Genomic DNA, 72,089 nt, shown 5'->3' with positions numbered 1-72,089 from the left:
GCCGATAAAAGGCACGCTATTTTTCGCGGACTTTTGTCACAACAAAAACATTTAGCGAGACAACAAGTCTGCGTGTTAGTTATTTAGAGCAGAACTGTAAGTATTTTGATTAATTTGTATTAGCTGTGTAGATTGATATATATTTATTTGTTTTAGTCGAGTACATAGGAAATCGAATACAATTGCATCGAAAGGAAAAGTTACGAACATCATCTAAAACGCTGTGCTAGTTGTTTGTAAACTCGTGTACCCACGATTTTACACTATAAATCATTTTAGAGCAAATGTCCACATGCTACCATAAGACTATCCAGTCTTGTTATTTTCCTTTTAGTTACAGTTAATTAGTTAGTTTTAAGTCTTGTTTTAGTTACAGCCGGCGATCTGTTTTCTGTACTGAAAATCAAATTACTGATTTAAGGATTTATAGTTGCCTAGTGATTGTATAATTCTGCCAAAAGTAAACTACACATTTGAAACGCGGTCGGGAGTTTGACCTTTGCACTTAAATAGTGCCTGTCAACTGGAATTGTCGGATTATTTTAGACGTGACATATCGTTTCATCTATAATTTTCAACATACATTTGTACTAAATAACGGCATTCTTACCGGAGATTTCTTTTTTTTGAAGTCCCTTAATCTCAGATTCATCGTCAAATGTCGTTTATGTACAAGGTATGTCAAAGGCACTGATAGCAAGGATTCGATGTTGTTGATGTTCCTGATGTAGATTATTTTATTAGTACATTTACTTCAGTATTGCTTGTCAAGTGGAATAATCGAGATTTTGTGTCAATTAACCATTTAGAAATTGCACCCGTGTTACAGTTACTGGCCATTTCTAGTCTGAAACAAGTCATCACTAACCTTTTATCAAAGAAAATATGTATCAATATTAGAATTTCTGCAAAAGTGTCTTCTAATGTACCTGGCGGTTTAATGTCGCGGACAGCGATGTTTTACTGTTGTCATAGATGGTTTTGGATGTCTACAAAAATAATTTGAACTTTGATATCTACACAAGTATCTGAACATTAACAAAACATGTATTAGAACTTGGAGATAAACAAATAACTACAGAACTTGGAGATGAACAAAATAAGTATTTGAACGAACATAGAGATGAAAAAATAACTATTTGAACTTAGAGATGAACAAAATAAGTATTTGAACTTACAGATAAACAAATTACAATTCTGATCTCGGGCTGAACAAAATATACATTTGAGCTTTAATACAAACAAGATGAAGACATCTGGACTTGGGAATTGAAGAAAATATAATGTGTATGTGAATTTTGGGAGATGAACAAGATACATAACTAAACTTGAGAGATGATCAAAACAGCTTTTCAGACGATACTTTAATTTTTTCGTTGACGAACCTAATAAATTTAAATGTATAAGACGGTAATTAACATTCAACTAAAAAGTTCTTTGTCTGGAGCCGTTGAAGCAACTTTCTTGACAGATGAGCAAAATAACCTTACCTTGGAGACAGCATTTATGAGAGGTTGTTTTAAAGTTTTGATTGGTTTTTCAATTGCCATTCAATACAATGAAGTCAATTTCTACATTTCTTTTAAACAAAGCTAGTGACAGGTCACCAATTTAGTTTGGACGAAAATAAAACTTAAAACTTAAAATTGTATGAAACCACCAGAACAATTATCCCGATTCAGGTAGCATTGTGCCTATGTGTTCCTTATAACTTGACGGATACTCATACGATAAAGAGTGTCAAAGACAGAATAATGAGCACTTTCCTCCGCACAAAACGTCTTCAGATAGTTCTCAGTACTTTTCTTAAAACACTTCGCCCAAATGCGGAAGTGTGTACGTTATCTAAACAGAAAGTCCAGGAAAAGCATTTGGTCGAAGTGTTTGAGAAAAGTATTGAGAACTTACGGAAGCTGATTTGTGCGGAGGGAAGTACTCATTTTGCTGCCCATGAAGTACTCTATTTTATGAAAATCCGTTAAATAGTAAGAAGAATATAGGCAAATGTCACCTAAATCGAGACGTTTTCTACGTGTGTACGGTATCCAAAAGTCACGTGAGTTGGCCAACCTTTACCAGGTTTTAAAGGTGAATCTCTAGCGGAAGCAATGGAAACAAAAGGCATGGCATGTAAAACACAAAAATGCCCCTGTAGCAAACCCTAAGAACCAAAAATGCACGTACTCGATACATTTGCAGAAGACAGAGCATCAAGTGAAACACCCTTAAAGGACAAGGAAAGCCTGGCAATAAGTTAACTTCATATGAAAGCCATCCACAAGCCTTTCATAACGTTGAAAGAATTTTTAGAATCGGGCCACTATTGAAAACGATATGGCAGTCTGAAATTTAAGAAAATTGCTGATCATGGAGGCAGCCATTTTGTGTGTTTATGACGTCATTTACACACTGCTGAATTCTTTATTTAGCAAATAACCTTTTAAATAGATTAATTATGTTTATTTTATGCTTATTGGCGAAATACTGACAGTGCCGAACTTCTTTTTTTCCAGATAAATTATCTCCCTTGAAACATATATTCGTTAATTACCTCCCTTTGCTGCCTTTAAAATTACTGGATTTTACTAATACTCAAGCCATACATGAGTCATGAACTGCTAGGCAATCCTATATAGAACAGGCTAGCTATATAATTAAATTTGCAAACGAAATAATGTTACCTTTGTCAGCTTGGTTGCTAGGCCTTGCCATAATTTCATGTAGCTACAGATATATGTGTGTTTCCTCTACTTTTTTCCATTGGTTCACTATCGTGTGGTAGATTTTACTGGCGACAGCACATTTAGTTGGTTGTTGTCTTAGTTAATTATCACAAGACATCAACTCAACCTTACGTAATATGCCAGCATTTACTTTCCCACTCCAAGCCCAGCCAGTTGTGTTCCAACTTCCATCCATTTTGTTACGCTATGCAGCTCCTAGATCAATATTTCCTAGCTATTTCTATTGAGTCCATGATGATATTTAATTCTGCAACTTGATTTTCAAAGGACATACGCAATTCCACAGTTGTTTAGATTTTTCGTGTTGTTTTTTTTAAATCTGACCTTGAGCGTGTGTTTTGGTAAACAAAACACGCTTCCGGTTATTCAACGAACTGACGGATTGACCCGAAAAGATTTATGCTTGTCAATGTCTCTGTTAGCCGCGGACTTTGTATTTTTACACAAAATATTTAAATGCAGTTTTTGTTTGTCGCCTTTTGTTTTTAAAAACAAAATGGCGTCGTGTTGATTTAATGATCCTAATCACCAATATTCGATATTAATGTGCCTAAGTGTCCATGGTAATTTAGCGGATGTATCATATGTAACACGGTAGCTTAAATAAATCCGAATTTCGTCATAAAATATTGGATTTATATGAAGATTTATGCACGTAATAAACAGAAAATTCGTTGATCTTCACAAGCTAGCATAAAATAAAAAGAAAATTTGTTTGTTTGCAGTGAGATATCGAAATATATCATCACCGATAAGGGAGACAATTCTGATATTTTCACTCAGGCTCCGCCTTCGTGAAAATATTCAATTGTCTCCCTTATCGGTGATGATATATTTCGATATCTCACTGCAAACAAACAAATATCCTCTATATGTTTCTTGGGTGTAAGGTGTAAAACGGATAATTTCTTTCATTATAGCTGAAAAAATAGAAAAAATATTTTACAGAAATAAGTACAAAGTTCAAATATGTGTCTAGAAATTTAATAAATCCGCCATTTTGTTTTTTGTTGCCATGGAAACAAAATGGTCAACATTTCGATCAACTATTTAAAGGCTCATAACTTTTTCATTTTAAAGTGGATTTTGAAAATTCTTTTTCTTCTTTAAATGATTGAAGAAATCCAAGCAGATCAAATAAACAACAAAACAGCATTGCCTTTCCCTTTAAGGGTCCGACGAAACAGGCCAGAAGACAGAAATCAAAACTGTTTAGTCCTTGTGGGATTTAAAAACTGCTTGTCACAGAGTCCTTTTCCTCTTCCGTCAGACACAGTCAAAGAAGCGTAGCATCCAACTGTTAACGGATTAAACATGTGTCTCAAAACAGTTGGGTCGTAACCTCTTTTAATAAAACGTTTTATAATTTTACTAATTACTGTTTGAAAAGTATTATGACCTAAATTCTTACGAAGTTTGTAAAACACATCCCCATAAAAATCGGGTTTTGAAATACCTCTTTAAATTACTACTATATCTTTCGAGTTCTTACCTTGCAAAGCAAACCTATCGCAATTACCCGAAGGAGGCACCTTCTAAATGAACGTTTTAAATCTACACCAGGCTAAAAGTTAGAAAAGTAAAGGAAAGATGCTTGTTGGAGGAAATGGTTTAAATCAAATACAAGTCTCCTGTCACAAATTTATGTAATGTTTATGATTTTTATAAATTTGACATATATTATGTATGTTGGCTGATTTCTGCCATTTCACCCCGCTATCCCGCCGAGCGAAAACACAAGAATTAACAAGTTCAAAATGGAGGGGGCACTAGGCGAAACCTCGCTATTTAGCGGGGACGCGGAGCGAAAGCACGATAATTAGCGGGGTCGCGGGGCGAAAAGTCGACAGTAACTATAATGGCAGGGACGCGGTGCGAAAACTCGACGTTTGAAGAGCGCTAAATATCGTGTTTTCGCCCCACGCCCTCGCCATTATAGATACTAAAAGTCGAATTTTCGCCCCGCGACCCCGACAGTTAGCAAGTTTTCGCCCCGCGACCCTGCCATTGTAAAGCTTAAATTTCGTGTTTTTGTCCCGTGACCTCGCTAATTAGCCTTTTTTGTATTGTAAACAGGCATTTCATTTATGAATGGTCTTGACATGCTTTATAAACGACTTTTCCTAAATTTGACTTTATTTAATATATATACTTTTATAATATTTCGGGGATATGACGTATTGTCTAATAAGAATACTTAACCACAAGAAGCTTGTCGTGTGTCATTCCGGGTCAACTGTATTATTTCAATTGAGATCCGGAAATTGATAACGATTTAACGTCTACAGATTCTTTTTTTGTTTTCTGATGCAATAACGACTACAAGTGTTTTCAAAATAAAATTAAAAAATGACTACTCTCTGCCTATGAAATTGATAGATTATTATTATATACAACAGCAAGTCTAAGAATGGTACAACTTTTTAAGAACACTTCATGACACTTTAAAAACTTCTTGATTGAACCAATCCTAGCAGCAACGGCATAAAAGGAATTCTAAAATACAGATATATTGATAGAACTTCAGGTCTTGAACACCGACAAACGTCGCCAACGCAGTTTCAAAACTTTTAAGTAATACGAACCAATAAATTATGAACCACTCATTTGCACAGGGAAAACGTATCCTAAATAAGCACACTATTTATCCCATTTTGATAGAAATTACATCTTTAAATGTTAGACCAGTCTCTATCAACAAGCATTCAATGAATCTATGCCCGAAAGACCAATTTATTCATGTCCTTTGTGTTTTTCCCATTTTAACGACATGCATTTTCCTTTTCTTACTAATTTGAAAACTTTTCTCTTATAATTGATGGAGATAAATCAACATAGCGTTCGCTAACTCATTGTCAATGATTGTGTTTTAGATCTATACAGTGACTATAATTATATTTATTCTGGTATAAATATTCACTAATTGACGCAAAGGGCACCAGCTGACAGTTTCTCAAGATTACAATAATAACAAAAGCTTAGGAACGCTCCAATTAATGACTGAATTTCTTCAATAAATTTAATTGCTTGTCTATTTTATCATAAACGAATTCTAGTGGGGTTTGGCTTCCACTGTATAAAATATCTTTATTCAAGAAATAATTTCTTCTTGTTATAATTGTTATCCTGAGTTATAAAACATTTTTCACGTTACAATATTTTTTCCACACAAGAGTAAGAAGGTCGTAGGATGTAAATAACACTTCCTTTGTTCTTGATTAGTATTGTTTCTGAGGTTTGACGACAAAAAACACAAACCTTAAACAGCCTGCTGGCGGCAAGTGATTCTGCCTTTGCGACCAGTGCAGATCAAAATGATCATGCTACACTGTTCGCTATTCAGTTAGAAAAATTTCAGTGAAAACCCCTTCGAATAGTAAATGGTATTGCCCGAACTGAATGATGGACCAGTCCATTATAGAAATTTAGCAGGGTAAATGTTAAACATGGTCTTACATACCCAGTTTTCTACGGGGATTTTTTTTATAAACTGAGGCAAATAGAACATACTGCTTACTAAAGTAAAATGTTTGTAAAATCTCATTGCATGTTTGGTGATTGACCCTTTACAGTTAGTCGCACAGCTTTGTGATTTGATAATGTGGTGATTTTTGTTGGATTCTGCAATGATGTTCTTCTAAACCCTACTAGCAAAAACGGATTTGATTTTGCAGCATATCTAGTTGTATTCCAGGAAGGTATGCACTTAGTATCCTGACTTCTGAAAGGGTTTTGCGTCTACCGGTGCAGACATATCACGGATCGTTACTATTTATATGATTGAACTTTATAAAGTCTGGTGTTTTTTCACGCATGTTAGAGCTTATCTCGGCAGGGAATGATTTTATATACACAGTTCCAAACAGGGTTTATCGCGTTTTATTACCACAGTTTCCTATATATATAGGTCACCGACCAATTGTAATAACAACTTGCTTTTGTTCGTTTATTTTTAAATGACCTGTATTTTGTATCGTATGTTGGTGGTGTTTCTGCCTCCCCCCTGCCCTCCCCCCTCACCCCCCCCTGACCCCCACACTTTTATACACTCCCTCTTTTTATGCCTTTTCGTTTTTACTTAGCTAAATCCACTTCAATTTCTATTAGTGGTTGTTCTACTTAACGATTTGTCTGCTGTGCTTAATGCAATACTTAATACAAATAACAACGAGCAACACGTATAGGGAAAAGGCAATAATGTATCATCTTTAACATTAAGAAATAAAGCATCAGGGAGCAGTGTTTGCCTATGACGTACGCGTGCTGTGGGTTCCCTTTATAGGGAGGCTGCGATTTTGGGATATGAAGTTACTTGGTGAATATTTATCCTTGATTTTATCTTTATATTGAATATTTCACTTCATAGCCTATATCAGCCTTAGTGTTCCTACTTTTTAACATAGATATGTTTGCCTTTAAGGCTTTTCTTAGTGAAGAGTTTTTTTCGGCACATGTTGTACACTCTACATGAAATATTCGAAAATTCTTAAAATGTTTGACATATGATTCATTAAAAAGAATAATAAAAGCTAAAACTCTCATATAAATGACAATTTACTATTGATATTGGTTTACAAGTGTTACAATAAGCAGCAACAGATGGCACATGATGCAATATTACAATAAGGTATTTACTGGAATAGTTTCTGTTGATGGTTTTGTTTCAATAAGTTTTCACGTTTTCATGTTTAATGTGCTTCTATTATTGTCTTATTATTAGGTGATTCCCTTCTTTCGAATGCATTTACTTATTATTCTTATTTATTCATTTTTTATGACATTCTGTTAATGTCGTTGTTAGAAAAAAATCGTTGGCAATCTTTAAATACCATAGCAAAACTATAATTATATAGAATCCAAATATACTCTCACATTTATTCAAGCGTTAAAACTGAAGGTTACTTTCACCCTTTTTAAAATCCTGTCTAGATTTTTCGCAACTGACAATTTATCAGTTCAAAACCACATTGATTCAAAAGTGTTTTTACAGAAATAAGCTGGTTTCTCTTATATGATGAAATGGTTCATTAAGTGACTATATTACAATCTCTGTTCAAGTCTTTTCTCCTCCAATGTTTGAATAATTAAAGAAGAATTAGCTCATGCTGGCTCACTTATATCAATACATGTATAATTATTAATATACTTTAGATGAAATTTGATACCAACACAAATGCGTTCTTGTATATAGTTTCATTACTTTCTTAATATGTAGTGAAATATCTATGCGTATGCTTAGTTCAACTTGTTCTACACTTAAAATGTCTTCGATGATTGAAATTATTTGTAATTATGCAAAACTAAAATGGTGGTAGAATATTTGGAAAATTTAAAATTATCGTAAAGGTTTCATTGACCATATTTATTATAACACCGAAGATAATATTTTTTTCAAACGAAAATGTTTTAGTCTGTATTAAAATATTTGTGCGTATGTTTGGTTCAACTTGTTCTACACTCGAAATGTCTTCGATAATTGAAATTACATTGTACTAGTTATTATGAAGAGCTAAAATGGTGGTAGAATGTCTTTTTATTATTATGTCTTTTAAATTATCGTAAAAGTTTCATTGACCATATTTATTATTACACCGAAGTTGTTATTTTTTTTCGAACGAAATGTTTTAGTAATTGAATATTACACGATATTTGGCATCAGATTCTAATACAAAGAATGTTGTTTGAACTGACATACGAGTACTTAAGAGTTCTTACAAGAGTTTCTATTGGTATATAGAAAGTATTCCGCTATGCATGAACGGGCAATGCATGGAAACTCTCGTACATTTTGTCTTGTAAGTACACGAATGTGATCGATTTGTTTTCTCTGTTTTAGAAATGTATTACTTAGTTGAAGAGTTATCGTTCTTTATCATGTATTCTTTCTTTTAGAGGTAATATAGGTGACATTGAGGTCGGAAATAAATTTCTACGGCTGTCAATTTGCCGAAAGAAAAATAATTTTGAAAATTGCTAGACTGAATTCCAAAGATAACAAAATGGAACAGGTAGCGTAATGTATACATATGCCGATAATAGTACTAGTAGTAGTCTCTTTTACTGAAATATAGCCTCCTTCACAATGCATAAAAAGATTTTAACTTAATATCTTTTTCAGTCGTTTTTGTAATATTATATAGTTAAGATGATCACGTTAAAACCTAGTAAATACCATTTGTTTTATCCTTTTTTGACAACTTTGAAATCTGATAGCGATGCTTTCATAATATCTGGGTGAAGAGTATAAGAAGCTTAGGTTCGTACGTTAGTGAATTACTTTAATATAAACTGTTTGATTACATTGTTAATACATCGTAGTGTGTGATATAAACAGAAACATAATATCAACAACAATCTAATTAGTGTAGTCCTGTTTTGATGTTGAAACATGCTATATATACAGAAGAAGCCTAGATTGTAACAGTAATTGTGAAAAATTAGATTGAAATTCATATATATGACCATTCTTCCTACTAACGCAGCTACATTGATATAAAGTGGGCGTGATCCAGCTGAACTGATAAAAGGTAGGCGGAAATGTACTTATTGTTTTTTCCGATTACTTGTCCAATCCCACTTTTTACACAGATCCTAGGAATTATTATTTAATACCAACCTACCCTATGGCTTGGTCATATAAAAAGTGTTTAATTGTAACACGTTGTGCCAATATATGTTTCTTCTTTGCTCGGAATATATATACCTTATATCATTATACATCTAAATTCTGTCAAGAAAACGACCAGTATTTCACACGTAAATACGAACAGGCCGAAAATTATCCGTATTTTACCTTTTGTATTGTATGTTGCCGGACTACTTTCATTTAATATAAACATTAATAATTCCATTCGATAACAAAACAACAAACAAACAAGTGGATGTATATAATAAAAGAGTCATTATAACAGTAGCTAGATCGGGGATTATGTATTCTGTACTTGGCGCTTGCCGGCCTCGTGTGATTCGTCCTGGTAAAATTAATTTGATTGCGCGCCTCTTGTGATCCGTCCTGGCAAAATCCACTGAGCCGAATTCAGCATCCCAGATCAAGCTACTATTATAATAACCCTATTTTACTAAAATATGTTTATCCTGTCATCAGGTAGACAAATAAAAAAAACTGTAAACGTCTCCTTTCAGACATGTTTAAATTAACAAATTATGTAACTTGTTCCGAAAGTTTTTTATATTTGACATTCAGTCAAAAAGAAGGACTTGCCAGAGAGTTTTTTTATGCACAAATCATTGTTCTTATTAAACTGTAAAAAATGCTATGTAGCATATATTTCCTGGCATCACAAATACATAAAGCATTATGACTTTAAATGAATTTCCTCCGAGTATGTTTGTGCGGATATTATACTCGCCTTGCTAAAGAAAGGGACCAGCAGTACCGATACAGATATCAAGATTTCGATCCCCGAAAAATTTTCCTCTGACTATTAGACAAATGACAATTTCTCCTCATTAGCTCATCATCCGTCTTTGAATAACAAGAAAAGTCTGTCAATTACAGGGAAATATTAAGTTAGTACGGTCAAATAGATTCTTATCAAATTATCAGCTCAGCTTATTAAAACACCGTAATGTTGTAAATCATGCAGGGGAAGGTGTATTGACAAATAGACTGCACACACGTAGTTCGTATTGTTTCCACGAGTTCAATAAGTGAAGATGGGGCTACACTGGCTTTCTTTATCTTTTGTCGACGCAGGCGTTTAGCGTATGTGTTAGTGAAGAGATTTTCTATTTCTTCAGTGTTTTTCTTAGATTTTATCCCACGTGAGCACGAAGTACTCGAGAAGACCCCTTAGCTGACTGTCTGATTAGTTTTTAAAAAATCTTTTGATCTGATATGAAACATGGCCACCAGATGGTTTGGTCACTTACTTTTCCCAATATGTATACAGTGGAAAGGTTGAAAATACTGCCGCCAATATTTTGAAATAACTTCCCTGAAATAGTGCTTGGGAGATTGCTCCAGTTTTTCTGATTCAGTACCAAGGCGTGCGTTCATTTTTCCCTGCATGTAAATATTAGTAGTAGAACATTTGAAAAGTAGTCTTACCAGAAACTGCTGACTCGATTTCGAAATACAAGTGTAATTTCATACAAATGTTCTTTGGATGACCTTCAACCAAGAATATTTATATAATTCCGATTCGGTAAAAGAAAACATGGCCACCATGGTCACTTATTTATATATAAGATAAAGTGTGAAAATCTTCTTGTTAAAAACTGCCGGCTCAATTTCAAAAATACGTTACAGAAATGTTCGTTTGGTGACCCTCTTCCAACATTGCTCATATGATTCGTATTCGGTACAAACATGGCATTGTCAGAAAATCAATTTGAAAATAGCGTTGACGTAAAGGAAGCTGAGGACATCTGGAAAAATAAAACTACATATTTATATTTTACGGAATTACTCGGGTAACGTACAGTACAGAAACACGGAGGCAAAATGACGTAAATTCTAATTAGCTTACGTTAAAATGACGTCACGTTAACGTGCGATGACGTCAGTGTTTATGTTGCGACCAAGAAATAGCGCTACTAAATTTTATCTATTGTTTTAAATTAAGGGCATATTAGAATATCGAAATAATGTATAGCAAAATCGTGTTTTACCTAAACCAATACACTCAAAATCGGTTAAACGTTGCCAGAATAATTCACTCGGGCTACGCCCTCGTGGAATTATTCCGCGGACGTATTACCTCTTTCCGTGTATTAATAACGTAAAAACGTTGTTTTTCTATACATTATTTTTTAAATAATCCAACTATGTTCATGTATAAAGAATACGGAATCCGTCTACTGTGTTTCAGATACCAGTATATTATATAGTCTGAGTTTGAATATACATATTGAAAAAAAGTCACGGGTGGGTGGTTTTCGCGACATTGACAGGGCAAAAGGAAAGTAGTGATTCAGCTTTGCGAGACGGAACTAAATGAACAAATAATTTTAAAACTTGTGCTTTATTCATGCAAGTTAAGTAAATTATTACAGCTTGGTTAGAATTAACATTTAAATGATTTAGAGAAAAGCTGTAAATACCCTGTTACATTCCAGGCGTTATAATGATCAATATGTAATGAATGTTTTCACATTGTGCATTAAAGTACGTGATAGAAATGCGCATTATGTTTCGCTCTTTTATTCATGACATAGTATCAAACAACCACCTGAAATGTTATGTATGCTTGTGTTATTTTTTCACTTAAGGTTGCGGAATGGCCGGGGAATGAAATGAAAATGTACTGTAGTTGCTGCGTAAATTGTAGAGTAAACAAATCAACTAAAATAATAGTCATTTTTCTCCTGTAAATGTTCCATTCCAACAATAGTACATGTCCAGCTAGCAAAGTTAAAAGGCCAATAATGATAATACACATATTAAAAATCAAACAGGCAAATACTCAGTTTAGATGCTTTCTATTAAATAGCAGTATCATTGTAATTCATGTTGGAAAATTGTAATAGACAATGACAGCAGTTGCCTTTAAAAATAAAACGCAATCCTGAAATGATTAAAAAAAAAAAAACAAAAAACACAAGTAAAGTTTAAGATGAATTAAACAGAAACTTTTAGGTCATGCCAAATAGATTACTTGTTTCAAATTGTCGGAAATTTTTCACACAAAAATATGGAGCGAGCGCGCACAATTTTATTTTAATTTATTCATTTTCTTCATTTTGACTTTTTGAGAGGCGGGCACTTTTTGAATGAGGCGAGAGGGATATTTGTTTAATCCTTTTTGTATACGTATAGCTATTTCAACTTATCAAATGACGTGTTTCAAAATAATTCCAATGTGCATGACAATTATATTACGTATTTAACTGCCTAACGTTGGGTGGCATTAATAAAAGACTCCTGTGCAAAAATCTTCGTTATTATAATTGAAATATGGTACTAATTGTTTCCGTTCTTTACTGATGATGCAAATTGATATTCATGCACGATGCTTCTTTCTCCGTACTTCTTGATATTTCTTTCTCTCATTATTCTTCCAATTTGTGTCCAGAAATATGATTTCACATTTTGTACGATTCATCAAATTGTTCAGTTAGTTTTTGTGAACCAATGCTTTAAACATCAGAGAGTCTTTGGACTGGAAACACGACATAAATGAAATTGTTGAAATAGTTGAAATACAAACTACCGTCCACGCCCTGTAGCCCTAGATTTAACAAAGCTTAACATAGCAATGTTACAAGTACCAAAATATGAATATGAGACACCCACAGATGTGAAGATGTGTTCAAACGGCGGTGTAAACCTAAATTACCTGTGTTAAACTTTACACTTCCATGGAACTGATGTCATGAAAATAGCTGTTTGCTCATATCCTTTTTTGAAAATGTATTCATGGATTGATTGTAAATTGTAACGGTATGTATACTTTCCATGAGAAAAATATGTTTATACTTAAGGCTGAACATAGTATAGGTCACATAAGAAAGTAAACGCTTATGTGAAATGTGTCTTTTGATATATCATTTTCTGTTCCAACAGTCGCCGCAAGTTTACGAATTTATCACTTCATAGGACAATAGCAGTAAAAGCGTGCAACGTTTAATCAATTTAAACAATTTAAAAAATATAAAAAGAAATTTGTTAATATAAAATATAAATCTTTTTTTTTGTAATTTATATTTTGAGTAAGAAATTGATGCTTGTACTTAACATGCCCGTGTATTTCATACTCAAAATGCTAAACTGCAATGAATAAGTCTTGTCAATGCTGGAAGAAATATTATTAACTTATTGACTTGTACTTTACTGGAACTTCTCTCACAAAAGAGTTTATCGTAACCAGATATATCCTTAACCGACAGTGCCGGCTCATAAAATTAAGAAAGATATTGGTACATGAGAAGAAACAAATGAGAAAACAAGAAATATCTTTAAAAATGATGGTCGGCGAATTGTAATAAGGAAAGAAGTTTATGAATTTTTCATCTAACATTCATCTTTCATCTAACATTTTGCAAAACTAAACACCACACTTTAACAATTTAAATGGTTCTCTTTTAAGGTTTCGTAGGGTTGCAATTTTGTTTCCTTTATCCTTAGACGAATAATTAAAGCAGTAGTTTGATGAAGATTCATGAAGTGGTTCATGAGAAGAGGTCATTAAATGTGTTTATATTTTTAGCTAAATTGGTCCCTATCCCCATTTGTAACAAAATAGCAAGAGACCTTACGATATTGTTACACATCGAGTTTGATAAAAATCCATTACATTTTAGTGGTTAATGCGAAGAAAGGCATATCTACTTTTAGCTATAGTGGTCCCTAATAGGGCCCAAGTTCCTATATAAATAAATTTGGAAGAGGACCTTATAATGATACTCCAGACCAAGTATGACAAAGATCCACCAAGCTGTTCATGAGACGCTGTATAAAGGCATTTCTAGTTTTAGCTCTAGCAGCCCCTAAAAGGGGTTAAATGTCCCAGCTGAACAAAGTTGGCTGCGGGCCTAATAAAGATGCTACAAATCAAGTTTGATTAGAATACATGAGAAAAAATCAATTAAAGGATTTTTTTATTTATTATTTTTATTTATTTCTAAAATAGGCCAACTGATCCCGCTTTAACAAATGCATATTCGCTATTCATGAATCTTTGGACAATGACGTCACACCTATAAAAAAGTGAAGGTCAAGCAAAACATACAATTGTAATTATTTCAATATTTCTGTTTCATAAGCAAAGTTTGACCGTAGTCATATTACATAGATAAACTGTATGCAGCGTACCTTCATTTCAGTGTAATGAGATTCAGTCATTATATAGCATATATATAATAAAACAGATTTCAGCTGAGTTCAATATTTGCATACCATACTAAAGAAAGATATTCATATATAATAAATCAGTTAAATAATTTATAACAAATATATGAAAGCAAACAAGTACTCATTTTAAAATGCAATCTGAATAAGCCACAAAAGCAAGAAACCTTTTCATATACAGACGACAATTATAACAAGGAAAATCTTTTAAAAAGCACTTCTCTACATAAAAGACTCTTATCACACCCTTATTCATGTGATACGCAGACCGTATTCAGCTCTTTCTTTAATTTGATATATGTTGGTATTTGAACAGGTTTTTATCATATTTATTAAACTTACTTATCATTTTGAGATATATCAATATTCTTGCTAAATATACTGAGTCAAAGTTAGCTTTAAAACTGTGAACAGCGTCGTTTAGGATAAACGCTTTGTTTACATTTCACTCAGCGTAGCACAATCAACAGAGTGAAAGAAATTGACACTCTCGTCCAATCAGGCAAGGTGTTGCATAAATCTTCCATTTTGATAAATTATCTATAATGCGTTATCAAGTAGTTTGATTTGCTAATTGAAGTCACGTGGCATAGGTAACGAAAACGAATTTAGACGGCGTCGCCGAATAAAATAGACCTTTATATGACGAACGTTTCGAATGTCTTAATATAAAGCGATAAAAACACACAAGATTTAAGAATGTCTAGTCAGTACGTGCCCAAAGAACTGTTCCTAAACATTTATAACTGTTACTATATAATTGTTATAGTAATAATTATATGCCTTGCAACATAAACAATAAATAATATAGACGTACAAGGTTCCCAGACACAATAAATCTTTCCTGTCAATGAATATTGTGGTTTATTTATAACAGAGTTTTGTTTTAGCCTGTACAACATGCCTCTAGGAGTGATGCATATTTCATAACTTCAAACAAACATATTCTCACATGAGTTTGCTTCTCTCGTTCTGTGTGTTCAAAAGGATGTTCCCGTAGATTTGTTTGAACACCATAGGACTATAGGAAACTACGTCGAACATATTTTGACATGGCCCTTATTTTCATATTCGGTTCTTTTATATAAGACGTGTTAAAAGAATTTGTGTCTTTGGTAAGTAACATTATTTACAAGTGAAAATGTAATTAAAATATATGGAAGATCATTTGGAAGCATAAAATGCAACTAAGCAACTAAAATAAAGACGCGGTTTGATTAAATCTGTTCACGAGAGCTAATGGTAAGTGCACCACCCCTCAAGCCCCCTCCCCTACCAGCATTGGCTTTAGCAGAATTCTATTACACAGATAATGGATTGACTGCATGTTCTCAAAGGACCAGAAAATATAACAACACTAAAACAAAAATACAGAGAGACTTTTTACAATTGTAAAATTGTTTTTCCTGCAGACTAGTCAGATATCGTTTTCTTACGACAGTTTTATTGGTGTTAATGAACTAATATCACACATAAAGTTATGACATAACAACGTTTTTTTTTTTTTGGAAAAATATAAAATAGTTATGTGAGATCTTAAGATATTGTTTGCAATTACCATATCCAAGGTTTTATTTAAAAGTATATAGTAGATATTAAGAAAATCTGATTTATCAAAAATATTGAATAAATTAATAGATTTCATGAAGGTCTTGAAGTAAATTCGAAGTTATGAAATTATAGAAAACAATATTTACCTTTGGCAGTGTGCATTGGGATATTTTTCAATTTTTCAGAAACTGTGTGCATGTTTTTGACTGTATGACTTTATATTTCTATTTTTTATGTTTCAAAAATGTATATAACATGGTCTTGTTTATGCAATCACTGCAATTACAAAACGTTTGTCATAAATTTTATTTATTTATTTATTCATTTATCTTACTTGTTTGTTTATTTACGTAACTAATCTGGCTTACGGAAGGTCGGTACCCAGGTGCCTGCCCGTGATAAATAATGCACGGTCTTCCTCCACTACCAAAGCTGGAAAGTCGCCATATGAGCTAAATTTTGTCGGTTCGACGTTAAACTCAACAAAAACCAAAAAGCAAAAAAAAAGTAGTAAGTCAGTTACATTATGATACTTGTTTATTAAATTTATTCCTCAAGAAATACCTACCAACAGTCAATGCCATTATAATATGGCAACTTTAGAGCCTTTATATCTGTAGAAAAAGATCTCTGGAACCCCTATATTTGCTATTTCAGTAAAATTATTTATTGACATTTGTTCCCCTAACAACAGGGGTTATCAAATGAAATGGTGAACTTACAAGAAAAATATATATATTTGATAATGAACAGTTACGCTCTAATCTATTAGAGGGGAAAAAGATGTCTTGAATAGTGATTTATTTGAAAATCACCACAATATATGATTGACCTATCTGCTATGACTAGACTAGCTCCTTATGCATGCACTAAAGACATTGTGAACAGGTATACGGTGTTGTAATGTGTATATATTATTACGACGTTTCCCTTTTAATTACTCTTTATAAATAATAATATTCAACACTCTTAGAGTGCCCAGATAAAAAAAACGTATAATGATTTAATTACACTGATAACATGCCATATCTATTACAAACATACGTATATATAGAGCAGGGCATCATTTTATAGAACTTTTTCAACTTTACCTAAATCAAGTAAAGTGGTAAAGTGCACTTAATAGATTTAGAGTTTCATCCAATAGGCTTAAATTAGAAACGGGAAGGTAGAATGATACAACATTTGAAAATACAATATGTTTGATCTGTAACAAACTAGAAGACGAATACCATCCTTTTTCTAGAATGTGTTTTGTATGATGATTGAAGAAAGAAATATACTAAGTTAGGTCATGTTCTATAAAAGACCGAGCATACACAAAGTAATCGTATTATCATGACTGCATACTGAATATTGAATAAACTTTGAAAACTCAGTGAATACTAAATATATTTCCCGAATATAGGTAAATTAACCAATTATCCAGTATATAAACCTTGCTATCGCAAAGTACATGAAAGTATATTACAGTGAACCAAGTGAAATGACTATGCGGCGAAATACTTCTATATTATTACATTTTTTTTCTGTATTTGTGATATGCTTTCAAGTATATGAAATAACATTACACTTTATCAAGTGAAATGGCTACTCGACGAAACATTTCCCTTTATTTCCGAATAATAGGTTTAGAGGAAAAATGACATTATGTCACAGATTAGTGAATACTAAGATCTTAACGCTTATAAACAAACTGAATAACATATCACATTTCGTGATCAGTCAGATATAAAAAAAGAGTCTATGGTTATATAAATCAGGATATATTAGTTTTGTTTGTCATTTTTATTTTGTTTTTCAATTCTACACCGTAAAAAGAAAACAATATGTAGCCACTTTGGCCTCTTTATATATAAACAAAAAGCTCGTTTATAGTAAAGTAACACTTAAATCTTAACTTTTCTTATAATATATATATGGGGAAAGTCTAGATTTCTATTCGATAACCTTCAAACATTTTATGTTAATGTTTTGTCTCTACTAAAAAGTGCAATATCAAAATAACTTATAAGCGATGGTACATAAAGTAAAGATAAAATAGTATCTATTCTTTATTTGGGACGTAACTGCAAAATTCTTTATTAAATGCAACATTATAAAATTGACAAAGATCTGAACAAAGCAGAGAATACAATGGGTTTAAATTCCTATGTTATTTACTCTTCCTACATAATATGTATAGAATTTTGTTAACTTAAAAGTGTTTGGCAACACTTCAGTTTGTGTTGGTGGTGGTACTTTTTACCTCTTGTCGCTTGATTTAATATGTCAGCGTCATAAACAAATTACACAGGTATGAAAATGACATCTTCTGTTGCAAACAACTGGTTTATTTTTCCATTATCTCAAAATGTTTTAAAATTATGAAACTGTTCTTTGATACACATATACAAACGAATCAAATGTTTGAGACGCAAAAATATTCTATATGTATTTTCAATACATGTCTTACCTGTCTTACCTGTCCTTTGTATTGTTCCAAGTCAGATACACGTCATAGTACAACCTGTCCATAAAACATCGAAATACTGCTGAAATGTTTCAAACAAAATGTTGAAAAGTAACGTTCAAAGAGTTTCAATTTTCTTTGTATTAAATTGTCTGCAGATAGAATATGCAAATAAACCGTTATCAATAAAATGTTAAAACATTTCAATCTTTTTGTGTACTGGTAATTTTCAAAGGTTTTAAAATTCTTTTAATATAGACTAGACATTACGCGATGTTGTTCCTTTCATTAAACATAATAAAAGTAAATATGTATAGATATCACCATTTTATGGAATTAACTTGAATATCTTGCAATTTTAATGTGTTTTTTTTCTAACTCTTTTATCATGAAAAGTATTAAAGTGGCATTATGCGCATCTTACAACACATAGTGTGTTTTTGGGTGTTATTTCATAAAAGCAATTTTCTGTTGCTGTGCATTCAAATGTGTTAAGTAAACGATAATGCCACATAAGTATTAGAAGTTGATGCTTTAGAAAAAAAGAAATCAGAAAAATAAAAGAACAGTTCTACTGTTAATCTCCTACGCAGCGATCTCTCTTACCTGTAGGTAGAGGTTTCTGAAGTGGAAGGGAAGCAACTCCTGCGTGCAGTTTGATTTTTTTGTCGAGCCCGTTTGCGGAAGCGAAGACATAGTTGTCCAAATGGCTGTTCGGTGTATGTGCGGGCGTGTGTGCGTGCGTCCGTGCGGATTTTTTTGTCCGGACCATAACTTGGACATGCATGGAGCAATCTCGTTTATATTTGGCATGAATGTTAACCTCAGCGAGACGGAGTGTGCGCTAACCGCAGGTTCCTATCTCAAAGGTCAAGGTCACACTTGGAGGTCAAAGGTTAAATTCAATAATAACTTTGTCCGGAGCATTTCTTCTTCATGCATGGAGGGATTTTGATGTAACTTGTCACAAATGTTCACAACCATGTGACGGAGTGTCATGCGCAAGAACCAAGAATTATTTCCCTTTGTTGTCACTTTTAATAGCTTATATAATAACTTTTTTATTACTGGTCGTAGGGAAATATCAAGACCACTTTTCTGTAGTACAATATGCATGTTACATCCGATTTTGAGGTGTATTTCGACCTATCTCTACTGGTAAGGATGTTTGTGTTGACTTGGATTTTTAAAAGATTTACTTTCCTTTGTTGTTACTATAAATAACTTATATTGTTACTTTTTGCAATCATTTTTTATTTGGCATAAATGTTTGCCTCAATGAGACAAGGTGTCATGTGCAACTCCTAGTCCTTTTGACAGCTAGCTAGCCCGACATGTTTCCCGTAGGCATCTAGTCTTAAAAACACTGCCCCAGTCAAACTAAGATGAATCATATTTGGAAAGTTATTATTTTGTACTGGTAACAGGAAGAGTTTGGTATATTGGGTTTAAAACTATTACTTCCTCCACCCTTTTTACACAGACATCTATTTCAGCTAGAGTTTTACTAGAAAAATGTGCAATATTCCACTTTAATCCGGGATTTTATAAAATGTAGTTATTACTACTTTGAAAACTTGAAGTTGTAAACGTCATGCGACAGACTTTTTGTTCAGTCCTCCATCTATTTGAACTGTCATAAGAGATATTCCGTTTCTGTATGTTCTGTTCCTGATTTTGACCTAATTTAAGTGTGGTCTTATCGATTTATTCTTGACATCAGTCAATTACTTATTTATTTGAATATGACCGTCTTGGTTCCGATTCCCTTACAGAATCTGTAGTGCTCCACATCCGTGATATCTGGAATCTTAGCTAAGATAATTAAAAGATAAACCCAATACAATTTCCTTGCCTATGTGTTTTATACTTGTTACTCTTCTGAATCCACTGAAATTATTATTAATTAGCACCCACTAGCGAAAAGGCATTAGTTTGATCCAAGTAAAAACCATAGTCTCCTCTAATTACGCTAAATCAATTAATTCTTATTTGAGTCCGATTCCGCGAGCTGTTACCTTTTACGGGTAATATGTACGAACGTATTAATGTGGGATGAGCGTATTAATATGGGAATGTTTAATCTATTCTCAAAGCGACTTAAGGCCTTAATTACACTAGACAGTGCCTTTGCAGGAAAAACAAGATGTTAAAGAGCTTTATACGAAAGATCTCACGATCACAGAGTCCATATTCATGTACCATGCTTTCACATCAAATCACGTAAAGCATAGCATTTCAAAAAAGAATACGTTATAATATTACACACTTACTGAGTGACTTGCGCATCAATAATAAAAAGCTATTACCCGAGACCCTTAAGGACCTTTTGAATGCAATATTGAACATTTATTGACTGGGAAACTATTCACTAAGTGTATTATGACATGTCACCAGATACAGATTTTCATTTTTATTTTATTCAAGCTTTAAACTATGGGCAGGTGATTTATAAAGGGAGTCAATAAAAGTTTGTTTTTTATTATGATTTGTAGCATAGATTCAATTTCTTCTATTTGACTTTACTGTTTACCTTCATGACATATGTCCCCTATGTATGTTGCTTTAAAATCATCGTAGAAAAAATCTAAACAAGTATAGGAATTTTATGTTAGAAGTAAAAAATCAGAAAGTACAAAATCATACAAAAAAGAAGAGAATTCTTTTGACGCTAATTCTGTTCCTAGCCTTTTTATATCGTTTTTTATATTGCTCTTTATCTCTTAATGTTCTTCGTTTACTTTTTATATTTTTTTATCTTTTCATATCTAAGTAGCTCGTAAAATTTCTATATTGTTCTTTAACCTTTTATATAGCTCTTTACTTTTATATTTATGTAGCAAATATCGTTTTTATATTGGTCTTTAACTTTTTGCATTGTTCTTTAACTTTTTGTATAGATTTCATGTTTTGTATTGTTCTTTAAATGTTTATCTTGCTCTTCACCTGATACGGAATGTTCTTGAATATAACCCTGCAAGGGTCTTTTAAGATGTTTGGTAATTCATACCTATACCTTTTTCCACCTTTAATTTGTTTTTTTTGGGCTTTCAATTCTAACACTACACGCTCCTTTATCTTTATTTCGGCTGACGATTTTCTAAACTGAATGAAAGGAAAGAAAGGTGGGCACTTACTTTTACTTTACTTTAGAATGAAACCAAATACAAATGCATTATATTTTCAATTTAATGATAGTTCTACGTGAATATATACAGCTATAAAACCATTTCAAACACTTTTGCTGCGTGTTACAAAGCTTCCTCGTCAGACCATTGTTTGATTTGATTGTTTTATATATCAAATATTCATGAAATTGGTTTTCTATGCAAACAAGCTTCAAACGTGCATCACTTTTGACACGCATGTTATTGCTACCTGAAGCGGTCGGGAATCTTAAATAAGCGAGTCAACACGTCATGTTGTAAATCTTATCTCTCTGTGAAACGAGAAAAAGCACACAGTAAAAGCACTATCGGAGTGCGTTTGTCTCCCAATCTTTGTCTGTACAAGTTTCCTTTAAAACAAAATTGGAGAAGCTTTTAACACAGGCCGCGTCGGTTTAACTGCCTTCGCCCGAGATATGACGAGAGGGCATAATTAATTTTCTAATTATATGTCCTCTTAGTTGCTTCCAGAATCAGTTGATGTAATTTTCAGAAGGAGCCCACGTGGGTTTACGACTCCGCCTTAATTGACAGTACGTCATTTTGCGATATGTTTTATCAGATATTTTGAAAACTTCATCTGCACACGACAACACAGTGACTAGAAGAACTGTCGGCATAATTTTCCTATAAACTGGATAATTTTAACCAGGTATGTTTTATTCGAATGTTTAAAAACGTAGTAAAAATTCAAGATTATAATGTCTTTTAATGAATTTATCAAAATGAATTTGAACAATACTACGGGCAAAAAATGTGTATTTATAAATTTTCTTTACATTAAAAATGATTTTTTTTAAAAAAGTGTTTGGTACTTTTTAACTCAAAAGACTGCTTATTTATTTCAAGATAATGAACCTATTTAGTATTTATATATTGTAACATAGCTTAGTCTTGAATGTTTAGTTATATATATATTTTTTGAACTTATGATTTTAAAAATTTCAAAATTTATTTATTCCTGATATTTCATTCAATAAGAACCTTTTCATGCTTTCGCAGTAAACCTGTATCTGAAAACATCTTTTATAAACACAGGTGACCGTCTTTCATAGTTAATGTCCAGTGAGTGTAACACACATATTGTGATTTTTTACATTAATAGTCTCATCTATTCTTGATATTTAAAAATTAAACAATTAAGATAGTGTTAACCTTTAAAAAATGAGTATAAGGGGAGTATTGAACTTATCAAATGAATATTGCAAAGAAAATAGGCTAGAAATATTTAAATAAGAACTTTTCTTGAATCAGAAAATCTACTAAATTCTCTGACAACAATGACAACTTGAGATCGTTTACTTTACTGTACATTATTTAGTACATTATTTGAACCTATGGCTCATTATTATTATTTCCTTTCATCTTGATTTTGGAAGTGTAAGAATTTTGGTTTTACCTTTCGTTGAAGTTTAAAGTCATACATAACAGAGACCAGTCAGGTATATGAAAAATAAAGGGAAGCGTACAGTTTGTATGTGTCATTTGTATTTGTTGATTTTCATAATGTCACGTGTTTGACACGTAAAGCTTAGATATATTTCAAATTTCTAATATTTTCTAAAATATCTGCACTAAAATAAATGAAAATTTTATGTGATTAATTGCTGCATCTGTCATTACGTTTGTTTTATAGTTTTTTATATTAATGGTTGCATATGGCATTACAATTGTCCTGTGTTCGTCTGAATTGCTGCATCTTGCATTGATGCTGTTTTATGGTTCTTTTCGTATTAATGACTGCATCTGGCATTATATTTCTTTTACAGTTCTTTTAAGGAATCCTACATATGTGTATAATGCCACTAAAAGTGTTGTTACACTGCTACAGTAAGATTACCAGCATTGAAAACTCCATACTTGCTTTAAAACTATCATATCTGCGGAAAGTATTTTAAAAAAATAAACGTACACATTTAAAAATTCTAACCAGTTACTTTTAAGGACATTTCCAGTAGTTTAACTGACTGCGCAACCTATTGCGCAGCTGTCGGTCCGTTACTTCTAATTACTACTTACGCAGAGATGGGATAGAACACTTGCGTTAGTGGAAACAAACTGTTTGTGAACATGTTTTTTTCGGTATAAACAAATTTAAGCAAATGCAGCGAAAATGAGGTGTGATTGCAAGCTTTTGGTAGTTTAGCCACAAAAAATACAATTACAGTTAAATTCTAATTTATGTTTAAGCATTGTGTCTTTTAAGAAACGTGCGTATTTGAAGATTTATCTGCTTCAAACACCCATGGAATGAAACAATGATAGCGGACAGTAGAATTATGACAGAATAAAAAGTCCGATGAAAATATGTATGATTAAAAATGTGTAGTTTTTGCTTCATATTTTTATATATCCGAGAAATTTTCTAAAAAAAAAAAAATTAAAAAATTAAAGATAACATTTTCATATATTTCATATTTTTTGCTTTTATAACAAATTATAATTATTTGTGTCAATTACGTAATATTCTACGTTATATAGTGAAAAATTGAAGAATATTAAACCAAATTGTCATGAAATTTATATGTATCAATTCTTGGCTCTCATATTTGAATACTAGTTTCAAACTGTCCGATGCATAACATAACAAGAGGGCCATGTCGGCCCTACATCGCTCACATAAGTGTAGTTGCTTATGTGTGTGTATTGGGGGAGGGGGGAGGTTAAGACGTTGGAGGAATGATGTGATATGACAATATAAAAGAACGAGATTTTTAGTTTCCATTTCATACATATGGGACCAAGTGACCACATCGCCTGGCTGCAATGTTTTTGATGTCTACAAACCTCTTAAAAGGTCGCCCAAGAAATATGACTACACCCCTGGAAGCCATGTTTTTGACGAATCAAATTAATTTGGACAACCTTGGTAGAGGGCCACACAAGAACTATTTCAAAATCGGGCAAGCAGTTTAGATTATAGAAAAACAGTAATAAATTCGGAAAACATGCATTTCTATTTTAACAATACTGAAGAATTTCATTAGAGCATTATTACATGCTATTTCTCAAGAAAAAGCTGCCTTTTTATATGAAAAAAAGTTGAAATTTCAGTTGATGGTAAATGGTACTGCAAGGTTAAATGAACGTACTTTTATTCAAATTGAGTGCGTGCTTAACTTACTTTACTGGTTAGCTAGAAACCTTTTAATCTATATTTTTTTAGATTAATTGCAGCTGTTGTTGTTTCCAATAAAAAAGTAATGCGTTTTGCATTAGACCATTTACCGTCTGAAACTTACTGGAAAGCAGCTGCCATTTCATACTTTGAGGGTTAAATTTGATCTGGTTCAATTAAGGAATGCCTACTGATTTTTCAATGCAGGGTGTATAAGGATGCCATGAGTTTGTCTATAAAATGAGTTTAATAATCTGCGTGTTTGGATTTATGGATGATTTATTTTTAAGTGAGTAACTCTGTTAGCATTTAACATGATAGCATGTAATATTTTTTACAGTGGTACCTAGATCATCATCTGTATGTTAAGATGTACAACAAACGTTCTTCAGAATCAGTAATTCCTGATAAAATATGACCTTCAATGTTAGCTGACCGATTAGCAATTTTGCTTAGTGTTTGTATTTACCATTTTAAATATTATTTACAACAAGTAAAAATTCACGGAGATGTTTTTAGAAAAGTCTGACTAAAATATACGTAAGAATATCAGAGTTTGTATTTGCAAAACAAATCCTGAAATAATCATTAACCATCTTTCCCCATATTGAGTAGTTAATTGAAAAAGATCAGTAGAGGTTGTGCTTCGATCCTGAAGTCAAGTTATAGAGTGAAAGCCAAACTTAAAAAGAAAACATACATACAAAAAACACAACAGCCAAAAAATCATGATACAATGTATTTAGGTTATAACTTTATCCAACTTTGGCAGATATTTAGTCTACAAATATTTTACAATTTGATTTACTGTTTATTGTATACCTATATGGTACATAACACATTAAATATAAAACACCATTCTATAGAATATGTATTGATTTCTTGCTTGTTAGACAATATAAAAGACAAACATCTACATTAATCCATTGACCATTAACTTATCTTGAAATGTAATAAAAACAAGTACAGTGTAATTGAACTAGATATAGACAGTCCCAGAGCGCGACGCTGGTAAAGCAATTTTGATCTGTTGATCTGGCACTGCTTTACCTTCATTACATTTTTATTTTCACTCATTGACAAGTAGACAGGCAATATCAAACTATAATGTAATAAAGAGACATACATAGCAATCAGAATGCGACTTAAGAAGTATTATAACTTTAAATAATAACATGATTTGTCTCCTAAAAATCATGTCTAAAGCACGGTTGAGAATGCCGTGCTTGAGGTAGATACCTGCACAACTAATTATACAAGCTATATTGGAGTTAACAACTCGGGTTGTTTGTTCTGTTATTTGTCTACGTCGTGAAAATGGACCTCGTTTCATTTTGCAATCGTCAGAAAATCATGTATTTGTGACAACCCTTAGAGAAATAAATTTTGCAAACGGAATGCCCAAATCAGCTCTTTGACATTAAGTCATATAAAAGAACATTTATGTACAAAATCAACTGTTATTTTTTATCTCGACTTAATTTACTGTTTCAGAAAATAATGAAATATCAAAGTGTACTGTGATTACTATCTATTGTAATTTCTCAGTTATTTTTATTCAGAAGGAGAGCATTACCTTCTTGACATTTAAAGTATACAAAAGTGCCAATAATTGGAGTTTCAGAACGGTTACCATGGTACCTTCTATTTAACAGTTTACTTAAGATAAAGCATATTTTACTTGAATATTAACATACATAATATCATTATTTCAACTTCATATCAATTTGTAACAAGGAAATTTGTATTTGCCGAAAGAACTTGTGTGACAAAAGTTCATACATCCACTTTGTTAAACTTCTTGGCTGATGCCGCTGACGATTGTTAACACAACATTTTCTGTTTAAATGTGACTAAATTTAACATGCAGAATGAACCGTAAGTTGTTTTTAATGGGAACAAAACAAATTGCGTAATCAAATAACAGTGAAGAGGACATGGAACATACATCATTAAATTTGGACAAACGGTAATAAAGCATAATTATCTGACCACTCAATTTCTAAATTTTCACCAAAAATTTGAAAAAAAAAATGTGTTTTTGAAGATTCAAACCACAAATAAATCGAGATCTGATTTGTAAAATATTTATATTAAATTTCTGTGTTTACTGAGATTGGCGCAAGAAATAAAATAACTTTGAATCTTCCCTTCCACCTCCTGCATTGCAAATGCTAATTACAATACTGTGGATTGCGATATTGGGTGTGAGCTCATATGTGTTCCAAAATGATGAAAATAAATCCCCAAAAACAGCATGGGTGAAAATGTCACTTTTGCAAAATAGCGAACAAATTTACTACTTCGTTCTTCGCGCTCTGTTTCATGTACAAGTTAACTTTGCAATGCTGTTTATGGATAAAAGCTAGGACAATCATCAGAAACCATTTTTGAAATAATATATTGCATTACAGTGCAGTGAGACACAATTAAGGAAGTTGTAACAATGTATGCAGTTTTAGGCAAATGTTTTCAGAAGTATGTTTCGGCAAAACACACATACATATCCGTTGTTTGGACTTTGTTTACAAACGCACGTTCTCTCACGAAGCTAAAATCATGTTGTACACGACTCGGGGTATCAACACTTGATATTAAAGGCTGTAATTTATAACGCAAATAATATAGATTTACCAGTTATTTAATGATATAAAAAGAAGATAATCTTCGTAAACAAATTATGTTCCAATGCTATTGTCAAATAAATGATGTCAAGAAACAACATGTGCCATTACAGTGCTAAAATAAGCAATAAAGTAATTATGCCTATATTGGCACGATGGAGTAAATGAAGTAAATGATATTGGCTGAAAGAACCAGCTCCAATCAACTCTTTGATAGGTATGTATTAAGACATTTCTGATTCTACTCCGACTCCTTGTATATGTCATTTTGTCTGTTCAAGCTGATATAAAGCATGAATTCATTTCAAAGATAAACGAGTGTTCATATATAATAAGAACATGAATGAATACAATGTAACAAAACAGCTAAAGATAACAGTTGTATTTTAAGTAATTTACTGATACAGTTGATGGATTTATATGTGATACTGACTTCCTAACACCTGATATTACTCTGCTTTAAAAATTTTACATTTCAAGCTTTTTTTTCATTTGATTATGCTTAAAAATATTACCGTTTTAAGATACTATTGTAAACTCTGGGAAATATTCAATATTCAAGACACACAATTTTTTAAGAGTTGATCTAACGGGTTGATGTAAAAAACTATTTTATATCTTACAAACCCGTACCTTGTATATAAATGACATACTGGTGCGTGAGAGATTTTCTGCTGAAAGTATCTTGTATCTTTGAATAAGACACACAAAACATCTGAAACAGGTGGATATCCTAGTTATGAGAAATTAGTACGGTGAATCTGAGTTGATAAACGTGTACTAATCTGTTTCCCATTAACGTATGATGTAAAACGTTAAAAAGAAGGTACAACGCGCTAAAACTGAATACAAACAATCCCAGTACGCTAACGTTACTTAATGTAATTTGATACTGCTGCCTTTGTTATTTTTCTAAAACGATCTATTGTACTTCACTTTAAAGAGAATGTATCGTACTACGTTGTAATAAATAAATCAAAGAACTAGACAGTAGGAAATACATTTGTCCTATATCGAAATCCTGATAAAAATGTGTGGCTCCCAGTTGGCAACACCTTTTTGACATACCTTTGTCCGAAATAATTACTTTCTGCATTTCATATTTTGGATAAATAGACTGTGTGTCTATGTAACTAATTGCTATTGCTAAATGAGTCTGTACAGTAGGATATTAAACCTTTTGCAAAGTTGGAAATGAAAACGTTCTGTAAACAGTATTATAACAGCAATATAAGCCTGACGTGCCCATCAATCAACCAAAGAGTTGTGGCAATTAAACAATCTATTCGCAATATAAAGAAATATATTGATACATTATAGATATACCAGCTATCTATCACTTGGTCAATGAAATCAGGGTACAGAAATTTGTCATATAGTAGTAAAAACATTTACAGACACATGTCCAGACAGATTGGTGGACTTTTGCATTTTGAATGCATTTTATATATCAGCTATCTATCTCTTATACAATGACAGTAAAATAAAATAGTAAAAAACCGACAGACACACGTCAAGACAGATGTTTGCATTTCTGCATTTAGAGTGTTGCAAAGGTTTTTATTTACGTCTTGTACAGAAAACAATAGACAAAAGCGCTATTTATTTCAACTGAAGTTGTCGGTCGAACAACACAATAGTTAATAAACAAATGTGTCTGTTTATCTTATTACGCGTTCACATTGTCTTTGTTACTTTTCGCAAAACCTAACTATTCAAACAAAATAATTAAATGGTTCCGAAATATAGATTTATTACTATAGTTCAAACTATACATACGGTGCGGACACTCAGTGACATTCGACAAATTTCGCTGGATTATATATTCCCGTCAGGGAATGCTGCTTTCCTCACACGTAAATTAAGTCAACACAATATGGCTTTCAGTAAAAACTGGAGAATGCCGAATGGTCCACTTCTTTAACTCGTGGCATGTCTGTTAATATAATTCATTTATAGTAAAAGTTGGTCGTCACTGATTTCAGACATTCACGGGATTAGAGAATCTTACTGAAATACGAGATAATGGTAAATTAAATGACACATTTCACTATCTTAAACGGTGTCGCTAAAAATAACTAGGCTTTCTTAAATTGGATGTTGACGAGCTTATTTGTACTTGTAATGTTCAAGAAAACCACTAGAAATAGTTCCATAAATTATCAAAAGTACAAATATTATAAAGATCGTTCTCAGTCTTTCGAATTCCGGAACTATTTTACAAATCTTTATATTGTTAAAATGTTCCGTTTACATTAAACATATCAGTTAAAGATTGCCACCAGATAGTCATTTATAAATTAGTTTACAATGCAAAAGTAGAAAGAAACAAAGGTTTTTCAATATCAAAACTTGTTGTTGATTGTTAACACTATTTGTTTTTGTTTTAATTTGTACGAACTATCAAGGAGGCTGCTTTTCTATAGAAAGTATTTTTACCAAATGTCCCCAGCTTCTTCTTTTCTGAAGATCCTTTACACAAGATTACGCACTCACTGCGGCTCTCTTTCCTCGGATTTATTTTATGGCGTGGTCACACTACACGTAGTTAATCGTAGTAAGGAATGATCGTAGTTGATCGTAGTTGATAGTACTAAGCGTAGTTACACGTAGATAATCGTAGTCAAACGTAGTAATGATCGTAGTTCGAACTTATGATTTGTCCGTAGTAAGCAAATAATTTTTCGACATGTTCAAAATCTGACTACGATTAACTACAATGTTTTGACCCTACTGTGACCGTAGTTTGAACGTAGTTGATCTTAGTTAAACGTACTTGATCGTACTTAACAGTAGTGTGTATCGTTTTTGATCGTAGTACAAGAAAAACACATCGACAGTACGGTTCAACTACGATCAACTAGGGCTCCACTACGGCTAAACTAAACTAGGGCTCCACTAAGGCTAAACGCTTTTCCGTAGCTCAACGTAGTTGATCGTAATTTGTCGAAGTTGTTCGTACTTCGATCGTAGTATACACGTAGTGTAACGTAGTAACTCGTGGCAAGACGTAGTGATACCCTAGTTAACCCTACCCGATTTACTCGTAGCTGAACGTAGTTGTTCGTACTTACACGTACTTGAACTACGACCAACTACGAGCGTGAACGTAAATGTGACCATTGCTTTAGAAATATATTATTGACTCTCCTTTGTGTGGCTTAGGGGAAATAGAAACTTCTTACCACTATTTCCTTATTTGTCCAAAATACACAAATCTACAACCTGAACTATTTACCACCATTTCCTAATATTGTATCCCTTCTATCAATGTTAACTTAAACGGTAATATTTCATATTCCCTAAGACATTATCTAAACATTTTGATTATTTAATTGATTCAGCTATTTTCTTCACACTATACCATTATCGTTCATCTCTTTATCTTTTCTTCTTTTACGTGTTTAAGTTTTAACTACTCTATATCTAGTTTAGTGTGTAATTATTACATTTTTCACTTACCATTTAAATCAGTACCAAATATCTCTTTCAATTACATTTGCTTGTTATTTCATATCCGGTGATTCTCAATCCTTCTATTAAATTCATTGCTATAAGTCGTTGTTCTAACATCTGAAGTATGTTTTCTTATTTAAATTTTAAAGGTACATTGTACTTTTGTTTTATTGAAATGTGTCATCTTTCAATGTTTTTCATATAATACTGCCTTAATTGGTAAATATTTTGCCATGAAAAAAACCCATGTAATTTCATGTAATAAAGAGAGGACAACCGTAAGCTAATATAGCTTTCTGTCCAATTCCTGAAATGTTATATTGTAAATATTTCATGATTTTCTGGATAAAATATGTTTTAACTAAACACTTTATCACAAAGATAACACATTGTTGTCACCTTTGATATTTAAGTTGGTTCAGTATAATTAAAGTAATTATTTTGATACATAGCCTGTCTTGTCTTCAATATACAAATTCGACGGTATTTTTTGTTGGCTGTATATAAATGGGACTTGTAATGATGCATCAATAGTTAAAGTTAACTGCAAGAAAGCAAATTAAAACAAAAGTGGAAAATAAGATGACTGTATACAGATACCGAATACTGCCTTGTTTTCTTACAAACAGCAGCAATATCAGAAGTGATAAAAACGAAAAAAACAATAATTGCCACTTTGTACCTCAGTTGTAGAAGAAAATGAAATATTGGATTCTATGCTATGCCTGAACACATGCAACCCAAAAGCGTATACGTTACTTTAATATAACTATTGTTTTGTAAACTTGTTATTAAGTAGTGAACTAGTCTTAGAAACATTAAAAGTTCCTTTCAGTTAAATAGAAATTTAATTATTTACTTGAGTATATGAAATGAACATATAAAAGTACTATTGATATGATGATTTATATACAGTCGTGTATATCAAATATTTGTTCAAACAAAATTGCAAACTCTTGTGCTTATTTTGGAGATAGTTTTTTTGGAATTGATTTACGAGTCAGCATTTTTATCATTTCATCTCATCTTCAGAATGAAAGAGACATTTTTTTATAAAATCACGCACTATTTGCAAATAAATCGTAGACTGGTTTTCGACTCTAATAAATAGCGTAATGATATTACTTTCGGTTCATTAATACCCAGAACTACCTTAAACTTTTAAACCGAACTCTTTTATAAAAGCGACGTTTCCATTAAGTAAGTTTACAGTTTTTTTGACAGAAATAAATGAAGACCAATAATAATTATAGCAGTTGAAAATATATATCTGAAATAGATAGGTGGTATTTTCACATTATGAAAATATCAGTGACAGTTTGTAAGTTTCAGTAATTGAAGACACGACGTACATAACTCACAAAAACGATTATTTTGCTTACTTTTTATTGATCAACTCGGATACTATACCATGCAAACATCTAAAACGTTGTACTATTTACAATACGACTGATATCAAACATTCATTTACTATTGATCAGGAAAACGGAATTGTTAACAAATAAATCATACCAATACAATGATTTGCCTGATTATATATTGATATTTCTTTCTTTCGTTACACTGTCTCCATATAATTCATAGCGAAAAATTATAACACGTCATCAATGCATGTGCCAGAGTAGATATTCCTTGTACACTAGAAAAATCTAATGTTTTGGGTAACGTATATTAAGTATATTTGTGACCTTATTATATGACAAAAATTATGTAGTACTATAGGACTATTTTAGTTAAAAGCAGTGTAAGGCAGTTTAACAGCGTCTCTCACAACTGTTGAATAAAATGGTAGATATCAGCTCTCAAGTTCAAGGTTATTCTAAAAGTGTATAATTGGAAACTGTTTTCTTATGACGAAATTTTATAGCATGCATTTCTTTAAAGGTGGCTTGTACACGGGGGAGGAAGTGTCACACGAAGGATGGAGTTCTTCTGATAACCTGTCATGTTTTCTTCTGATAACTGTTACGGAGTTCCTGGAAAACGTTACAGAGTTCTTCTGATGTCTGAATGACGAGCCAAGGAATCTGTGGATAAAATGGTAATTATTTATCTTTAAATAGAGAGAATGAGGTGTAGAACTAAAGTTTGATGATTAAGGTTGCCTGATGTCTTGTGCTATGCGTCAGAAAAAAACTGTTTAGTCTAATAATCAGTGCCACTTCTTTGAAATGAGGAAATATTGAGTAAAATATCGAAATCGTTTGCTTATTCATACATATTATTCTTCTTATTCACGTTCTTCATCATCACCACAAGCAATAGAATAATTTTAGTGCAAAGTTGCAAACATAAACCACTTTCTAACAATTTTATGCCCGACTTTTCAAATGTTACGGAATTCAAATGGTAACTCTGAAGATGTCACAGAATTATTATGATAACTTTTATTACTGCCATGGTGTTTCATGAGCTATGTTAAGATACTTTTTAGCTAATTTAATTATTTACAAAGGGTGTTAATGATGTTCTAACGTAATATATTTATCCAATGCACAGTATTGTGGTTACATAATGTACGGTATTTGTTGTCTATTCATATTTTACTATATATGTCATTATACTGCACATAGTTTTAAACTTTACAAAAGACTCATACCGTACATTATATAACCACAATACTGTGCATTGGGTAAATATATTACGTTAGAACATCATTAATTAACACCCTTTGTAAATAATTAAATTAGCTAAAAAGTATCTTAACATAGCTCAAGAAACACCCTCGCAGTAATAAAAGTTACCATAAGAACTCTGTGACATCTTCAGAGTTATCACCTGAATTCCGTAACATTTGAAAAATCGGGCATAACATTGTTAGAAAAAAGTTTATGTTTGCAACTTTGCGCTAAAATTATTCTATTGCATGTGGTGAGGATGAAGAACGTGAATAAGAAGAATAATATGTATGAAAAAGCAAACGATTTCGATATTTTACTCAAAATGTCTTCATTTCAAAGAAGTGGCACTGATTATTAGACTAAACAGTTTTTTCTGACGCATAGCACAATACATCAGGCAACCTTGATCATCAAACTTTAGTTTTACACCCCATTCTCTCTATTTAAAGATAAATAATTACCATTTTATCCACCGATTCCTTGGCTCGTCATTCAGACATCAGAAGCACTCTGTAACGTTTTCCAGGAACTCCGCAACAGTTATCAGAAGAAAACATGACAGGTTATCAGAAGAACTCCATCCTTCGTGTAACACTTCCTCCCCCGTGTTGTAGGCGAATAGTTTACTTTGTTCTTGTCCTAATGCAATCGGTGCCAATTTAAAAAAAACCCGAACAGAGTCACTCTAATGACTTTCGGATGTACATATATTCAATCCGATGGAGAGAATTTACCTTAATTCGAATGAAAACTAAATGTATCTCACAGTAAAACTTGAAACTCACCAAGTTAGTGTAGTTACACCTTTTAAACATAAGAAAAAGAGAAGAACAGCTTTCTTCATAAGTCTGGGGAGGAAAACTGTATCATAGAGTAATATCAAAATCTCATGATCTTGAGTACAAGTTACTACTGAGAATTCAAATGGCAATAAAAGAGGGTGATAAAATTGTCTGTAATGTAATTGGTGGGTGCTGAAGAAAAGTGTACTAGACCTTATCTGTTCTGTTTTGAATTAAGAAGGCGTGTGCAGATGTCTTAGCCAGCTTTGTGCCATTTGTAAATTGTTTATTGAGTTATTGGATGCGTTCTGATCATGTTATGTCACATTTAATATTAGATTAAGCTTTTGATGTTATGAGAAAATCTCGGCTTCTTTTGGTGATTATAGCTAGCTATTTATGGGCTTACCATGATAATGATGAAGCGTATTTTATTGAGCTATATCCAGATATTAACCTCAGTTATAGCTTAATTCATTCAATGAAAATACTTTAAGTTTCTGTCTTGAATTCGAAAAGTAGAAAGGAGGATAAAGGTCTGTCAGAAATATAGACTATTGTAGTTCAACAATGTGAACATATTTGATTGAGGAGCATTTGTTTACATGTATCTTACGGCAACCCCACAAGAAAGACGTTTTTGGTAAATTTCTTATTATATACCGTATATGAAATAATCTCGATTTCTTGATAAGAAATTTGTTCATATATGTAATCTATGCCTTTAAACAATTTTGAATTTTACAATAGTCATACTCGTATACATTTGTTTGACACAAATTGTTTGCAGGAGAAGATACCAGGCTTGTTAAAACCACACTTTTACACAAAAAAGTTTTGATGTTGTTCTCCATTGATCACTTTAACCACTTGAGGATAATCGATAATACAGTAGCATTCTATTAGCTTTTAATACATTTGTTGTTACGCTTTTCCTTTGAAATCAGACATGCCGGCTTGCTATCAGTCTTCATGCAATAAATGAACTTACTGTGAGTTGCTTATTAATTTCATGTTAGACATTATTTGTAAGAAGGTTTATAGTATTCGAAAATGTAAAAAAATACAATGATAAGTAGGATAAATATTCACCAGGAATATCCATATACAAAGAACACGATATTGACCAAAACACGAACAAAACCCACAAATCATAGACAAACAGAACTCACAGATAATAAGGAAGAAACTAACAACAAAAGAAATACCATGGGGCACCGCTTTGGAATGGCCAGTAGCAAAAACACTATTGAGAAATTGAAACAGGACCAACCTCAGCCTTTAACATCCACCATGTTTCAAAGCCACAGGATGATGCAAACAAAAGTTTTCCCCACTAGTTAAATCCCTAACGTGCGCAATGGCAAGAGAAGGAATATTATGTAGTAGAAAAGAACGGTTCCTGTTTATTCATGTATAAAACGGAGCATCAAGAAAAACATAATTGGATTTAAAATGAGTCCTCCGATTTTTTTTACATGTTTATTTAATCACCAAACTTGCGCTTTCTTTTAATTTAAGTATTACCCCTTTATTTTCGATTTATAAAGATACATTTAGAATGCAATTTACCTTGGGATTCGAGATAATACACCTTAATGCTCTTACATGAACATAACCGTTTCTGTCTAAGTGATGTTCTCACAGTTTACCGATACAATTTCTTTTCTAAAACATATTGGCATATTTTGAATTTTAGTTATTATTAAAGATATTAGAAATTGACCAGAAAACTCATAATCCCTCTTTGACACTCTTTCCAAAAATGTTGAAATAAAGCTGACTGCAACTGTAACTAAAATAAATGTACCGCTTCAAATGCACTTACAAACTTTTAACTTTTTCTGTTTTGAGATCGTATACAAAATAATGAAAAACGCTGTGCATGTTTTGGCTTTAGCAAATGTTATGCAAAAATGCTTAAGGCGCCTCTACATTATGTCTAATTTTACGAGAGAAAGCTTCCAGTAAAATAAAAAATTAATTCTCTTTTTCCACCACATATTTTTGTTTGACGTATCAGTGCGATATGATATCAGGGTTCAGTTGCTTTCTTATTTTAAAATGGACAATTCTTTTATCTAAGTTATTTTTACAGAAATGTTTGCCATTTTAGTTTGACAACCACTCAGATGCTAGCGATGTGGGACGCGTATCCTCGAAATCCTGGTTTATATCTGATACCAAGGGTGAAACTCAGACCTAAACTTCGATCGCTATATGGATAACTTGATTAATCGTCAGACACATTAAGATAAGTTGTCGGTGTTTGAAACAAATACTTCACTGCGTTCTAAGATCTACTGGTTAAGATTAATGCACCAAAATATAGCATATTAATTAATTTTAGCTGGAGTCGTGCATCAAATCCTTAATGAATTGTTCTCATTGCATCAAGTTAGTCTGAATTTTTATATAAATTTTCATTTATTTGTGTACTTAGGGACAATCGGAATGTTTTGTTGTTTTCGTTCAAAAGCTTTGATGTAGTAACTCTTATGAAATAGCGACCAGCAAAACAAAAGTCAACAAGATTTAAAACGAAATGTAATACACACGTTGGTGACATGCAGGGTAAGATTAGCCTTCATTTAGTATTCATATCTGTTAGCACATAAATGTACGTACTCGTACGTACTTGTGTTTTATTTGGAGAAACTTTAAATGCCTATTTACTCACAACATTCGCATGGCCACAACCGTTTTCGGGAAACTTAGGACTCAAAAATGAACTATGTTATGTAAATGATTTAGCTAGGAATTGACAGATGTATAAAATTAGAGCCCTTGGCATATGGACATATTACTTTTGTAGATCGAGTGAGAACTTCAGGCCCCCATAAAATACCATTTTGTCGAATAAAACTCCTATTTTAATGAATACATAGTAAATTAACAAATTTACACGGAATTTCTATTTCAATATATCGCATCATCATTGAAAACACAAGTGAGAATGTCTGTGGATTATTTTCGATGAAGATTTATTTTCACAATATTTGAAATTTGAATTCTAAAATCCAACTTCCAGACTCTCCCACCATTAACACCAACAACAGTAATGTGCTTAAAAATAAAAATAAAAAAATAAAATTAGTATTTGACAAGGCATGAATCAAGAATGCTTTAAACTTATGTAACCTTTCGGGAATCGATTTGTGTTAAGTTTGTGATACATCGGTACCTGATGTCACAAACATGCCTGTTTGATTTGATAAATGCAGGTGAAATGAAGACACTCCTGTTTAATATAGTTTTACTTGCTGAGTAAGAAAGTTTTGACCACGTTAAACAGGTAAATATGGAACATAACAGATTTAAAAATAGTCCGTTGACATAAACTGGGCCATATCTTAACACAAAATATATTAAAACATTTACAAACATTTGCGTAGAATTCAAGCATATAGCCTCAGTATAACCATACATTAAACGTTAAGAGATAACATTTAATCACGACTATTTATACCTGCTGAGGAGATGCTATTTTCCCCTGAATGAATCTAAACTAAGTGAATTAATTGTTTCAAATAATGGGAATAGGTTAACTCAACAAAAACTTACACAACGTATTAGTGGATAGTAGGTGAAATGAAGACACTCCTGTTTAATATAGTTTTACTTGCTGAGTAAGAAAGTTTTGACCACGTTAAACAGGTAAATATAGAACATAACAGATTTAAAAATAGTCCGTTGACATAAACTGGGCCATATCTTAACACAAAATGTATTAAAACATTTACAAACATTTGCGTAGAATTCAAGCATATAGCCTCAATATTACCATACATTAAAAGGTAAGAGATAACATTTAATCACGACTATTTATACCTGCTGAGGAGATGCTATTTTCCCCTGAATGAATCTAAACTAAGTGAATTATGTGTTTCAAATAATGGGAATAGGTTAACTCAACAAAAACTTACACAACGTATTAGTGGATAGTAGGTGAAAAGTTAGACATCTTCAAAAAAGTCAGTTTAAATTTTATTAAGAACAGCCATGAGCAGATAAAAGAATTTATGCTCTTCTTCACTTTATTTATAAATTTGTAATAACACGATAAAATTGCAGAATATATATGGTTTGTAAAAACATTAAGTAGTTTTGACAGAAACACAAAAAGATATACCTTAAGGGGACGCATACTTTGAAATTAGAAAAAAGTGGGTGGGGTATGATAAAATTTACCTGCAAAAAAGTACAAGGTTTTGGTACATGAAATGGATACTGTTTCAACTGTTATAAGTACATAAAGGATTGCTCACTAAAATAAAAACGAGAAAACTGAAACAAGAAAGTTATTGTAGAATTACATAAGACTTACTTTGTACATTCAAAGTCAACAATTAAGACTTTTTGGTGCGAAAATAATAGTGCTTCACCTTGTCCAAACATTTATCAATGTCCTACAGAATCTAATTTAAAGAAAGAATGTGAAATATGGTCACTGTCTTGCTTTTCATTTCGCATATGTAAGCTAAAACACATTATTTAGTTTGTTTACAAAGTAGTGCATAAGAAAAGATACGGTGGTCAAGGAATGCCACATTCCAAAACTAAAAGAGTATATTCCCCTTAATACATTAAACATTTATCGTTACAGAAGTCTAGTGGCTTACAATAAGGGCATAGAAATGTTGCCATTATTAATTTTTAACTTGGTATTCATGAACTACAATGCACTTAAATATCAAAACACATTCAACAAACTTTTGAAAATGTATTGTCTTAAAATCCCTAAAATAAGGTATGAAATTTGGTTGAGAGGTCCAATCAATGTGTATATGTGCAAAAGTAACATTCTAATCTTGTTCACAAAAGTTACTAATACACAGCAGGCATGTCAATGATCAAAACTGGACGACCCACACGGGAATATACAGTTTCTCACTTAATGTCATTATATTGTCCTTGAATTCCCACCATACTTTTCATAACTCGTTTCACGAGTTGCACGAAATGCAGTCATTTACGTAAAAAATGGGTCAAATAATTTAATGCATATCATCTAAACTAATTAATGGTTATGCAGTTTCAATCAAACTTTATCCATAGAACGAACATTATAATGTTTAACAACAACTTTACTAAACCTTTTAAGAAGCAGTCGTTATGATTCCCTTTTGTTTTGTGTTATTGTTGTCAAAAAGTATAACGGAAGTGCCTTACAACTGAAGCGGAAACCAGTTTGATGCGCAAAGTAGTCCAATGTAAGTAATATTTTTTGACAAATGTCCACAGAAATTAATAATTTTCTAATATTAAAGACGAATATCTGAATAGGATTCATTTTTTGATAAGAAATTATAATCATCGACATGTTTTTTTAGAAATCGTACACGTGCTGTCACCTAAGTTGTCTCCCGTTGTTTATTAGAGTTACCTTTCGTCCGGCGCAGTAATACATTTGCAGTGAATCGCCGAGAAGTCGTGGGAAAATTAAAAACCATGTAAATAAATTAAAATTAACCACCTTTTCAAGATGAATTTCAAGTAATCGCCATTATGCATTTAACCCGCCTGACCTATGTAGCATCTTAGATATCTGTTCTAAGGTATTCATTGCGTAGAATGTCATGTTATGCCCTTGCAATGCTAATCCCACTCTGATTTTTTTTGTTTACATTTTTATCAATGAGAAATATGGCGTCCATCCCGAGCTGAAATGACGTAGCGTTAAATGTTTACATGTTTAAGCAAACCTGGTGTGTTAGAAAGAAAACCTCATCCCTTCAACATTATTTGGAACACTGTTATTGTAAAAAACCTGTTTTTTCCTTATACAAAAGCTTAATATTTTGTGTTGAATGTACTTTCACAAAGACCTCTGTTTCCCTATTACATTCATAGTACCACATCCTTCTCCACAAAATACTAAATATTACAGGTGTCCATCAGTATTATATCAGTTTAGGAATATGTTTTTTATTTTCCCACCATCGATTTCTTGAATATGCACCCCTTCCGCATTTCTGTATGAACTGTGAATGTAGCAATATGCGTCCCCTTAAAGGAACTAATTTTAAATCTTGTAAGCACAAATAATATAAGATGATGCCATGCGACCGATCTTTACACGCTAATTCACAATTTTCCTTCACGATGTCTTCACTTTCTAGGTTCAATCATTGCTTTACGCTTCAAATAATGCCCATAAAGTTTTGCACTAGAGATACAGAATGCATGCTTGCATCATAGCTATAGAAGCCGAGTACTCTCGTGTTGTCTTAGAGGTAAGATTGAAGCTGAGTACTCTCGTGTTGTCTTGGAGGTAAGATTTAAGCTGAGTACTGTCGTGTTGTCTCGGAGTTAAGATTGAAACTGAGCACTCTCGTGTTGTCTTAGAGGTAAGATTGAAGCTGAGTACTCTCGTGCTGAAGCTGAGTACTCTCTAGTTGTCTTGGAGGTAAGATTGAAGCTGAGTACTCTCTAGTTGTCTTGGAGGTAAGATTGAAGCTGAGTACTTTGTAGTTGTCTTGGAGGTAAGATTGAAGCTGAGTACTCTCGTGTTGTCTTATAGGTAAGATTGAAGCTGAGTACTCTCTAGTTGTCTTGGAGGTAAGATTGAAGCTGAGTACTCTCGTATTATCTTAGAGGTAAAATTGAAGCTGAGTACTCTCGTGTTGTCTTAGAGGTAAGAATGAATCTGAGTACTCTCGTGTTGTCTTGGAGGTAAGATTGAAGCTGAGTACTCTCGTGTTGTCTTAGAGGTAAGAATGAAGCTGAGTACTCTCGTGCTGTCTTGGAGGTAAGATTGAAGCTGAGTACTCTCGTGTTGTCTTGGAGGTAAGATTGAAGCTGAGTACTCTCGTGTTGTCTTGGAAGTAAGATTGAAGCTGAGTACTCTCGTGTTGTCTTAGAGGTAAGAGTGAAGCTGAGTACTCTCCTGTTGTCTTAGAGGTAAGATTGAAGCTGAGTACTCTCGTGTTGTCTTAGAGGTAAGATTGAAGCTGAGTACTTTCGTGTTGTCTGAGAGGTAAGATTAGAGGTAAAAATGAAGCTGAGTACTCACGTGTTATCTTAGAGGTACGATCGAAGCTGTGTACTCTCATTTTGTCTTAGAGGTAAGATTGAAGCTGAGTACTCTCATTTTGTCTTAGAGGTAAGATTGAAGCTGATTACTCTCGTATTGTCTGAGAGGTAAGAATGAAGCTGAGTACTCTCGTGTTGTCTGGGAGGTAAGCATGAGGCTGAGTACTCTCGTGTTGTTTTGGAGGTAAGAATGAGGCTGAGTACTCTCGTGTTGTCTTGGAGGTAAGATTGAAGCTGAGTACTCTCGTGTTGTCTGAGAGGTAAGCATGAGGCTGAGTACTCTCGTGTTGTTTTGGAGGTAAGAATGAGGCTGAGTACTCTCGTGTTGTCTTGGAGGTAAGATTGAAGCCGAGTACTCTCGTGTTGTCTTTGAGGTTAGAATGAGGCTGAGTACTCTTGTGTTGTCTTGGAGGTAAGAATAAAGCCGAGTACTCTCGTGTTGTTTTAGAGGTAAGAATGAAGCTGAGTACTCTCGTGTTGTCTTAGAGGTAAGATTGAAGCTGAGTCGTGATTCTGGTCCTGATTATAAAAAGACAAAATGTACACGGGCTTGTATTAAGCGTGTCTAAATTTGTTAGATATTGTTGAAAATAAATAAAGGAGTTTGTTTTGATAAATATCAGTTTATTGAAAGAAAATCATTTTCTGTAAAATAATCAGTACTGAACAATAAAAAGGAAGTTCAGTTTGGAACCTTGATCTAGCAGTTACCTTCTCAGAATCAACAAGTGCATACAATAAAAGAAGTAATACGTAACATGCAAACTAAATTGGTGCATTTTTCACGTATAAATAACGAAGACAAGTTATCTATCATTATCTATTTATTCATTGAACCGTTTATTTCAGCATCAATTCTCTTCCGTACACTTAATTTGCTTAGCTGTTTTGCTGCAGGCTATTCATTGTTGTTTATCGTTTGGTTAACCTCGCAGAAATATTGGGTCGGACAAGTAAGTACAGTCAAACTAAATAAATGATGAAGACTCAATAGTACATCGATTCTATCTAATAGTATCCAAAGGTCAGTATAAGATCTTGGTTTCACTTGGATCATATCAAGGCGCTTTAAACTCACTAGTGTCTATACGAAAGTATTTGCTTTTTGCGGTGTGCTGCCTTGGTGTGATTCTAAAATTAGTTTTGGTAATAGTGTAAGGTTTAAGTACATAAGTATTGTACACTATCGGCATATAAATATTTTTTGGTTGGATTTAACGTCGCACCCACACAAGTACAGGTCATATGGCGAGTTTCCAAATGGAGGAAGACTCCAGGTGCCCCTCAGTGCATTATTTCAACCACAAGCGGGCACCTTGGTAGAACCACCAGCCTTCCTTCCGTAAGCCAGCTGGATGGCTTCCTTACATGAAGAATTCAACATCCTACATCGGTGAGATGCAAGTGATACTTAGTCAGCGGGCCTTAACTTAACCACTCGGTCCCGTTTAATATATATGTATATACAGGTAATAACATGTATTGGTTTCCGTGTTAAAATATCTCATTTTTTAAATAATACATTGACGTTACGTCATAACAATAAAATACGGGAAACGGCATAAATGGACGTTGGGATAAACATCAGCAACAATTACGTGAAATTCATGTAAAGAATATCCCTTACACTTTAATTTTTTTTTTTTTGAAGAGGTCAGAAAAAGATGCATGTGCCATTAAAGAAAATAACAAATGAAAAGAAATATCTGCGACTGGCATGTAAAACGCACATTTATGATGAAAATGGAAATAGTAACAATGATTATTATTACAAAAGTCCGATATTTGCGTGACAATAACAGTAAAGATTGAAAAAATAATTTTGTTTAACCTGTTCTGTGGGAGTTTACTAAAACGGTTCTATACAAATTTGGAAATTGCATAAAATCTTAGGCGTGTCGAAATACAAGTGATAAAGTACATTAATATCATAAATCTATACATAAATAGATAGCATTACGTTTACAAACAATTTATACCAAAGGTTTACTCGATTTAAGATGAGTGGGTAAATCTTTAAAAGCAGAAATCCCAAGGTAAATGCTATGATATATACTGCATTAGTTTTAAAAGCGTTCAAAATGTGCTGACTTAAAATATCATACAACATTATGGTACTATTTTGATCAAAATGACAATAAAACACTTTTAAGCTGTTTGTTTTCAGTTTATTTCTCATGTCTAAAACTGTCACAGTTTGTCATTTTTTTTTTGTATAGAGGGCAATATATTAAACTTCCCACCAGAGCATTGATGAATGTGTTTATTCGCTTTAAACGTAAGTAGTTCTACAGCGTTTTTTGTTGTCTGTGTAGCGTCATCCGTCCGCAGTCACCTTTATACTGCGGTCACGTTTTGGTCCGACCGTTGGAGATCCCAAAATAATGACCTTTTATATAGCGTGACCCTGTCTAACATGGTCAGTAACAAAGTACTTACGTTAGTGAAGTAACCATGGTAACTATATCTGCGCTAGTTTTCTGGATGTAAAATTTTCCATCAAAATGAAAAAGAAAAAAACAAAAAAACAACAACAAAAACATTGTTCTATATTACAATTTTAGGAGATTTAAGAGTGAATTTTATTTGAATACCTGTTTTAATTTGTGTATTACATATTTTATGCATTGATTCGAAAGCATTCATTTTATAGGTATTTAAAGTTCTGTTTGATTTTAAAGAAGTTCAACAAGTTGCCAAAACAGATGACATGGCAGAGGTAAAAAGAATACTTTCCTGCTTCCGCATTCAAACTCTAGTCCTGCCGAAAGGGGATCCTATACCCTACCAGCTGAGCTTATGGAATAACAAGTATATATCAGGATGTATTTATTGCTTCCTTCCGATTATTTTTATTACAATCGAACCTCGATTGGTCTTAAACAAACAACAACCTTATAAGAGAAAGATAGCTAAATTTTACGAGTGTAGTATACATGTACTTCTTACAGCTTATATATAAAATGATCAGAGATACGCAAATGTATCAGTTAAGAGTTAATATATCTACACATTTTTTTTCAGGAAAAATAAAAACATTGAAACATTTTGAAGTTTAATTGAGTCAAGACACTCCGACATCAATACAGCAGTTTAATGAAAGTCACTTTAAACCTTTTTTTTTAAACTTACAATTAACAAATTGTCAGATGGTGCGTACCCAAAGTCAACCTTGGATATTTAAACAGGTGTTATTTTTTGTATTTTACTAACCCTAGTTTTAGCTGTATTTACTGAATTTACTAGCGCCACGGGAAGTGGAATAGCTTCTTTATGGTGCATCATCCCTTAACACTTTTGCAGATGATCGTCCATATGTACAAGCTTTGGCATCCGTACCAGAACTTAAATACTAACAAAGGCTTTTGTACTGTACCATTTTAATTTACAAAGGGGAATACAAACCGGTAAAGCGGTAGACGGTTGTCGGATTAACATTTATGCAAAGATTGATATTTCATAACCTGTATATGTACTGGAATCCCGGATATTGGCTTCCAAGTTATGTTATGGCCAGTTACATGTAAATACGAAGCTGCAGAGCTATTCTGTGGAAGTCGTAAATTCTAGAGACACTGCGACAGCAAGGGTTGAAAAGCCGCTTAATGACCTGATTAAAAACCTGCTGACATAAAGAAACATATTTTGCATCCTTTGACCTTAAAAGCACTGGGAAGTCTCTCAAAAAACCTTAAACGTACAAATCTGAAATCTTACAAAGTCTGATAAATTACCCTGGCAATAGATAATTGTCTGGGAACAAATGACTGTGAACAATTTAGATAATAATTGGCGAATTCGCACATTATTCATGTAATCAGTTACGAAATGACTCAGAGTCAGGAAAATATAAGAGCTCAAATTAGAAATGATTACTGTATAAAAGTAAATGTAATTAGAATCAATCATTTGAGAAATGGGCAAGGTAATAAGGGAAGAAACTATGTATACTGTATTTAATGCGAGAGTGTGGAATATGTAAAAAGCTACATTATGAAGAATTTTCATTTGATCTGAAAAAAAGAAAAACAATGAAAAAGGAAACTAATTGAAACCAACTTTAGTATATATTTAAAGAGTGTTTTCTTTTTATTTCAATATAACTCTAGGTATACATTTGTTTGATGGATGTTAATACATTTCAACAATCTGAACCAAAACCGAGTGTACCTTTCAATCTCATTTACTTCCAACCTTTCTTGCACCATAATTTAAGAAATATTATACAATAGTTTTTTATATTCATTCCAATTGTTAAGCACATTCATACTTAGGTTTAAATAACTCTATCTTGGTTTAGTAGGAAAATCAAATTTACAAATGCCTCCAGTGAAAATCTAACCTGTATTAAGCACTAAGGGAACAAAAATAAGTGTAAATAATCAGTTGATAAAGTTACATTATTAAAACTTGATAAATCACTATTAAAGCTTTGCGGCTACAATACACATAAGTTGAATTTTATTAACGAGAAAGAACCTTAAAACGAGATTTTAAGAACTTAAAAGTGATTCAATGAAATTATATGCCAGAAGTACAAAATCGATAGTATCAGGGAATCCGCATTCACAATTATTTAATTCATTAAATTCTTATATAACGCTTATACAAAGTCTCCCAAAAGGAAAAGATAATGTTATTTTTTCTAATTTGTATATAAATATCGTTTAGCTTCAAACATATTTTGCCCTTCAACAAACAGAAGTGTGACTCTAATGAAATGTTTCGAGCCTGTTTGGAATATGGAGCACAGGGTGTGTATGATATTCTTACTGGCTTCTACACATGACGCAGTGTTTAGACCGGTCGCATCAAGCAATAGTTATACATTTCGAGTAGGAAATAAATTTTTGTTCATTATCATTCAGCAGCTTCTACATCATTCGTTGTTTTTCATACAATGGTTTCTTTTCAAGTGCGCTTAAATCATTTGTAACTTATTTTATCATACGATGCACCACTGGACAGCATAAACAAGTTAACTGCGCGCAGTTTGTCACGTTTTATCCCCAACTAATCGCAAAGGTAAATAACCTACATACAAACTGATATCTAAAGGCACACTATGAAAAAAAAACAACAACAAAAAACACCAATCAATAAGGTGCACGTATAATATATATATATATATATATATATATAAAAACTTAAGGCCTCAAACAATATGCATGTACTTCATGCCTACGAGACAGCAGAACATCAAAGAAAACACCATGAAGGGACTAATGAAAAAGACCAGAAGACAGGTATTTAACTAGCTTAGTCCTAGTGTCTGCCTTCCACCTGTGTCTCGTGGGCATGATCAAAGAGGATATCAAAGCTTAACGTCCAACTGTAAAAGGGTTGAAAACAAAATATGCCGTTTGTCTAAAAATAGTTAGTTCATAACATCTTTTTATAAAACTTCTAATAATCCTCCAAAAACACAATGTCTTCAAATTGTCTTAAGACATCAAAACTTTGCTTATAAAGTATTCTTCCTTATTTTAACAGACAATATAAAGATAAATAAGACTTCTCTTATATAGTACTTTATATCAAGTGATTTGTGCATTTCTGTAACATATTTATAATGTTTCAAGTACTTTTTAGGAACACAACTTATCCTACTTCACACTGACGCAAATCATCTTAAAAAAGAAAACAAAACAAAAACAAAAAAAAACAAAACAAAAACAACAACAACAAAAAACCCCCCAAACAAACACGAAAGCTAACTATAAGATTAATTGATATGACTCATAAATAGTGAGAAACACAAAGTCTTGCCATTCACATCACCCTTGGTTTTCGAACTTATTTGTGTTGTCATTTAGAATATAATGTAGTATAACTTATACAAGAGAAGATTTGCTAAATATCTCACAGTTAATGAAAATATTAGAATATAAATGTCCCTTAGGACGATGTGATTAGGAATATCTGTATTCAATCCTGCATGTATTAAACTTTCATTAGAAAGCTTTTAACTATCATTGTCATCATTACATGACTTAGAGCGGTTCATTAATACGGATTATGATGTTTGGAATTTTGAAATTGTTAATATGTTTTTATCTAAATCTTGATAATACCCATAACATTAACCTTATTGTTTATTAAGATTGTGTTGTGGTCTGGAAGTTAACTTTAAAAACAGTACAATAAAATGATTGCCCATAGAGGTGTGTTTTAAGAATTTACGTGCTCCTTTTATTAGTGTTACACTATCTACCTTTGTTGCTCAGAAAGTTTCAAAGAATCGTAAAATACCGTTTCTTGTTTGGCAAATATTTTCATTATGCAGATTAACACAAAAGTGTAACACCATATAGAAAAAAAACGGATATCGAAAAGCCTTATCTATTTTTTCTAAATAAGTTACAAATTCAGTGGCGTATGTTTTAGTTTGTACACTGTGCTTCGGATACAAAATGAAAGTAAATGAGCCGCACCATGAGAAAACCAACATAGTCCGCGCAGTCTGGTCAGAATCCATGCTGTTCGCTAACAGTTTCACTAATTGCAATAGGCTTTGAAAGCGGATGCACAGGCTGGTCTGGATCCATGCTGGTCGCAAACGCACTATGTTGGTTTTCTCATGGTGCGGCTCAAATGAGAAGACAAAATTCGAAACATCATCAAACATGTAATCATTGACGTATACAGTCATTTCCATTAGGATATCTTTTATTATTTTCAAAGTAAAACATAACGTATTTGATAAAAATAGACTTTCTTGGTATTTAAATCATTTGGTTACTAATTCGATTACTGTTTCTATTTTGGTCTTGCAGACTTGATTCACAATAAGCCTTTAACTTTCCTTGACTTATTTTACTTGGCCGTAAAAAGTATCCACGTATCTTCAATCAGAGTTGTATATTTTGATCTCTTCAGATCCTTTAGCACGGAATTTATACCTCATAAACCTTGTTTAGTTCTGCTCATTATTTTTCACGTTTAGGGCAAGCCATTATTTTAACTGGGGACTCTATGCCGCTTTTAGGGTTCCATGTGCACCGCCGTATGAATATATCTGCAGATGTCTCTAAATTATATTCTGGTACTTACAGCATGTGTAAATGTTGAGTTTTGATCAACCCGGGGCTAAAGGGCGTTGACGGTAGCTGGCATTTCCACTACCGTCCATGAACATGCTTAATCAAACCGTGCCTTTCCTTGGGGGAGGGGCTGTGGTTTTCACCTTTTTCTATTTTTGTATCTAATGCGGACACGTTAGTGAAAATGTCAAATTGGTAATCATTTGAACTTATTTATGTCAATGTCACATTATCTTATGTTCTAGTTTCTCTCTCAGAAATGGACAAGAAGTTTAATTAGTTGCAAACAAGTAGCGTAACAATCTAAGTATACTCGATTGGTCTAATCACTTGCACCAGCTTGTTATGTGTAGCCAGAAACCCGTGAAAATCATTTCGCTGTTTAATTAAAGATGGCAGCACATCCCCAGGGTGGTAAGACTAGCTGCTTTAGTTGGCAAAGAAGGTGATTACATGCAACGTAATTGATTGTAAGAAGGGAAATTCTGAAAAGAATGTCTTTTGCAAAAATGATCTTTTAGATGCTAACGAACCTTTATGTATATTAGATGAGCTAACGTGATATAGAAATGTACCGCAAATTATTTTCTTTATATATTTGTATACAAAGATGAACCGGTTTTTACACATTTACACATAAATGACTTTATTGGCAATTAATATTCATCTGAATGGAACAGCAAATACATTATCATTTACAATTGGACTTAAAACGAATCTTAACCACTATACTATTCAGTAATATGTATGTCAGTCGAGCCATTTTAGAGAAATATGCTTTTGTTAGATGTTGTTTCAATCTAGTTTATCTAGTTTATCTAGTTCTGTTATGCTTCTTTTGCATACAAGTGAAAATGTCTTATCAGAATGACCAAAACGATGTCCTAGAATCGAATACATCGAATACATTCTTGATGTGTTTGTAATGTTTGTCCAATTCCTGAAATTGATGATTTTCGTTGACTTAGAATTTTAAAATTTTAGTCTGCTATAAAGATATGCGTAGGAGCAGGGAGCAGGGAAATGGCGGAGGGTGTGTGTGTCGGGGGGGGGGGGGCGTTGGAGGGGGCTACGTCTTCCAATGTTTTAGAAATAACTACTGTATATAGAGGAAAAAGATCCAATTCAAGAAAGCATTTAGGTGTACTGATATGTGATGTAATGTCTATGTCAATAAGGGCAAAAAGCCTTAATTTGGTTGTCAAAAAAAGTCAGGTAAAATATGGGTACGTTAGGCTGGACGCAATCCCATGACCCCACTCCCCAACCTCAACCCCAAACCCCACACACGCATACACACACACTTTAAAATCGCCCCTACGCCAATGGTATAGATCTACATTTTAAAGATTAGCATTTGCAATTGAATATTATGAAATCAATATTTCAAATGAATAAATAACGTATATGAATTCGACGACATGATTCATTCATAACAAAGACAACATAAATTGTAAAACAAGCTTTTCACAAAGGTTGGCAGATTTCAGTAAAACTTTAGACGACGGATACATGCTTTATCTTACTGTCCCATACTGTTCCTTGCTACTGGATACTTAAGATGCTCTTAAAATCTCGTCCCTCCTTTGAAAAAAATAATGCGATTTAAAAAAAAAAAAAAAAAAAAAAAAAAGATATTTTCAGAATTGTTGAAATCAATGTTAAACATAGTAAATTGAATTTTCATTATTGATCAAAACAGAGATATGTAAAAATGGCAAGTTTTTAAGGCGTTGAATGTTCCGGACATGTAGCCACTTTATGCAGTATTTTACAGGAATGCAAGGCATGTATCAAATAAATTCGTCAAACTACTGTCTAACCAACCTACCTGACACAGTTCCATTGCTTAATTTAGGTATTATATAAACATAAATAGACATAAAATGTATACAGACACTACCAGCTGTGAGAACTATTATTCCTTAATAACACTGTGAAAATCCTATGGCAGTTTTTTGCTTTACACATGAAAGCAGTGTCATCACAAAATAATTGCGCATTAGAATCTATTAAGGAAAAGCTGATCGTGCAACACAAATACAATGTTCTGTAATATTATGGCTGATTTCACAGGTTGTTTGAATGTTTTTTCTAACATTATATTAATGACCTACCAGATTCTATTAGAAGTAAGGCAAGACTGTTTGCAGATGCTACCATAGTATACCTTACAGTCAAGTCCTCATCTGATGCCCAAACACTACAAAAAGATTTGTACGCCCTTGAAAAGTGGGAACGGGACTGGTCAATGGAATTTAATCCAGACAAGTGTGAGGTGCTGAGAATTACTCGCAAACGAAACCCTGTCATGTTTCCTTACACCCTGCATGACAAGGAACTGAAATCTACCGATACCGCTAAATACTTAGGTGTTACACTAACTAACGACTTAAACTGGTCTGAACATATTAATACTATTTCTTCTAAAGCAAACAACTCTCTTAAATTCATCAAAAGAAATGTTCAGACAACAAACAAAAAGGTCAAAGAGAAACCTATAACACCTATGTCCGTCCACAACTCGAGTATTGCTCATCCATCTGGCACCCCTGGCAAAAGTCCCTCTCATACAAAGTCGAAAAGGTGCAAAGATCAGCTGCACGGTTTATCTTTAACGACTATAATTATACAAGCAGTGTAACCCAGATGATTAACACCCTAAACTGGCAAACTTTAGAACAACGGCGCATACAATCTTCTCTCATGTATTTTTACAAAATCCGAACGAATCATGTATGCGTCGACCATAACCATCTAACTCCGACCAGAAACCTGAACTACCTAATTCCACAGTCCCGTACTCAATACCACATGAACTCCTTCTTCCCCCGTACAATCGGACTATGGAATGGCCTTCCTCAATATGTACAGTCCAGCCTCAATTTTCTACAAAGACGATTATTTTGCTGAACAATACTGGTTATATACTGCAGCTGTTATGCTTGAAATTTGTCCAGATGATGATGTAAACAGGTTCTTTTTGCCACAATTTGTTTGAAATTGAAAATTCGTTGCAGTTGGGGTGAAAATGGATAAACAACAAAATTTATCGTATTTTCACTCCTTCGGTATATTTTGCATTTAAGTCTATATAACGTTAAGATGCAAATAGGTATATTTACTAAAAGAAGTGTTTTGTCTAAATGATGTTCCCACATCAAACATGGCTCCCACTTTTGTTCGAATTTCGTTGTTTGGAAGAAATATAATTGCTATGAATCATTTTAATGAATATCAAACAAGATTTTCTTCAGTTGTATGCATTCAATTAAATACATACAATAGATTTATAGATTTATTCACAGGTATTTATTTTCAAAATTATATTCCTTTATTATATACCTCGTCTTTCATATTAATACTGTAATTATTTCGAAAATTGTTTCGAGAACCACACAAATACGTTTGGATTAGATGTAATAAGAGTTCACATCGCAAAACTAAACACACAATATCTCTGTATCAGTGGTAAACCAACAAAACTTAAAGTACCACTGGAGATCAAATTTATAATTGTTTAGTTTATCCACAGACGCAGTTATAACTAACGAGGTATAAAAGCCATAATACGGAAATGTTATTTAATATCTAAGAGAGTTGTTTAAATACGTAAACATAGGGCCACAAAAAGATCCAAAATTCGTCGCACCAAAATAAATAATAAGCGTTCAATTGTATTTTGGGACACTAGGCCTTTAAGTCAATGAATTGCACATGTCTGGGTAAATATTATTATTAGTATATATATATATATATATATATATATATATATATATATATATATATATATATATATATATATATATATATATATGATAGGTTTTGATAAAAATGCCTTACAGTTTAATTGAATCTCACTAGTTGCTAATTAGCACAAATGGTATAATTCTTATCGTTTCACTTTATGACTTTTTCATTGCTTTCGAAGTTGATACTCTTCCAAATTAGTTCATAGTCGCAGATCTTTCATTCATGGCTACGTGAAACAGAAGAATGATAAACGTGCAGCTGACTAGACTTTACAGAATTAGATATATTCATGTTTTGAGCCGCACCATGAGAAAACCAACATAGTGCATTTGCGACCAGCATGGATCCAGATCAGCCTACGCATCCGCGCAGTCTGGTCAGGGTCCATGCTGTTCACTTTCAAGGCCTATTGTAATTAGAGAAACCGTTAGCGAACAGCATGGATTGCACGGGCTGGTCTGGATCCATGCTGGTCGTAAAATGCACTATGTTGGTTTTCTCATGGTGCGGCTCTTTTATTGTAATTCTATCATTACAATGAACTACACTGTTTGACCACGTTCGGTAATATTAAAATGTGGGTAACACTTGTGTGTTAGGTGATAATTTTGGGTAGTCAGTTTGTCAAGTTTATTGAATTTTTCCGGGCGTCGGGTATATGTCCTGTTTCATTTTGAACATTGTGTGGCTGCGATTTCCTTAGTATAATAGCAAGTATAATACCATTTCATTTTTGCATATTTAGGTGTTAAATAGGAAGTTTGCTTCTGTGTACATGTGATCATTACGTGTTTCAACACATTTCAATTACTGCGTAGGAAATGAACACATGCCATTGACGTTTTTACGTAGAATATCATTAGATATCGTGAATTCTCACTGTTTTGATACCTCATTAAATTAAAGAAAAACAAACACTCAGGCAATGACGCATATCTATGTGTGTCTAATTTCTGACTATTCTTTCGAGCTATTATCCATAATACCTGTTCAGAATACTGTGCTCATAACTTTGTTGGCTTTATCTTTAAAGGATCATTCTTTCATCTAATATGGATATTGTTACTCCTTTTTGAAAATATCAAGCAGTGATGATAATGAAGACAAACTTTAGACGTTTTTGAATACCTTGATTTACTTTGGAAAGTTATTTAAGTTATTAACTGAAAACACTATGCAACAGTAACTAATATACAGATGTCTTTCGTATGACAGTCTATATCAAAGGACATTTTTCAGTCAAAAATTTAATGTTAATTGTTTCCTCTCATGAACAGACTCATTCAAACTGTGGCTGCTATTATTTTGCTTGGTAGCATTCTATGCTTCTAAAGGATCTTATAAAACAAGGACAAGTATTCAGTTCAAAACAGGACAGGAATATAGCCATTAAAACTATAATAAGGAAACCGCTATAACTGTTTTGCAATTGCTATTGAATAGAAACTTTCTACGAGGTGATAACTGTGTTTTGTATTAGTAGTGCAAATAAATGTAGATAACATCATATCAGAGCTATTTCAAGGTTTTATTTGTAGTAAGAGCTATCAATGTTACACAACGCAAAGATATTTTTGTCATTTTTTTTATTGTTTATACCAAACGCCCATGTGATTTGCGAAAGTGCTTTGTTAATTACAGAGTAAAGCCATCTTTTGAAACGTTACTTTGCTGCAATTTATCCTTAATGTGATAAGTCAGTACTACCCCATTTGGGTAACATAGATTCAAATCATTTTTATAACTGAGCTTTTTGAACAAAACATGTGATGATTTTTGTGGGGGTGATTAAACACTCTATCTGTTTTAGCATTAATTGCTTTAAATAGTTAATTGTTAGTTTTCTTTCGTTTATGTTAGCATAAGTATTCTCATACAACTGTTAGCATAAGTATTCGCATACAACTGCATTAGACGGTCCAGTTTTGTTTTCTATGTTTCTACATTGCTTTGACAATACGAAAACCGTCTGCTCATGCTACTTTCCATTTTGACTGAAACCGCTTTCGAACTGTACGTAATTGTGCGTAAGCTTTGGAAGTCATTACGAGTTAACTACATTAAATGTAAGAGAAAATGAATCGTTGTTAAAGACCACTTTTCAGAGTATTCAGTTTTTTGTGCATTTTATAAAAGTTCCTAAAGAGATAACTTTTGAGATCTAATTCATGTTGTTTTTTTTTCTGTTCATTTCTGCAAACGGCTTTTCAATTTCACTTTTGTACATGCCAAAGTATATTGGTACTAGATTAGAATTTGCCTCATGTGGTTCTGGGACGATCTGTGAATGAAAAGAATTGGAACCACTGCCTTTCCCTTGCATGATCGTAAGAGGCGACTAATAGGGTCTTAACACTTGGTTTTGCTGTAACTCTGTGATTCCAGCAGGTATACAAATTTTTATTCCATACCTCATGTTTTTATTTCGATGTAAATGAGATATGAAACCAAAATTTGTAGTCCTGTTTGGCGCCATTTAACCTATACTGTGTTGGTGCGCCGTAAAACCCAGATAAACAAATAAATAAATAAATAAGATTCGAATTTATATCATATTGTAGAAAAAGTAAACAGCTCGATGTATGATTAAATATTTTTTTAAAGTTCTGAACATGATACCTGTCTAATCTGTACTTTAGAAATTCAAAAACTGTCTGAAAATAAGGAGAAAGAGGTTTTCACTTCTGCAATAGCATCAAATTGATGGCAATTGTATATTGTAATATATAAGTAAAATTAAATTTAAACTGAATTGAAACTTTCTACACTTTTTGGACGTATTTCTTTTGATTAAAGTTCATTGCGATGATGAAGTTCTTTACGTATCCCTCTAAATGAGCGTCATTCTTGACATCAGCAAATACTCTTAATCTTAGAAATATTCTTTCCTTAAAAACACTAAAACAATTGTTTCTTTCATGCAAAATCTTTACTCTGAATATATACTGTCGCATAATTATTGTGCGATTCGTATTGGCAATTCAGCAGTAAGCCGCATCTACTAACAATGATTGTATTGAACTGTATGGAAACGGTTGTAATGTTTTCTCTTGTCTTTTACAGAAACAAGTAACCGCCGGAAGATGCGATTCGACACAAAGTGCCTATGGACATTAACAGTAACATTAGTTTTTATATTAACGAACAGTTTGTGCCACAGCAAATCAACATACGACGTTCTTGGGGGCAATATTTATGACGACCTAAACGATCAGTCAAATTCGGATATAACAAATGAGAAATTGAACGATGATGTGAATGCAAAGATATCTGCTGGTGACAAGCGTGGATGGGACAGCAATTTTGCAGTATGGGGAAAAAGGGATTATGTTGACATTCCAACTAATGAACGTGAGGAAGATCTGTCAACTGCTCAACTAAACGCAGATAAAAGGAAATGGTCAAAATTTGTATCATGGGGGAAACGTGATCAACCGCTTGATTCTAATACAGGATGGATAAATGGTGACATTGATAACAAAAGGGACCTCGAGGTTTTGACAGAACCCTTAAGAATAGATGAGTCGGATCGGTCAAAACAAAGTACAGATAAGAGAAAATGGCAAGCCTTAAGTACATGGGGGAAAAGGAACGTTGACAATAATGTGGATGAGGATTCTAAAAGGGGTTGGTCTGGTTTTACCTCTTGGGGCAAGAGAGCCATTGAAACAGGTCTTGATGGCATAGATAAACGAAAGTGGCAAAAATTTTCATCTTGGGGCAAGAGAAATAATGAACCACAGATGGATGCAGCCAACAAAAGAAAATGGGCAAAATTCGTGTCATGGGGCAAGAGAAGTTATGAGCCGATATTAGATGAACTGGATAAACGGAAATGGGCAAAATTCTCATCATGGGGTAAAAGGTCCGAAATAAACAATGATTTAGAGGCTGCTAAAAGGAAATGGGCGAAATTTACATCTTGGGGAAAACGTGATGACGACTATAAAATCGATATGGCTGAAGATACACCAGATAAAAGAAAATGGAACCGACTTGCTGTTTGGGGTAAAAGAGATGTAGAGCCAGATAATGTAGATAAAAGAAACTGGGCAAAGTTTTCCTCTTGGGGGAAACGACCGAGAAACCCCAGAGCATGGCTTGCATTAAATACATGGGGTAAGCGACGATGGACAGGGTTAACAACGTGGGGTAAACGCTCAGGTGATGGTTTCAAGGCTGAATCTTTGGCAAGAAAACTGCTCCGCTTTTTCGACCATAATGGTATGTATTTGGTTTCACTCTCTAGCTTCATTTCCATGACTGAAAGTGTAGTGTATAGTCGGCTTGACTGTTTACGATACGTCATGAAGGCTTATCTGTGGACACCTTGAATACCCTATCCAAGTCAATATTCTACTCTTTGACTTTATTTAGCATAATATAATACCGTGATGACCACTCGATAAATATTCTTAAGCATGATTATCAGTAAAGAAATACTCTTAAAACTTATATATTAAACGCATTCTCCTCTGAATATAATTACCTTTCTTTTTTATGCGTAGCTGTCTTAGCCAACTGTTGACCTACTTAAAGAACAAATAACAGTAGTAAACTTACAATTCTTCAACCAATAAAAAACAGCGGAACTGAACAGAAATGAATTCGTCCATACTTTTAATTGGCTGAAATTCATATACTGTTTCACAAAAAGTTTTGATACATTTCAAAAGAGTATTACATAGATACAATAGATACTGCCTCTAATGACGTTTATCGGAGAAGCAAATAAGATTAATGTAGACAGGAGGTATTTAAACAGTTAAATGATGCACGAATCTTAGAACTCCAAATTTATGTAACCTTTTATGTTGACGGTCGTGATGAGCTCGGCTATCTCCGTAAACACTGTAATTTACTTTGATTGATTTCCATCGCTAGTAATGAATGCAAAGTCTATTGTATGACTTTGAATCAAAAAGTGATTTTATTGAAACTTCACATGGTTGAAGAGGATAGTGCGAGAAAGCATGCACAGTATGAAGGAATAACTTTATTATACTTTTTTTTATCTTTACTGCAATCTAACATTTTCAATACATTAAATCTCCACCAACGCCAAATATCTTTTTAAAGATATTATTTCTTGTTAGTTTTAATGATGTTTTTGGTATCGGCATAATCTTTGGAACTTCGAACGTTATTAGGTCTGTAAATGTAATTCACGAATGAAACAATAATTTCTTCAAACCTTCTGATATCAACTAAACGTTGTTATGAGGTCAAATATCTTCATGATTACTTAAGATGTTGAACTACAACTTACTATACTTGCTCATAGTGACAATATATCTTCATTACTTAAGATATTCAGTCGAAGCTTGCTATAGTTACTGATAGTGATAATGGACATTAGTGTGGCAAGATGCGTAACTATGTCTTCAAGTTTTGCACTTTTTAATTTCAATTTTGGTTAAAATTTTAATAAAATATATTAATACATATATACAGATTGCTCTCTGCAAAGACAAAGCAAATGATATATTGAATCATTATACAAAGTACTGAGGTGGATAAAACATCGCGGACAGTGTAGTGTTATAACTCTGAATTGTATTTTGGCAAAGTTATGCCCTTTTTGGACTTGGAAAACGCATACTGAAGTTTGGCATGGGCACTGCTCTCTCTACAACTAGTGCAGATACTTAGTTGAAACTTAATATAGATGTTGGGTTCAAGTGAACAAGATCACAGCATCAAGTCCCATAATTCTTACATGAATTTGAACAATATACCAAGCATTAGATATAAAATTTACTTTATTGACAGACTTTGAATAATCGAGCATGCTATCGTTCCAACTGTTGTTATAGAACATTTTTTACAGAAATAGACGCTCCAGACATATTAAGTGTTATAATGTAGGTAATGTAACTGAAAACCAATGTTATCAATTTGATATAGCAATAAATATAGTATAAAATCAGTCTAGACGTGCAAATTCTTAATCTTTAATAACTGAACAAGGAGGCGATACTCATTGTCAAATGATTACAGTCATTGGTACGTTTGCATGTGTCTATAAGTGCCCCTCTGTGAGCCGTGATTTGTCCTGAATATCAGCCTCTCTAACAGTGACAGTCCTAAAAGGCATCTTAAGGTCGATACTGGTTCTTAGGAAAGGACTTCACGTGTTTGGTTCTCCACATCGGGCTTGTTAAGGAAACAGTCTATTCGCAAAGAGCTTGGCTAAGTTATCCGGACATGCCTGTACGTAAAATGTCCTGCTTTGTCCCTCTCATTAGACCTGCTGTTATTACAATGGTAGTGATTGAAATTTGCGCCCGTGAGTGGCTGCGTTTGTCCATATATTTTGGAAATGGATCTCCTGATACCATGCTGAAAACTCTTTTTTTTAACGTGAAAATAAAATTGGTATTAAATCCTGAGTAATTATCGCTCATTCGGTATTAAATAGTAATGCGCCTCTTTCCGTAATTACACACGTAATTTACTTTGAGAAATATGACACAAAATGTTAATACTGACAAAGTTAGAATATTTAATTCATTTCGAAAATAATCTGTCAAAATCAATCTTACGAGTATTGAACTGGATACATAAATTTGTTTATCACATTTATGAAGTCGTCGGGGTGAAATAAAGCCATTACATAAATTTGCTACTACACTGGTGTAATCAATTCGTTTTAATATTGGTGGCGAATTTACTTGCCAACTTGGTCTATATAGGTAAAGAAATAGGAAAATGTTGATGGATCAACAACAAAACCTTACACGGCCCCGCATTTCGATATTTTATTGAACTCATTTAATAAATTTAATATGAAAAGACACTCATATAATATCCTCTAAGTAATAAGCTATTTCGTGACAAAGAAATAAAACTAAAGAGCTTAGTTACCAAGAGATATATATATATATATTTCTATCCTGTCTTACATTTATCAATTTTGGTCTATTCCTATACTAAAAATCTTTTCTTGTTAAAGTTAAAAGGTTAGGGAGTCAGATTTCTACAAGAGATAAATAAAATGTATAAAATAAGTAAATGATTAGTCTAAAGATTTTCGAGACTATCCGTAACTTGACGAAATCAGATTGACAACCTTTAAAACATTTCTTTATAAGATATTTTTTGTAACTTATTTTCTTAAACATATTAAGTTAATTGGAAGGTTTGCAACGAAAAATTCAGGGCATATGTACCCGTGTTGCAGTTTCCACTGACAATATTTTAGACGTTAGCGTTTCATTAAATAGCAAATTCGTCATTAAATATTAACTCGCCTGCAAGGGCATTGTTGTACGTTTTGAAGGTCAGAACAAAGTCAAAAACATGTAATATATTTGAAGATGGCAGAAACACAGCATTACTCCTTATGAATAAAAGATTAAAATATTCATTTATAGAAAATCGCCCACGTACGTATTTCTAAAGGGTTATCTGATAACAGATTAATCGTCGACGAATCATGAATAAATAGTTTACGACCTGATCATTGACGAAATTTGACAACATAATAATGCCTCAAAAATAAGCTTTATCTAGTAAAATCACAACTTATAACGGTTAGATGTACATGTAAAATGATTTCTAATTAGACAGAATTATGATAATTGACAATTCCTGGGCACTGTCAGTAATTATAAAACCTATAGGAATATTATTATCGTTCAAAATTAAGTAAGTTTTAACGTTTTGTATCTTTTTCAGCCAGTATTGCTACATCGGATATTTATCATGATTTATTAACGATCAAGCTTTATTTGTAATGATTAATCAACGTGAACATTTTGTTTGATTCATATCATAGGAAAGCACCTAATTAATGACTGTTTTAGTAATTAATTTTATGATAGTTATTTAAGAAATAATTTATAGCAAAAGAGTGTTTTAACACATTTATTTATGCACGATAGGCGGTTATACGTCGGGCGTAATAATTTCACGAGGGCGCAGCCCGAGTGAAATTACTTGTACGACGTATTACAACCCAAGTGCATAAATAGTGCTTAAATACTAATTTGGTATAAACTATTTCGATTCTAATATGCCCTTCATCTAAAACAGTAGATAAAATATAGAAGCGCTCTTTCTTGGTCGCAACAAAACATTGACGTCACCGCACGTTAACGTGACGTCATTCTAGCGTAAGAGTGTATAAACAGAGAAAAGCATATTAGAATAAAAAGTATTTGGCGCATTCCATTATTGAGATGTGACGAAATACAACAGTCAACAGGAAGTCAAGTCAATTTTAATAGTTTTGAGATTCCTGATTGTAATAATCTCTATGATAACGTTCAGAGAAAAATATTGATCCGACTAATCTTAATGGTAAACTTGTCTTGTGATGAAAAGTGTCGCTGTAAACCAAGCAAATGCAATACCCTGTTCAGTTTTACTGGGTAGGGCACCATCCGATTCAAACTGAATGCCCATATACTAAATCCGCCGGCCAGAAATTTCATTCTTATAAGCTTTTTGGAAGCAAATGTTTCGCCCGGTGTCAATATACAATGCCTGTAGCGCATAACGCATTCAGTATTTGTAATGAAATAATAGTAAGATTTTAAAGATGTTGATGAACACAAACAGAAGTAATGTTTTTATTTGAATGTATCCGGATATTGGTCGAGTTGGTCGAACTTTCGAGAAGTAGTAAAGTAGTATCGTTTTTGATCGAATTAAAGGAATCTGATATTGGTCCAGAAATTTCTGTGTTGGCCGAGACGGAGCAACTGTTTGTCCATTTTGTCTCCGTCCTTACGACGGATGTCATATAGTACATCAATTATGTTTCTACTATGTGTTCTTTTTCAGGTGACGGGGCCTTAGACATAGACGAGCTGAAGAATTATATCAGAACACTGATGTCACTTCCGTCCAAACAAATTACGGAAGAAACGTTGCCAGAAGTAGAGTAGATTAATCAAGAAATGTTATAACTTTGTTATTGCAAAGTTATGTAAAATAAAATCAATACCAAAAGACAGAGATTCGCTCTTTAATAACAATTTTGAAATCATTCTTTTATCAGATCTGATGCAAAGACCATGACCATTAGCAAAATACATGTGCGTTTTGATAATTATGTACATATTTACTTATTGCAAAAGTCGTTGCCATTATCCAACTTTTTTACACATTCTTATAACTGATGAAAATATGAAACTATATCTGAAGTAATTTGTTTCGTAAAGATTAAAGATACCATTCAGATACTAAATATACAGCCCTTATTAAACATGAAATATTTATGAAAATAAACAAAAGATAATCACGGTTTTGATTTCGGAAAAATCAGATTTTTCAAAAGATTTAGAAAATGCAATTAAAGAATACGTACAGTAACTACGTTCAATTCGTAAAAATAAACATAGAACTGTTATGCTATTTTAAAAGTTTACAGCTGAATTCTTCAAGAGGTTCATCGGAGTGTATAACAGTTAAAACAAATACAAAAATATATTTATGTATAAAATCAATATAAGTCAATAGTTTTATGAGCTTGACATGAAATAAAGTGCCATTTCTGCTGTTTGGCGTTGCATTTCTATTGCCTGACTAATGTTTTTTAATGATTCCGTGCATGTTTTACATGTTGCACGAGTGCTTTTGTAAATATATACTGCGCAGAATACACTACACTGAATTGTTTGACTTTTTATTTACAATCGGTTCGTTCTTGCTTTCTTCATCTGATATCTGCTAGAAGCGTGTCCCGTTCAAATGCACTGAAGGGTATCATGCTTTGTAAAAAAAGGTATATTTTCAGTATACATGTATCTACGAGTAAAGACGACTTCTGCATTAAGTTTCTACATACAAAACATTTAAAATGTACCTGTATTATCTTGCAATTAATGTAATAGTTTAACGTTTTGCATTCAAGATAAGAATAATATGTCTTGTTTAAGTTTACTGGTATCAATAAAGTAATACAGAATACTGAAATGTGTTTTCGTTTGAAATTTATGATTATATAATGACTCGTTTGATTATATCTAAACCCAAAGGTGAGCTGCAAGGAATGAGGTTGCTATGTTCCTCCGTGTAGAATCAATATTATCATTCTTATTTATAAATATTACATACGGGGTTTTCGTGGCCGAGTGGTAAAGGTTGCTGACTTTTGCCCCTCACCGATGCGGGTTCGAGCCTCATTTACGAGATCGATGGTTATACCAAGGTAACCATTGATTAAATAATGTCCGGAGGGGTACCTGCGGTCTCCGTCACCATCAAATGCTGGAGTCACATATGACCAATAATTTTGTTGGCGTGACGTTAAACCCAACATGTATACGAACAAATATTACATGCGGTTGACAAACAGACGATTTAATTTTTCTTGCTCACATTAAACAACCAAGTTACATTAAAACTATCTCTGTACGAAGATAACTTTCATGTTCCTGGAATGAATTTGGTCGTAATTGTTCATTTGCTAATAATGGACAACAGGTGCTTATACAACGACGCCAATTCCTCAGATGTAAACATATAACATCAATTATATATTTGATTTCTGCGACAGTGCAATACACAGTAAATTGTTCGACCTTTACTTTAGTACAAATAGAAATAAACATGGCAGAAATACTTAAGTACATACACTGATTAATCACAGACTTATGGAAATGTGCCCTGTTCTAGACAGATGTAAAATACAATACATTCTTTTATTTGAAGTTGTTGCATATATAAACAGAAAACATAGGCTATGTAGCTATTTACCGACATAAAAGACATGTACATGCAACGATTCAGTGTAGAGTTGTTACAATGTGCACATAACTAGACTAAATAACATTTAAAGGCACATATCTGTGTCAGAAAAAATTATATATTTGATAAATTGTTAGCGTATGGCATGTCAAACGTTGCTATATTATATATGTATGTTATTATTATTGTATGTTAGTTATTGTTATTCAATGTCTTGTCATTCATATTCTAAAAGTCATTATTGTTATTCTATATTTCGTTTATTATAAGTAAATTATATTGTCTGAAACACGATATTTAAACAGGCTAGGTACACCCAAGCCTTTGATATGTAAATTGTGATCGGTTTGTGATAAAAATATGACTAAACATTATTCCGTCTGTTCATTGCCAGTTTATACAAACTATGAATTAAGTGTAGACATATTCTAAAATAGAATTTTAAAGATTGAAACAACTTAGGGTGATATTTATAAAAGTAATTTACTGAGATTGAAATTAAAATGTCATTGCTAGGTTACAAAGTTGCATTTTAATAATGTAATGCATGCAAGATTATGCACTAAAATTTCACGAAAGCTCATAAATAGGGAAAACGGCTTTTTGTTAAATATTTAATTGTACATAAGTGTTATTGTCCATTCATATATGGACAACAACATATTTTGCCAAAATGAGCCGCACCATGAGAAAACCAACATAGTGCGTTTGCGACCAGCATGGATCCAGATCAGCCTGCGCATCCGCGCAATCTGGTCAGTATCCATGCTGTTCGCTAACGGTTTCTCTAATGGCAATAGGCTTTGAAAGCGAACAGCATGGATCCTGAACAGACTGCGCGGACGCGTAGGCTGGTCAGGATCCACGCTGGTCGCAAACGCACTATGTTGGTTTTCTCATGGTGCGGCTTGAATATGCACTGTCGTTTTTTTGACAAATCACTTTGATAAGCGTTCCTGAAAAATGCTATAATATAAAGCATAAAAGCACAACATTCAATTATTAAAACGGCAAGAAAAAGTGTAGATGACCGTATAGGTAAGAAAGCAGAGCATCGTAACAGTATTCAGAGGCTCCCGGTTTGAATCATTGTAGTTCTGCGCACCTTGAGAGATTTTGCACCAGACATAGGGCCGTGACAGCATTACACTGGTTAGTTTTCGACGCTGACATTACATTATTTATAAAGCACCCGCTGAATTAGAGGACGAATTTCAAACGGAGTGGAAAGTTAGTGTACATAATATGTCACGGCATAGAACTTGGTTATTAAAATAGGATGAACACGTGTAGGCAGACGGGTAGCTCAGTAGAGCATCGGAACGGTATTCTAAGGCCCAGTGTTTGACTCTCGGTCTAGCTGCACATTTTCCCTACCCTGTGACATTATTAAAAGAGTTTGCTTATAGTGTTGTGTAGCTTATACAGCCATGTCAACTGATCTATTTGCCACCAAATGTTACAGGGTGAGAAAAACTTTATAGTCAGTTAGAGCCCCTCTCTTTCAGGGCAAGTGCCTTAACGACTGATCTAACCACTTTGCATATATTCTGTTACGTGACAAAAATCCTACCTTGACATATACTCAAAAAAAACTTCAAATTTTCCCTCAAATTCCAGAAGTAAACATTATTGCAAGCGTGGTCAAAATGACTGAACAAGCATGCAATAATGAAGTAAATAAAGACCAAATACGCTGTCAATTTCAAAATTTACTATAGTTCCAACGTTTCAGCTACATGCCTTCTTCAGGGAATAATAATATATTTTTTTGAACAAACATGCCACATTCGAACGTTGGGCGCAAAATGGTGATATAGCACAATAAGTTAATGGTAGTCCAAGTCTGGCCATAAAGATAACTGCAAAGTGTCTTAGATAATTGTACACCCGAATAACGAAGTATACTGTTATACTGGTTGTCTGTCTGTCTGTCCGTTTGTCTGTCCGTAGACACAATTATGTGGGCACCAACTCTCCTCATCCCCTTGACACAATTTAATGAAACTTCACACAAGTGATCAGTAACAACAGTAGTTGTGCATGGTGCATGTTAGTTTTTTTTCCCAGAAAATACGGGTTACGGGACTTTGTTTTTTGTTACTCTACTATATACATAGAGTCTGCATATGCAATCTTGTGCGCGCCTAATCTCCTGAACCCATGTCCACAATCTAATGAAACTTGACACCAAGTGATCACAAAGCTGAAACAAACACAATTTGCCGCCATTTTGTGTTTGCTGTTTTTGTTAGCGTGACGTCACAATGGCGTCTCTCTATCCGGTTTGCGCGTTTTGTATTTATACTTGAAATGAATTAGAAATAAAAAAGAAAAGGAAAAAACTTAGGTCCAGAAATAAACCTTACGAAACTTAGAGTCCAACAAGTCCAGGCTGCGGAGCAAGACCAGGTTTCGCAGCAAATCCAGTTAGAGTAGCAAGACCTGTAAGCGCAGCAAGTCAAAGTTGCGCAGCAAGTCAAAGTTGCGCAACAAGTCCTGGTTGTGCAGCAAGTCCAGTATGAAGAGTAAGTCCAGTAAGCGCAGCAAGTCCAAGTTGCGCAGCAAGTCCTAGTTGCGCAGCAAGTCCAGGGTGTGCAGCAAGTCCAAGTTGTGCAGCAAGTCCAAGTTGCGCAACAACTCCAAGTTGCACAGCAAATCTTGGGAGTGCAGCAATTCCAGGTTGGGCAATAGTTTTAGTGAGCGCAGCAGTATTATAAGTTCAGCAAGTCGCGGTACCACAGTAAATCCAGGAACACAGTTATTACAATAGTACATTGCTTGGAAGATACCTGACATATTGTCACCTTTGCTAGTAAACCCAAAAACTTGACAAACCCTAGTTGTTCATGGTTCATGTTAGGTTCTTTCAGAGAAAAATTCTGCACAGACTTTGTTTTATTAATATACTATATACATGCAGTCTTGTGCGCGCCTAATCTCTCGAATCATTGCACACATTTTAATGAAACTTCACACAAGTGATCAGTACCAACCCTAGTTGTGCATGGTGCATGTTACGTTCTTTTAGATAAATATTCTGCAGAGTTATGGGACTTTGTTTTTGTTACTATGATATACATAGAGTCTGCATATGCATTCTTGTGCGCACCTGATCTCCCAAACCGTTGCACATAATTTAATGAAACTTCACACAAGTGATATTTACCAACCTTCCTTGTGAGTTCTTTCAGAAAAATATTCTGCAGAGTTATGGGACTTCGTTTTTGTTACTATACTATATACATACAGTCTACACAATTATGCAATCTTGCCTGTGTCAAATTGCGATGTACTGTGTCAGTGCATGGGGGAGTGGGTGGGGGGGGGGGGGGGGTACATTCATTACATACAGTGATAGCTCTAGTTTTAACTATAAATGAATTGAAATACAAACAAAACTTCAAAATCCAGTGTCAAGATAGCAGATGCAATAAAATAACATAATTACAGAAGCAATATACACTTGCTGAAACGCATACACATACAATATTTACATAACAAATACGTGTTTTTATGGTTAAAATGGTGTAAAAAACCCTTTAGAAATATTTAAGTCTCCTAGATATTTATTATCGAATATTAATTGACATACAAACATACCTACTAGTAGACAATTACGGATTAAGTCTACGTGGACTGTGGACACCTAAGGCGATAGCTTTTTAAAGGGGACCGTCTCAACATAGTTTAATTATATTATGCGCGATATGAAAAAAGAGTTTATAACGACAACAGGGTTTGAGTTATTATATCATCACTATGCGGTAGGTGATATGAAATTCTGATGTGCCTGTTTTTAGCTCGGCTTTTCGAAGAAAAAGTAGAGCTATTGCATTCGCTCCGGCGTCGGCGTCTCCGTTGGTTAAAACTTTTGATAAAGTCAAATATCTCTGTTACTGTCAAAGCTATTGACTTGAAACGTAAAATACTTATTTACTATCAAAGTCTACACAAGGAAAAATAATCCCCATAACTCTGATTGAATTTTTACAGAATTATGCCCCTTTCTAGTTTAGCATTTTTGGTTATAGTTTTTGATAAAGTCAAATATCTCTGTTACTATCAAAGCTAGTGACTTGAAACTTATAATAGTTATTTACTATCGAAGTCTACACCAGGAAAAATAATCCCCATAACTCTGATTGAATTTTGATAGAATTATGCCCCTTTTAACCTATAATTTATGGTTAAAGTTTTTGATAAAGTCAAATATCTCTGTTACTATCAAAGCTATTGACTTGAAACTTAAAATACTTATTTACTATAAACGTCTACACCAGGATAAATAATCCCTATAACTCTGTTTGAATTTTGACAGAATTATGCCCCTTTTTAACTTAGAATATTTTGTTAAAGTTCTTGATAAAGTCAAATATATCTGTTTCTACTAAAGCTATTGACCTGAAACTTAAAATACTTATTTACTATCAACGTCTACACCGGGAGAAACACTCCCTATAACTTTGATTTGAATTTTGACAGAATAATGCCCCCTTTTAAATAAGAATTTTTGGTTAAAGTTTTTGATAAAGTCAAATATCTCTGTTACTATCAAAGCTATTGACTTTAAACTTAAAATAGTTATTTACTATCGAAGTCTACACCAGGAAAACAATCCTCATAACTGTGATTTGAATTTTTACAGAGTTATGTCCCTTTTTAACTTAGAAGTTTTGGTAAAAGTTTTTGATAATCTGTTGTTTTTTTTTGTTTGTTTTTTATTTAACGTCGCACCGACACATGATAGTTCATATGGCGACTTTCCAGCTTTAATGGTGGAGGAAGACCCCAGGTGCCCACCGTGTATTATTTTATCACGAGCAGGCACCTTGGTAGAACCACCGACATTCCGTAAGCCAGCTGGATGGCTTCCTCACATGAAGAATTCAACGCCCCGAGTGAGGCTCGAACCCACATCGATGAGGAGCAAATGATTTGAAGTCAGCAACCGTAATCACTCGGCCACGGAGGCCCCCAAAGGTTTTGATAAAGTCAAATATCAGAGGATGGGAGCAAAATTTAAAGAACTTTACTGTTGAAGTCATAAGGAAAATGACAACAAAGGGAAGAAATTCCCCGAAAAACTCTTAGTCCACTAAAATTATTAACAGGTACAGATATATATAGATGCCAAAATACACATTAACTTTGCAGGCACCATCCATGTTGTACCAAAGAAAAATGGTCTCGGTTTTTACCTACGGCTAATATTAAAAAAGATACAAAATAACCTATTTCTAGTAACATAAAAGGGAAGTAATTCAATAAAAAATACTGTAAGTGAACATAAAAAAAAGAATTTGCCAAATAAAAACAAGAGCACCGCAATGCAACGCAACATAAACACAAAGTCATGTGACCTTTAACTTCTAAGTGTGACCTTTACCTTGAAGCGAGCTATGTGCTCTGCACGTCGTCTCAGTGTGGTGAACATTTGTGCCAATATGTTTTAAAATCCTTTAAGCAGTTTAAGAGTTACACATCGCACTTGAAACAAAGTTATATGACCTTTGACCCCTAAGACGGACACACAGACAGACAGACGGTCGGACGAACACCAAAATACGTTCCTTTGGGCGTATAATAACAACAAAGGAATGGAGACGCAAGATATTACGTTTTCTACAGTTTTCACAATGTTTTACCTGCTGACCTACATTTTGATCCCAGCTAACCCAGTTAAGATTTATTTTCATTTCGGACGACGATGGAATACGGATACATTGCGAACAGATAAGCTCATCTTTTCAACTTTGTAACTTATAATATTGAAGAACCTTTCGGGAAAGTGTTATGACGCTAGATCAAATACTTTTTGTGATATGCATAACAAAACACCTCTCTGGCGAACAGACGGTCAGACAAATCCAAATCTTATCCTGTGCGGTAACATAATAAGCCAGACCTTACCATCATTATTGGAATGTTTTCCTACCACGCCTAAATTAAAATTATCATGTTGAGACAGTCCCCTTGAAAAATCGATCGTCTTAGGTGTTCACAGTCCACGTAGACTTAATTCGTAAATGTCTAATACAATGTCAAGGGAGCATAACATCACCTACCAGAACACTGGAAATTTATTTACGGGAGTCAAGTTAATGGCTAGTAAAAGTTCATACATGTAAAAAACAGATGGTAGTGAATAGGGAAATGAAGAATATTTTGTAAGGATCAACAATCAGTAAAAAACAGAACAAATGATTTTTAGATTTCACATTTTATTAAACAGTTTCAATCGCAATTTAAGAGCTGCAATACCAAATGGAATAAAATGTGCTTCGCGCTCTGTCGCATTCGTAAAAAGAACAGATGGTACACAAACCGAAACAAAAAGAGTAAATCATGTTTTTAAGTTTTATTTTATTGTATAACTATAAATACTGCACATTCTGTTTTTCTTGATTTACGTTCCCCCTTTATGCGCACACGGAGATTTCGTCTTGACCGGAAGATCAGTAGAGCTTGTATACTTTCCCATTGGATACCATGGTTTTCAAATTAAACCTAGGGGAGTTTGTAACACGTGCAATGGCATTTTCTTTCTGTCCTTGTGACAGTTGTTCACCATCTTAAATCTAACTAAAAACATTGTTGCAGTAATTATATAGTATAACGTATATGACATGCAGTGTATGGTGTGCATTTTACAAAAGTTATCAAAAAAAAAACAACATTTTTTTTTCTATTGAGAGACCGTTTTAGCAATTCTCATAGCCAGTGGTATTTTAATAGAATATCAATTGTACTTACTTTTAATACACCAGTGTTTCTACAGCAATCTTTATTCCTGTGGGAATCAGTAAAAGTCGCATTTGAAAAGTAATGTTTTTATTGACAAGAATGGTAGCAACGTATTAAAGTATTTTATTTAAACTGTATAATATGTTTAAAAACTTGATCTGTTCATTGAGATTTTAAGTCATATGCTCCAAGCCGAATTTCTTTAAATGCTGTAATTTACGTTCTAAAAACGTAAAACAAACTTAAGCAAAACGTGTGCAAGTATTTATTAACACGTTGCTGTTAACATTTCTTTCCTATCATACACGCATTTATTTTATACACAAATGTCATGAAATACATAAACATTTATGAATTTATTTGTTACATTGGTGCTTGAAATGTGTTCCGTCAGAATGTATTTATTAGCATTTAATACAATTTAATGAGAATAACATGCACACACTTGCACGCATGCACGAACGCACGCACTGGCGCATGCACAATCTTAGACAGAGGGAGAACAATACTGTTGGATATCTAGCAGATTATATTTTGAGAAAGTATTATAGCAAATACAAGCATACCTTGGCCATTAACGTATCGTATAGAATGATAAAAACAGGAAACAATGCATTAAGACTGAATTACACACAGTCGTAGTGCGCAAACATTAGTGAAAACATTTTGTATATGAACCTCGCACTGCTTGCTCTATGTTACTTGCTGGAAACTATTTTTTGTTCTTCCTCTTATTGATGCAAACGATATAAACGCATATAAAATACATTTGTCTTGTTCACATCTTCTAATATGAAAACTGTGATAAAATTGTTTTGGTCCCAATGGACAAGGCCTAGTGACATTGCTTTGTTTACGTTAACTTTATATTACGTTAAAACATTTGTCACTGCTACTTTATTTGATTCTATAATGTTGTTACTTGTTTATGTGTATGTCACTAGCAATTGTTAGATACATTTTACTTTATTTCGAACAAATGGACTGTATATCAACAATGTACTATTCTTCACAAATCGCCAGTGCTAAATGAGTCTTAAACTGTACAATGGGGGTTTCAACCTATTGCAAAGTTCGATTTGTAAACGTTTTGTAAACATCATTATTCTAGTATCAGGGTACTGACATGCTCATTAATCAGCGATGGACTTATGACAATCAAATAATATATTCGCAATTCAAGGGATTGTATTGATATATTGAACAATATATCTATAACTTGTATAATAAAAGTAGAAAACAGAAATTTCATGAAATAGTAGTGACATTTTGATATCTACATTTGTGTGTAATCTTGCATTCTAACACGGCCCGATGTGTCTGCCTGCTAAACAAAGAACACTAAAATTGTGTGTTTTTATGCAACACACACACACACACACACACACACACACTTTTTTTTTTATTACGTCATAGTGTGAAACGTCATAGCGGTGCGCTAGAAAAGAAACCACTAAAAACAGGCAAATATTTGGTGAATATCTTCAAAGATGTAGATAAGTATCCTTGATAACGTGCAAGAATCGAAAAAAATATATCTCAAACAGTGTTTTGCTGTTGAATAAAATCATTGTTTCTGTTTCTGGTCGATGTCCCATTTCCAAATATAATGCATTTTTTTCTTTGAAGAAACACTAAATTTGTAATTATATGTAAATTACATGTTATCAGATATAATATGGCCATATATTTTCAAGCATATCTTCTAGTGTATAGATCGTTCTTCATTTTAAAATATAAAAATATATTTCATCATCTATTAGTTTACTAATTTATTTAAGTTCGATTGGGATGAAAGCTTCAAACTTATTTTAACTGTTTTGGAGTCCGCTTCCTGTAAAAACCAGTGCTGGTGTCATATGAGAAGACGTAGGCGTGACTCCAGTGGTGCGGGGTTGAGTGACCGACAACTTAACTTCTAGACCACCATTCCCCAATAGACCATCCCTCCTAAAGACGCTGGTAAATTAAAAGACATATTTCATTATCTAAAAACGGAAACGCTAAAAATAACTAGCGTTTCCTAAATTAGGTCTTCAAGGCTATTGTTGTCTTGTAATAGTAATGAAACATCCAGAAATATTACCATGAATTTTCAAAAGTACATAAACATGACACAAATCTTAGACATTATTTCTAAGTCCTTCAAATTAGGAAACTATCTTACAAACCTGTATATTATAAGAAAAAGTTTCGTTTACATAAAATGTTGATTATTGTTCAAATACTATTTAGAAATTAGTTTGAGCCGTGCCACGAGAAAACCAACAAAGTGTCTTTGTGACCATCATGGATTCAGACCAGCCTGCGCATCCGCGCAGTCTGGTTAGGATCCATGCTGTTCATTAACGGTTTCTCTAATTGCAATAGACTTTGAAAGCGAACAGTATGGATCGTCAGGATCCATGCTGGTCGCAAAGCCACTACGTTGGTTTTCTCATGGCACGGCCCATTTGTCTGGGTGACATATATTTTGTATGATGATG

The 72,089-nt window shown here is 33.1% G+C and overlaps 1 protein-coding gene across 1 annotated transcript; it reads left to right on the top strand.

Moving 5' to 3' along the window:
- The first annotated feature begins 22,055 nt into the window (after window positions 1–22,055).
- On the top strand, window positions 22,056–62,082 carry LOC123536832 (uncharacterized). Its single transcript, XM_045320302.2, has 3 exons — window positions 22,056–22,378; window positions 55,222–56,382; window positions 60,949–62,082. The coding sequence occupies exons 2-3, from the start codon at window positions 55,242–55,244 to the stop codon at window positions 61,050–61,052; spliced, it is 1,245 nt and encodes a 414-aa protein (XP_045176237.2). The 5' UTR covers window positions 22,056–22,378; window positions 55,222–55,241; the 3' UTR covers window positions 61,053–62,082.
- Window positions 62,083–72,089: the final 10,007 nt, after the last annotated feature.

The sequence above is a fragment of the Mercenaria mercenaria genome, chromosome 17 (assembly GCF_021730395.1).
Source record: "Mercenaria mercenaria strain notata chromosome 17, MADL_Memer_1, whole genome shotgun sequence".
Taxonomy (NCBI): Eukaryota; Metazoa; Mollusca; class Bivalvia; order Venerida; family Veneridae; genus Mercenaria; species Mercenaria mercenaria.
This window is presented reverse-complemented; position numbering and strand designations above follow the sequence as displayed.

Bases quoted from the DNA above. Each gene is read 5' to 3' on its own strand.
- LOC123536832 (XM_045320302.2), top strand. From the start codon at position 55,242: ATGCGATTCGACACAAAGTGCCTATGGACATTAACAGTAACATTAGTT. The intron at 56,383-60,948 runs GTATGTATTTGG...GTTCTTTTTCAG, and splicing joins CCGCTTTTTCGACCATAATG to GTGACGGGGCCTTAGACATA.